The sequence below is a fragment of the Phoxinus phoxinus genome, assembly GCF_949152265.1.
Source record: "Phoxinus phoxinus genome assembly, chromosome: 12".
NCBI classification, from domain to species: Eukaryota; Metazoa; Chordata; class Actinopteri; order Cypriniformes; family Leuciscidae; genus Phoxinus; species Phoxinus phoxinus.
In genome coordinates, this window is record NC_136887.1 from 4,871,119 (window position 1) to 4,932,066 (window position 60,948).

Below are 60,948 nucleotides of genomic sequence, written 5' to 3' on the forward strand. Positions count from 1 at the left end.
TTCTTATTTTGTTTTCTCAATGATAATATATGAATGCCACGTGTTCTGTATTTGGAATTCTCCTGTTGTAACGTTGATACAGCTGTGTGTGTGTGTCACTGAGAAGACCCCAGGCTAGGGAGGGGTAAGGCGACCATGGGGGTTCCTCTGGGGTGGGTGCAAGAATGCCTTTGATGAGAACATTATAAGACTCCAAAAAGAACACATATCTTGGTCTCAATCTGCCTGCAGACTGTCTGTGAAGGCTGGGGTTTCTCACCCCAGCCTGCAGCTGGCCTGTGTGGCTAGACTGGGAACTATTCTGCAGAATAAATGTATATTTTCTTTTAAATACAATTTGAATATTGACGTCTCTTTTGCCTGGGAATGCTGCGTTTGTTAAATATTGTTTTGCCACAACAATTGGTGTCAGAAGTGAGGATTCCTTGGAAGTGCCCAACTGGCCCTGAGCGAACGGTGATTGATCAACCTGGACCTAAAAGTATAATCCAGCCCTACCTCGTAGACTTAAGAGAGATGGGGCCGATCGTATCAGAGCCAGTGGGTAACTCCACTGGAATTAAGGAAAAAGAACCGTGGCAGTAAGAGCATCTCAGGTAAAGAAGACAATCAAATTATTTTGTTTTGTGGGGGTAATTTTTGATATGACTGTGGGTGAACCATAGTGGCTGGAACTATCTCTTTGGTGCGGGCACAGAAGGTTTTCGAGGGGGAAATTGTAACATGAGAAAGTCAAGTCAATTTTATGCCGAAAACTAGCTCGTAAGCATGGACGGAAGAGCCATGTCGTGGACGGAAGAGCCAACAGAGCATATTTGCTACCCTTGCCGATTTGAGGTGACAAAATCGGATTTGTTGAAGACGTTCGACAAATTATTAGATGCGCGTCGAAGGAAAATCCAGGAGAGATAGGATCAGCCAATATGGGGTCACACAAGAGTAAGCTAAATAATTTTAATACACCGGTTGTTTTGTTCTGTAAAATGGGAAAAATAATTATGGCCAGAAAAGCATGCAAGAAATTGGGGAACGGATAATTGTAACAAAAGGGTTTTTTGTGATCGTGTTCAGCGTGTGTGTAAAACTGTGAACAGACAGAATTGTTGAACTGAAGAAGCAGGTAGAATAAAAGAAGAATTGTTGAATTGAAGATGAAAGAGAAGGAACTGAAAAGTAGCAAAGGATAGTAAGATAGAATGTTTTTCCTGATGGAAATGTTGGATTGACAATTGTTGGATTGTAAGCAAACAGTGTTGCTTGAACTGGTTAGATGAAGCAGAGCGAAAAGAAAGTCAAATTAAGTTGAAATGGTCTGAAAAGTGAGTTTTTAGATAAAAATAAGGCATTGAGTATGATTAACAGGGATTAACATGAGGAATGTTTCATTAAGCAGAATGGGCAACATTCTATATGTCAGTGTTAATTATGATGTGAATGTGCTTTATTGTATTAATGTTATGAAAACAATGGTATTAAAGAATAGACTTCCATATGTTTATAACAGAGTTTATAAAAGATTTGAAGGTGCAAGCGGCTATGGTAGCTGTCTGTAATTTAGGGACTGAGGAATAATGATGCTATTAAGTTGAGCAGTCTGCAGATTAACCATTTGATAAAAGAAAAAGCTTTCAAACAGTGTTAATGAAATTGATGACATACTAAATGTCTTTATACTGTATCAACAGTTCCGATAAATAATAGTGAGACAAGAAGAGCAAATGCTATAAGCAGCTGAAGCTCTAACTGATTTGCAAATGATGGTTTTGTAAAAGTTTGATTCTGATTGTAAAGAAACAATAAACATAGACTGGTTCCAAACAAAGAAATGCCAAAATGATACAAATTTGAAGAAAGCTTCTGTGTTAACATGGATTAGAAAAAATAGAGTAATGTTACTATGATTTGGCTATTTAATTGAATTTTCAACTGATATTTTATTGCTGTTGGCTTTCCTGAATGGGACAGAACTGAAAGTGGGGGTGCATTCAAATCTGATAGTGGTCAGACAGTATGAAACTCAAACAGTAAAAACAAATGGTCAGAAAGAGCCTTTTGAACTCTTTAGTGTGGTTAACTTGTAAAGAAAAGACCATTGTCCTTAGGAAGACAGATGGGTTATTTAGCCTTTGAACTTTTAGTGTAGGTAATTATCTTCAGGAAAGATAGAGATTATTTAGCCACAAACAAAGAATTTTCGACCTCAGGGAAGTGAGGACAGTAAAACCCCCGAGGGGAGGGGGAATTTAGAAGACTCAGGGGTGACGGAAATTTACAGGGAGATCTGAAGAAGATTAAATGAGTTGCAAAATGTTTTAGATTATTCTAATTGCAGATTGGTAAACTCCTAAGAGAGAAAATATGGAAGTCAGACATTATCCTATGGTAATGAAACTTTTTTTTTTTTTTTTTCAATTATCTTTTTATTGATTTTTAACATTTTATAACAGAACAGACAGAAAAGAATAAAATAAAAGGAGAAAAAATACAAATAAATAATGATAAAAAATACAAATAATATATATATATAAAAAAAAATAAAAAAATACAAATAAAATACAGCAAATTAAATCAAGTAAGTCCATGGTCACAGATCACGATTCATCCTTTGTGAATGTTATGTAAACATGCCAAACGCCATTATGACATGGTAGTGTCAGAGGTCCATAAGGGGTTCCCATATCCTTCGGAAGGCATCTCCCTTATTTTTTAGGGCGTATGTGCGTTGTTCCAGTCTTAAAGTTTCATTTAGGATTTGTTTAAACAGATTAAATGATGGGGGTCTTTGTTGATTCCAATTTAGCAAGATGCATTTCTTTGCTACATAGGATATTATGATAATCCTTTTCCTACATGTGGTGTCCAGTGTCTTGACCAATTCCGTACCGAAGAGGCACCGTGTTGGTGTAATGTCCAGCGGGGTTTCCACAATCTTAACAGTTAGATCATGTACCGCCTTCCAGAAATGTTTTAGTTTCCTGCATTCCCAAAAAACATGCATAATTGACCCTTTACACGTTTTACAACGATGGCATCTGGGGGATGAGTTGGGAAACATTTTGTTTAAGCGGAGTGGAGTAAGGTACATCCTGTGCATGAATTTATAATTTTGTTCGATTATTTTATTACAGGACAGTGAGGAAAAAACATTCTGACATATCATATCCCACTGATCTTCATCAAAAGCACGCCCCATATCCTTCTGCCATATGTTCCTAAGTGAGGTCAAGGAAGAGCTATAATGGTCCAACAAAGCACTATAAATTTCAGAGATTTTCCCTTTTAATGATGTTGATTTTACCAAAATCTCCTCAAGATTTGTTAGCCCCAAAGACAGGTGTTTTTCCCCTTTTAGGGTGTTTATTAGATGACGAATTTGTAAGTATTTATAAAAATCCTGTTTCGGAATTTTATATTCTGACATTAAAACAGCAAATGACTTGAGTGTATCCCCATCAAACAATTGTTGGAATTGATGTACACCATTTCCTCTCCACCTTGCGAACAAGGAACCACCTATAGATGGTGGCAGATCTGGGTTTAAGGATAAGGGGGAAAGTCTGGAGATTTTTCCAAAGTTCCCGCAGAACTTATTTACATCTTGCCAAGCCCGAAGAGTGTTGTAAACTACATATGTTTTTGTTATCTGATGTATTGCATTGATATTGTTAATGAATGGTAGCAAGGTTATAGAAATGTGAGTACAAAGTTCTTCTTCTATGTCTATCCACTGTGCATTATTGCGTCTTTGCACCCAGCTAATTAGGCCCTTTGTCTGGGCGGCCCAATAGTACATCTGTAAGTCTGGTAGTGCCAGTCCCCCTTTCTCTCTAGATTTTGTTAAAGTTTTAAAAGCTATTCTTGGTGAAGAATTTTTCCAGATGAAAGAGGTTAACATTTTATTTATAGATTTAAAGAATGTTTTATCCAAATAACAGGGCAGTGACTGAAATAAGTAGCTAAAACGGGGCAAAACATTCATTTTAATTACATTAATTCGTCCAAGAAACGAGATGGGGAGCATTTTCCAATGTTCTAAATCCTCCTTAATCTTTTTAAGCAATGGAATGTAATTTATGAGGTAAAGATCCTTGAGTTTCAGAGCCACATTCACCCCAAGATATTTAAAGCTGCTTTGGGCCCAGGTGAAAGGTGAGATTGCTCTGAGTCTATTAGAAACTGACGAGTTAATTAATAATGCATTGGATTTAGTCAAATTAATCTTATAGCCTGATATTGTTCCAAATTTAGTGATACGGTCTAATACTGCTGGGATTGATCGCTCGGGGCTGGTTAAGTATAGGATTATGTCATCCGCATATAGTGAAATTTTGTTCTGTGTTTTCCCGATATTGATACCCGCAATCTCTTCATTAGCCCGTATGGCTTCTGCGAGTGGTTCAATTGCAAAGTTAAATAAAAACGGAGATAGAGGGCATCCCTGCCGGCAGCCTCTAAACAAATCAAATTTTTCAGTGAGGGTGCCATTTATACATATTTGGGCTTGTGGGTTGCTATACATATTTCTGACCCACCCAATAAATTTTTCTCCAAGATTAAATTTCTTCAGAACGGCAAACAAATATGGCCACTCAACCCTATCAAACGCTTTTTCTGCGTCAAGCGAAAGTAGTAGGGCTGTTCTCTTGTGCAGGGCCGAGTGGTCAATTATATTTAATAGCCTCCGGATATTGTCAGATGCATAGCGTGCCTTCACAAAACCGGACTGATCAGGATTAATAATCTGGGGCAACAGGTTTTCCAGCCTGCGTGCGATTAATTTTGATAATATCTTAAAGTCAACTGGAAGTAATGAAATTGGGCGAAATGATGCGCATTCAGCAGCATCTTTGTCCTTCTTGTGTATTAAAGATATTATTGCTGTCTTCATAGTGTCAGGAAGAATGCCATTTTCAAAGAAATCAGTGACCATGGGCATGAAAAGTGGCTCGATTTGTACCCAGAAAGCCTTATAGAATTCTACAGAATATCCGTCTAATCCTGGAGCTTTCCCGGAGGGCATTGATTTGATTGCTTGTAGCACCTCCTCTGGGGTGAATGGAGCGCTCAACTGCCCCTTCTCATCCTCTGAGATAGAGGGTAGGGATACTTTTTCCAAAAATCTGTGGATATCTGTTGCGGAAGGATTTTCTGACGCGTAAGGTTGTGTATAAAAATCAAGAAATGAGGACTTAATTGATTGTGTATCATATTTCAACTGGCCTGCCGCATTACGTGTACACTTTATTATGTTTTCTGCATGTTCTTTTTTGAGTTGATAGGCTAAAAGTCTACTTGGCTTGTTACCATATTCATGATATTGCTGTTTGGTAAAGAATAGAAGTTTTTTGATATGTTCTGTTTGAATGAGATTAAGATTAGTTCTGGCTGCATTTAGTTTTCTCAGGTTTTCCTCTGTAGGATAGCGTTTATGGCATTGTTCCAAATTAATTAACTCTTTCTTAAGTTGTTCTGTTTGTTTAATAATAGATTTTTTTTTCGCAGATGCGTAAGAGATCACCTGACCCCTAATTACAGCTTTAGCTGCATCCCACATCACTGCCGGAGTAACTGGGGAGAGCGCATTATCCTGTCTGTACTGCTCTAACCATTTTCTAATATTATTACAAGCCTCAGAGTCTGTGAGTAGGGAGGCATTAAATCTCCATTGTTTGGTTTGATTTGTCTGCTGGGGGAGGTATAACCGCAGGTAAACTGGTGAGTGGTCTGATATAAGAATGGGCCCTATATCACATGAAACTATGGATGAGAGATGATTCTGAGGTAAAAAAAATAGATCTAACCGGGAGTATGATTTGTGTCTAGCCGAATAGAAAGTGTAGTCTTTCCTTGTAGGATTAAGTTCTCTCCAAACATCGACCAGGCCTACATCAGCCGAGGCTAACCTCAGAGTCTTAGAAGCGTTTGGGTTAGACAGTGTGGTTGAGGATTTGTCTAAGTTACTATCCATATGACAATTAAAATCTCCAGCAACTATTCCAAAGTCTGTATTATATTGATTAAATAGGGTGATCGTGTCCATCATGAATTTAGGGTTATCTTCGTTTGGTGCATATACGTTTAGTAATGTCAGTTCTTGTCCATATAGCATCCCCCTGATTGGTATTTGTCTGCCAACATAGTCGCTATATTGCTCCTTTAATATGAAAGGTATTTTTTTATGAATAAGTATTGCTGTTCCCCTCTTATTGCTAGTAAAGCTAGAGAAATAAACTTGTCCGACCCAATCTCTCTTGAGTTTTTTGTGCTCCTCATTGGACAGATGAGTTTCCTGAAGGAAAGCTATGTCTACTTTTTCTTTTTTTAGAAATGTAAGAACTCTCTTCCGCTTAATTGGGTGGCCAAGGCCTCTGACATTAAACGTTATTACATTAAGTGTACTAGACATACAGAGTTTTGCCTGCTACATTGGTTTCGTGTGACCATGATATAGTAAAAGGAGTAAGAAAAACTATATAAAACTAACAAACTAATAAAAGAAAAAAAATATATAACATAGGTAGAGCATGAGGGCCCCCCTCTACCCACCCCCTCCCCGCCTCCCCAAACCACTAGCCTAGTCCCCAAACGACAAGGCAACCCCACTGGAACAGGTAACACCCTTAAGTTGACCGGCAAGTAACAGCTATCCGTCAACAACGCACATCTTGTTTAGAAAAGGGCAGTATCTCTGTGCAGGAGAACAGGCAAAAAAAATACACTTCTTGAGTGATACTTCACTCCACTCAACAGCAGGAGTGCAGGTAGAAAATAAATAAAATAGAATAAAACCTTATTTTTTATATATATATTTTATATATTTTTTAATAATATGTGTAATATTATTTTCAAGTACATAGAAAAATCAAAGTGTCCAGCCATTAGTATTATTTAAAACACAACTTAAAACAGATTTGAATTAGTATCAAGGTTCATAGGGCCTACACACCTGCTGCTCCCATCCCATCTTGATACCATTGCTCTCTACTATTTACCATGCTAGAAAAATATCCCATATATCCGAAATAAAGTTACAGTCATAAACAGAGACTGCAAGTGTTCACGGAAAATAAATAAATAAAATAGAATAAAATAAAGATAAAGCAGAAGTTTGCAGAAAGCGTCTGTTTGATAGGAGCCAGTGTGTACCTTCTGTGAATTGTTCATATTTCCCACTGTTGTAGAGTCACCTGGCTTAAGTGGTCGCCATCAGGCCCGATGGTGAGCCTGTCTCCTGCACATGCGTTAATGCACTCACCCCTCTCCACATATGAAAAACGATTCGATTCAAACCTGGTCATGTATAGGCTATTTGGCAGAGGTTTTGCGGTAGAATTCCTCAGCCTCTTGTGGGGAGGAAAACAACTGGATTTTCCCGTTGTGTAGCACTCTTAGCCTGCATGGTTGGAGGTGAAATCCTCGGAAGGTTCCCATGTCAACAAACAGCTTTTTTACAGCGTTGAACTCCCGTCTTCGTCGGATCGTCTCCGCTGATAAATCCTGGACGAATGCGAGTTTGGATCCGTCATGTGCAATGTCCCGTTGTCTTGTAGAGCGCAGGACGAATTCTTTATCCTGATAGTTGAGAAAGCGAAGGAGGACGGCTCGGTTCTGGTTGGGAACTGCTGAGGCCAGGGTACGGTGGGCCCTTTCCAGTATGAATACTCTGTCGGGTTCACAGCCCAGCCACTGGGGTAACATATCGGTTATAAAGTCTAAAAGAGGACGCTTACCCTCAGCTCCCTCCTTGAGACCAAACAGCCGGATATTTTTCCTCCTCCCGCGGTTTTCCAGGTCCTCGGTCTTTTCCTCCAAGTATGTGAGCCGCTTTGTTGCTTTAACCAGAGCACTCTCGGCCTTGTCCAACGCGTCCTCTGTAGCGGCTATGCGGGCTTCAGCCTCCTCGATTCGTCGTTCATTCGCTGTTACATCTCATTTAATTTCACCTAAATTGTTCTCCATCACCGAGACAGAGATCGTCAGCTCTCCCAGTTGATTGTTTATTCCGTCCAGCTTCGAGCTGAACTCGGAGCGGAGTGATTTAAGCTCAGTTAGCACGTCGGCTACACTAGCCATGCTATTATTAGCTTCGACACTCTCGACCGGAGATGATGTCTTCGCGCTTCGTGAGCTTGTTTTTCGAGCGTTCGAGAAGATGTCACACTCCTTTGCTACTGGGGGTTTAGGCATTATTTATATTGTGTGGTTGACCAGGTTTGCAAAGGTCTGGGGCTGTTTCATGTGCGATGTTTTAGGGAGCCGTCACGCTATGCTGCCATCTTGTTCGGGCTCTCTAGCGCCCCCCTAATGAAACTTTTTGATTACATTATTGAGACTGAATAATAATTATTTGATTTCTAAAGATCAAATAAGCTAAGTAGAAGCAGTGTTGAGGGAGTAACAGCTGCTAAATGTAAAATGTGTAAAAGGCATTTGAGCTGGTTCGTGTTGACCATGAAATAAAAGATGATGTGTTAATTTTAAAAGATAAGCTTATGATTTGGTTGAAAACAATTTGATTATCTGAATTTGATGTCCTGAAACAGTTTCAGTGCAACAGACACTCAGCCTGAGTAAAAATTTATAATGTCTTAATTCCCTATATGGGCAAAAGAAACCTATAAAAATCATGCTTGAATTGAAAATGCATGTAATTTATGGAAAAGATAACTAGGCTAGAGTTAACAAGATGATAGATGAAGTTAGAAGTTAGAAAGTTTTGGAAAGTGCAAAAGTGCCAATACAAAGGTCCATTAGTAGATGGCTAAATATGAAGACAGATTTTGTAGATTCAAGGAAAAGATTGAGTAACGAAGGAACTAATACATAAAATAAGATATTGTAATGAATTTATTGTTACATTTTGTCTAAATTACAGTCTTAGAAGGCTGTTGAAAAGAGCATTTGTTTAGAGAAAGCAGCAGTCATGCGTGTTACGAAAGACTGCTTGAGGAAGGATTGACATGTTTTCTTTCTGTTATGGTCAGCTAAAGAAAGCTGAAGCAAAGTAATGATAATAAAATAAAAAACAACACAGCTTACTTTTGAAAAAAAAAAACAAAAAAAAACAAATGAATGAATAGACATGTTTTGAAAATGGTTAAGAGGCCATGTAAAAATTAGGTAAAAGCTACAGCAAAATGTAAGTTTAAAATTTTGATTTAAATGTAAATATTTTTGGAGAAAAGATAAGAAATATGAACGGTTAATAGTCAGGTGTGTGTGTTTGATGATGACTGCAGTTTATGTCTTGATAAGTATTTGTTTCTCTTCAGGGTATGTGTGAATGTTTGTAAAAGGCTTAAACTCAGCAGGACAAATGCAGTAGCTGCTGAGATAATTAACATTTGTTGAAACACGAGAAACCTGTCAGGCAGGAAAAGACGGGTTATTTGTCAATATGTAAAGACCTTCTGATCTCACGAGTATAACGAAAGCAAACCAGGGGGGGTCGAGGATCATTGTCAGGGAGGCCAGAGGGGCCATTTGACCATAAATAAATACCTTTGATCTTACAGATGCAGGGACAGTGAAGCCCACGGAGGAGTGACAATTGTATTCAGTTTTGCAGATGACTGAGAATTGAGATTGAGTTGAGAGACAAACTGTTGAGAGCAGTCCTGAAAAGCAGGATACGCAAAGAGTGCATTTGCATTTCAAATAATTTGATAAGAAGATGAGATTGTGGCTTAGAGTGAAGAATATAACATTTTGGTTAAGAGACAGAGAAAGATGTCTACAGGACAGTGTTTAGTTTAATAAATCCAAACACAATTATGTTAAATTGATGCACAAGTAAAATTGTGCATAAAAATGGGGAATGGTTTGGAATTTGCTGAAAGCCATCGCACAGGTGGACAAAAGTGTGCTAACAAGAAATGTTTTCAACAGGAAACAGGGAAGATGCAGCAGCATAACAACAAAAGAATTAACTATTTGACATTTGTTTTTCTTTACAGAGGATGCAGACTTTTTGATACACGGCAGACCTTGCAGTAAAATATGCCTATGGATGAATTTGACAAAATATCCTGGCATGGGTTATTTTTTGTGGCAGAAAGACAGGTGCCACACATGCACAGCGCATAATTAAAAAAAAAATATTTTGCAGGATGTCAGGATGGATTGCATCAAACAGAACTGATTCTGTTCCAAATGTATAAATGTTGTTTTGTTAACATGAGCAAAGTGGGTTGAGTGTGTTTCAGGGGAAAAGGACTATGAGTGCAAGAAATTATCTGGTGATAATGTTTCAGGTTGATGATTCCACAGGTCGAATCAAGAGGGACGACCGAGTAGACAAGCAAAAAACACTTTAAGATCTGCATTCACAGGTGACAGCAGCCAGGAAATGGTTCAGTCCTAAAACAAGGTTGGAGATTGTGACAACTGTGTCAAAGCATCTTACCTTAAACTACACCAACCAATATCAGCAACCACACATGCCAACGAAGTATAAAGTGAGGGATCAAAGGCTTGTGCTAGCAAACAGCCTCCATTACGTACGAGGGAGAAAGACGATTTGACCAACTAATGGTTTAGCAGAAGAATCTGTTTTGTGATGATGTTGATGATTTTATTTGATTGATTCAAACTAGGTATTGATTTGATTGGTGAAAATGTAGAAAATCTATTAATTGATGTGTAATAAGCAAAAAAGACGGTCCATAATGGAAATATTAGAGTACATTTTGAAAAAACTACATTGGTTAGAAGGATGAACAAAATTATGCAGACGATTCGAGTAGCGGAAGTTACAGTGAAATGTATTAATTGAGTTAAGATATGTTTTTGTTTTGTTCTGTTCTGTTCTGTTCTGTTCTGTTCTGTTCTGTTCTGTTTTGTTTTCTTTTCTTTTCTTTCTGAGGACGATGAAATGTAAAAAGGGTTAAAAGCAGCAGTCATGCGTGATACGAGATGACGTACAAGGACAGGATTTGAAATGAGGGGTTTTGTTATAATTTTTACTATTTGTATGTTTATTCAAATCAACCAGGGTGTTGAATTGATATGGTTTTCATACTATGACAAAGCGGTGACAGTGCATATCCATTTAGCCCTGCTTCAGTTAATATTTAATTGCTTGATACTTCAACAAGGTTCAAGTGATTAGTTATACGGAAAATTGTTTGTTTTGTTTTTCTTTGGATTTACTTTATCATTTAAGTAATCATTTGTCTAACCAAGTTATTTTGAAATGTATGTCAGTATTTCTCATTTTAACCGAAGTATAACTATTTTTATTCTGATTAATGATTTTGAAAGATTTCTGAAACTTATTGGGTTTCTGTTTATTTGTATTTTGACCATTGGACTTGCAACAATATTTTTGGACATCAATTTAATTGAATCTCTGTGCTTGGTTACACTGAATATTTTGCTGATACTCTTCATGAAATGATGTTTTAAACTAGCAGTTGTTGTTTTGTTGTAATGAAATTTATTTGAGTGTTTCCTGAAACAGTGTAAGAACTTGTAAGATCTCCGTTTATCATTCCTTGACCATATTTTTTTAAGTACATCAATTTAAGGGCTTTTTGCCGGGAGACTAATTTCAATCTGACCATATCAATCCTCTGACCAATGACAAATGACATGTGTCTACTTTTGCTGTTCATTGTGCTAGATGCCTTTTAATCACAGGATCCCTGCAACCCAAGTTCACATTCTGTGTCCTCCTGAGAAAGAGGAACCAGAGTTTGTTCCAAGATTCAGTGCCTGTTCTTGTGGAGATGTGAAGTATTCGATGGATGATTTGCATAACGGTGCAACCCAATTTGATAGAGCCTACTCCTGCAGGGCTGGATGGTGAACAAAAGACTGAACACTGACAAACTGTTATTGCTACAAAGCTTGGACGAAAAGTCTGAAGATGCAACTGTACAAAACAGAAAGATGGACTGTGTCACCTTTGGACTCCATGTGTGTGGCCAACGGGACCAATGGGGAATTGTAGGATTGAAAATAATCCAAGATACTTGAAATGAACAAAGACATCTGCTTTACTGTTTTTGACAACCTATTTCCATAATGACCATTTGGAGTCTGTAAAGGCACCGAGGTGCTGATAGTTATCAAGGCCTGTAGGCCTAAGATGTGTGTATTTTGGGGGTATGAAATTGTCTCACCTTTGGTACAATGGGGAAGTTGTAATTATCTGATTGGTCAGTTTTGAATGTCTCACATTTGGGTTTTAGTCACATGGTCATGGAAGGGATAAAAGGAAGATTTAAATGAAAGGTATAAATATGATAAAATGACTTAAAATTGTTGCATTTGTTTAGTTTTCAGAGAATGAAAAACAGGGAGAAATTGTAGTGGCAGTTTTTAATCTTTTATTTCTTATTTTGTTTTCTCAATGATAATATATGAATGCCACGTGTTCTGTATTTGGAATTCTCCTGTTGTAACGTTGATACAGCTGTGTGGGTGTGACACTGAGAAGATCCCAGGCTAGGGAGGGGTAAGGCGACCATGGGGGTTCCTTTGGGGTGGGTGCAAGAATGCCTTTGATGAGAACATTATAAGACTCCAAAAAGAACACCTATCTTGGTCTCACTCTGCCTGCAGCTGGCCTGTGTGGCTAGACTGGGAACTATTCTGCAGAATAAATGTATATTTTCTTTTAAATACAATTTGAATATTGACGTCTCTTTTGCCTGGGAATGCTGCGTTTGTTAAATATTGTTTTGCCACAACAACCCGTTCTCAGTGAATGCAGTGCATGCTGGGATTTGGTGACCGTAACAATAACATTGACGAGATGATAATCTTCACACAGATATTGAACTGAATCAACACTGAACTGACTTCAGCTGAACAATCAAGAGTAAACTGTATATCTACAGCCCTGAGTCAAATGAAAATGGATATGAACTTGATATGAGGATATGTAAGTATTAAAAGTGTTGTTGTCAAACCCATGATTCAACACACAGTCTATTATTAACCAGTGTTGTTCAACTCCTGAAGAACTAACTTTCTGCAGTTCAGCTCCAACACACACTCCTGTAGTTTACAAGTACCCTGAACATCTAGGTGAGGTGTGTGTGTGTGTGTGTGTGTGTGTGTGTGTGTGTGTGTGTGTGTGTGTGTGTGTGTGTGTGTGTGTGTGTGTGTGTGTGTGTGTGACAGGCTCATGTAGTGATGCTATAACACAGTATTTCCCAACCCTGTTCCTGGAGACACATCAATATTTGTGAACTCTTCCTAATCAAACTCACTGAAGCAACTCATCAGCTCTTTAGTAAACGCTTCAAAGCTGTGTTCAAAATCATGAACTTCCAGAGTAGATGTAGGAACGTCATGCAACGAGTGTTTTTAGGGGCACCAGTAACAGTTCTGGCTCTTCCTCCTATACTGTGAATCCTGATACTCAATGTAATGTTAGATCGGCTCATAAAGATAATTGCGGCACGTGAATGATTAGTTTCTGCCCTTCCAACTCTTGAACAGCAAAACAACATGGACTCTGTTATATGTTAACCCTCTGGGGTCTGAGGTGTTTTCTGGGTCCTGGAGGTGTTCTGACATGCTCTAACATTTGTGCTTATTTCTGTTACTTGTGACATTTTCATGACTAAAGTATTATTACACTGCATTCATCACCAACTCTGCTACAATAATATGTCAGCAGCATGTATGTAAAAGTTTGTAGTTTTGAGATAATAACATTTATGCGTGGTTTGTGAAAATGACCAAAAAAAAAGTCACTGAAATAATGTCATGAAACACAAACTAATTATTTCTTCGCAAGGCTTTTGCAAATTGTATCACGTAGCCTAGAATATTTGCTCCAAAACTATGTGAAAATCATCCTGAATACTCATTCAGAACAGACAATTTATTGATTTAAAATTTGTATGACATGTTTTGTGTAAGAAAGCTTTATGCGAGGAGGCGTTAACCACCATGAATATTGAGTGTTTCACACCTGAGAGAGACAAAGAGCCTCCCATAATGGCCCTATTAGGAGCTCTCAGGCACTATCATTACATTACCTTGCACAAAGAATGAGGAGATTTAAAAAAGAACGGCTTTTTGATTGTTTGAATTTATTTACAACACAACATCATCCAAAGATACACAACAAATGGTAAAAAAAGCACATTATTTAACACACTGAACTAAAGACAGAGACTTAACCAGTCACACACCTTTCCTTTCCTGAAACATAGTGCATACCTGTCATTTCCAAGGTGTTTGATTTTTCACTTTACCTCCTCATGCTCATGTTGAAGTCAGCAGGACGGGTAGCTACCTAAAAAAAAATAATAATATATATATATATATAAAAAAGCTGTGAATATGCTGATATCAAGAAGAAACTAGGGCTGCATGATTGTGGGAATACATTTTAGATTTCTGGTGAAAATTCCTTTTTAAAATTTACAAAATACACACACACACACACACACACACACACACACACACACACACACACACACACACACACACACACATAATATATATATTTGTTGTGCCTTGTAGGCATATCTGCAGGGCTGAATCAAATAATAAGAACAGTATAGCAGGCATAGTTAAAAAGGAACACTTCAGTAACACTACACTTGAGAAAAACATATTGATTATCATATGTTACTTCAAATGTTTACATCGATATGACGTTATGAAATGAGATTGGAGTAAAATCATGGTGCGTTTTGCTTTTCAAACGCACGTCGCGCGACTGCGTTTTCAAACTCTCACAGCGCGTGCAGGGAACATTCACTGAAGCATCGAGCAACAGTTCAATGGCAATATGAAGTTTATGCAACAATAACACTAACTAATATAATTCAGGATTATTTCTTACCTTAAAATCGTTCTTGTCTTCAAATCGCGATCTTCTTCTTCAGATGTAAACCCAATAATCTCACAGCATGTCTTCCAAACTCGACGACTGCAGAGGACTGATAAAGTTTGCCGCTTTGTTGTTGAGGTAATGGGGGCGTTCGCGCGACACATGGACGATTTGCATCTCTATATGTTTTGCGCGTGTGGGTGTGGTCACATTAAAACTAATGAGGAAGGGTTAGAGAAACTGAATATCTTGTTGGTTTTATACAAATTACTTAAACAGAGAATATTTGTTTTCGTTTTGAATCAGATAATTTAAAACTACACACTTAAATGATTATAAATATATAGAGCTCACAAATGTGTGACAAGTATTCGCTGAGTTTTTTTTATGTTTAGAGACGTGCTCAAGAAAAAAAAGTTCACGAGACGGAGAGGCAGAAAGCACACCCTGTTTAATTTCTTTATTTTACAAAAGCACAACGTTTTGTTTTGATTGTAAGTGGACACATACAAAAGTAGACATCTCACAGATTCTTTTTTCATTTTTATTAAGTCTGTATGACCATATATGACGGAGTATTTTAAGTTTATTCAGCTGCTATGTGAAAAAAAACGTGCAAATCACACCGGCGTGATTGCCGACCCCAGGGGGTTAAGATCTATTCACTGATCTATTCACTGTATTAATGTTGTGTACAGACACGTCACTCTCTATTACTAATAAAACCTGAACAGATTCATACATTACCTTTACAGTTTAGTGGTGTTATTATAAAGTATGCCTGGGGGCCGGGATAAAATCCTGATATAATATAATTTTTTTATAATGAACCAAACTAAATTGCAAGTGAACTCGACTGCCAGTGATCAACCTGCATTTTCATGTGGTCAACAGTTCCCAAAAACAGATTTTTTTTATATATATACATTTGAACAATTACTGCAATGTCTTCAGACCGAATTATGAACCGAAGCAAGAACATGCAGTATTTCTATCATGACAACTCTCAGAGAGTTTAGCATGGTAACGGATATGGCAATGTTAATGTATTTGGTCTTGGAGGAATAGATTCGCTACACCGCTGTTATTGCTGCTGTTGCTGTACAATACAGCGAGATTGACATTACCCGTAACAGATCTATACAGGTGGAGCTGGGGAACTACAGCAACACTGATCAAGTATTTGAATGTTGAACAACAAGCTCATTGGCCGCTGATGCAACAGGAACCAATCAGCTGCGCCATGAAGAGAACCATGTGATGCCGGCAGATTGAGTTAAAGACCATCAGCCGGAGCATCTAGAGTTTCATGACAGAACTTTGTAATACCGTCTGTAGCTTGCAATCCGAGGGTCCGGACTCTGCATATCCCGCCTGAAGACGAAGCCCCCTGCGAGGTATGGGAAGGGGCCATCCTGGTGGTCCACAGAGAGGCACAGGTTTAATTATGAATCGCCTAAAGACAGTTCAGAGAAACACTAGTTGTAAAATGCCCTCTCGATTAGGGATGGCCCGATACCGATACTGGCATCGGGTATCGGGTCGATACTGTCCTCAAATACTCGTAACTCATCAAAATTAGCCGATACCACGCACCGATACCATGTACATTTTGTGAAACGAAACTGGCCGCCGCGAGCCGCCGCTTTGTCTAGGTGAACTGAGGCATAGGAACGTAAAATGTTGGCGGTTTGGGCTCATTTCAAGATAAGGGATGATGACAGCAGCAAGGCAGACTGTAAGTTATGTTCAGCTAAGGTGTCGAGAGGAGGAAAAGAAAGTACATCGTTTAACACCAGCAATCGAATTAAACATCTGAAGACGCATCATAGCGCTGAATACACACAGTTTAGTCAAGCTAAACAAGCAACTCAGCAGCCAACATTTACACAGGTTTCACAGAAGCGCGAGAAGCTGTCCAGAGATAACCCACGGGCACTAAAAATAACAGAGGGAATTGCATACTTTATTGCACTTGATGACCAGCCATTGTCGGCTGTTGAAAATATAGGATTTCGTCATCTTCTTGGCATACTGGAGCCGCGATACGAAATTCCGAGTCGCCATCACATTACAACCGCTATGCTAACGAAAGTGTTTCATGACGTGAAAAAGCACGTCAGTGGCCTGTTGCCTGACGTTTCGATCGTCAGTTTTACAACAGATATTTGGCCAAGCAGTGTCTGCCCAATGTCTCTGCTCAGTTTAACTGTACAGTGGATTGATGACAACTTTACTCTTCGCCAAGCCACCTTACAAGCAAAGCCGTTCCGGGGCTCGCACACCAGCCAAGCCATAGCAGGTGTGTTCGATGGGATGCTTCAGACCTGGTGCATTCAGAAAACCTCTGTCCACGTTGTGCTACGAGATAACGCTAAAAATATGATTAAGGGCATGAATGATGCTGGACTCCCCAGCCTACCTTGTGCCGCTCACACTCTCCAGCTGGTGGTCCACGAAGGACTTTTGTCACAGAGAAGTGTTGCTGATGCATTGGCTATCGGACGCAAAATCGTTGGCCATTTTAAACATTCTCCTCTAGCCTACTCCTGCCTCGAAGACATTCAGTTAGAGATCGGTCAGCCTGCAAAACGACTACAGCAGGACGTACAGACCCGCTGGAACAGTACATTTTACATGATCCAGTCCCTGATTGAGCAGAAACGGGCTCTAGGAGTTTTTGTGTCCGAACGTGAACGCCCTGATAATCTCACGGCTCACCAGTGGGCACTGCTGGAGAAGGTTGTAACTGTTCTGGGTCCGTTTGAGGAGTTAACACGAAAAGTTAGCTCTTCTGAAGCTATGGCAGCAGATGTGATTCCTGCTGTCACTGTACTGCAGAGATTTCTGTCTAGAGAGACCGACGATGACCATGGCATCAAAACTATGAAAGGGACTTTAGCTGCAGCTGTCAGGAGGCGATATTCTGATGTGGAAGAACACATGAGTGCGCGTGCACATGAAGGGGGGTGTGGGGAGTGGAGGAGAGATGTCCTAGACAACGACCAACGTTAGAATGATATTCTCTTTAATTTTGATATGACCAAAGAGACATCGTTCCGATGAACAAATAGCAAAGAAGAGGGAAAAGGAGAAGGAACGCTCAAAGTCCCGAATTTACATTGGAAAAGCCTGTTTCAGGAAGCACGGAAGGGAGGGGACGGGATGAGGAGGAGGGAGGGTCGAGCTAGCCTTTTTGTTTGACAATACTTCGAACGGCAACAAGAAGTGACGTCACCCAACATCACTTAGAGCACCTTTAAAACAGACTCCATAATCGTCCAGCACCTGTACATTTGCATCCACCTAAATCCTTCACTAACCACAACTTTAACTGTCAAAATCATTGCAAACCTGCGATATGCACATTTCTGATATTTAGAAAATTTCAATATATTGTACAGCTCTAATTGTCAGTATAGCCTACGAGCCCATGTTGATGATTGGCTTTACTTTATCAGGACTTAACCTGTTGACTTCTTCACTGCTACTTTAAACTGCCATATTTAACACAACAACAGTGAGCATTGACTGTTAAGTTATGAATGGGCCATATCTTTAAGTGCCATATCAGTGTAGATCAACACATGATTTATGAACATCTTTGAATTTTTTTATTTTAAATTCTGACTCTACACTTTTTGCGCTCAAATGAAAAATCCAGATTTTTAGAAAAGTGGAAAACCTCCTTCAAGGAAAATGTGATCAAGGCAAAAACTGTAAATCCTGCATTCCTGCTACAGCTTCTGCAATCTGCCGAGAAACACAACGGAGACGACAGTAATGAAGGTAAAAGTACTTGACAGTTCTCTAGAAACATTCCTCTGGAAGGAAGAGAGCAAGATCAGTGTGAGAGATGCTGTTGATCGCCTCCTGAAATTTGAAAAGGTTAGTTTATGTTCTGGATTTTTTTCTTGAGCATAATATCCTAACTATAAACCAAACCATAAGAACAGTGAACTCTTATAACTCTAAAGCATGTAGGGTTTTTCTTTGTTTCAAAGATGTAATTTGCTCTTACGAGTCTAAGTTTGTTCTGATTTTAAATGCATGCTAGAATTTATGGCATTTAAGTAATTGTTATATTGTTATTAATCAGTCCTGCAGAAGTTTGGACCATCTCTCAAAGATGGAGGATCTTCTGGCCACTGGACAAACCAAAGCAGAAGTGCTGAAGTTTTACATTGTGGTCGACAAGAATCTCATACCCTGTTCAAGCAAGGGCTTCACTTGGAGCTTTTGATGAGCTTTTTAAAGCTCATTTTGTCTTTGGTGCACAATATGACCCATCTCTCAGCAACATGTTCACCTTTATCCAGACAACAGTCTACAAAATCCGTCCTAGCACATCCAGCCAATCATCACGCACTCGAGAGTTGCGAAATCAAAACTGTTAAAATGGAAATGTATTTCCAAGTCATTGCTGGGTACATGCATTACATTGCATTAAATTGTTTCAATACCTGAATGTGGCGGTAACTCCAGTAGAGAGTATGGTTAATCTCAAATTTTAATCCGACTACGCCACCCTGGGGGCACCAGGGAAATAACTCCCAAGAAAAGGCACACAGGTAAGTTTTACCATTTGGTACAGGCAGATGACCGGAGACGTGAGGGGCAATACAAAAAATACTTTATTATAAAATGATCAGCACCAATAAAATCACTCTCAGGACTCATACATGTAACAAATAATTTCTCCAAGCCAAGCTTGGCGGGAACAGGGCAGGCCGGCTGCAAGTCGAGAGGTTGTCCCACACCCACCTTAAGTCACAGCAAATCAAACCCGCACACCCACACCAAAAGGACGCCTTGACAGCACACACAGCACACGGTGTAAAGCCCAGGGTATCACACGGTATAGCAGGCCACTCGAACGAAGCAGCTAGCCTCCCCCGTTCCACGCCAAATCCTCACTGGCTCCTGGAGAGAGAGAAGAAAAGGACTCGAATTAACCATAAAAATAAAATACACAAAATAATGAAAAGAAACTGAAGTAAAGCCACCAAATATGGCAGCTATAATACTCCACCCCCTAATAGTGCCTTACGCCGCTCAAGCTGGCACTCAGCGACTAGTGGCACAAAAATAACAGGACCGGGGATGAAGAAAAACAAGCATTTACAAACTTATATTATAATCATAAACAAGAAAACTGCTCACAAGTAATGACACAGACAGGATTTACCACAAAATAAACCCACTATTAAACAAAACCAAAGTTCAAAAGAAACAATATAGAAAACAACCCGGCAAAACAAAACAAAAAGAAAATAAACTGTATAAACAAAACAAAATAACCCGGGTAAGCAGCTGGGCAGACGCAAAGCTAGAAAACTAGCCTTCCAACATATCTGCCAGATAAATCTCCAGGCGTTAGTCCAGCAGCACAAATACACAGTAAACAAATTAAAGGGAAGCAAAACAGCAGCGGCGTCACGTGCAGCGTTCTCCACTATGGATTAATGACCGCGATGATCCATTCACCATTCACCTTCAACAACGGGACACAAGTCAACCTAAATGTCCCGAACACCGAATGTGAACAAGGGAGAGGTTACTTACGGTTTAGGCAGAATCACGATCGAACGCAGCGCTGCATGGCTACTCACAACCAATGTTGCGGCTCTGTTTACCGGCCAGCGTTCACCCGCATCTGCCAGCGCGTTCTTACTGCTAAATGTGACATAATAATTACCTCAAACACCGCGATAGAGCTTAAGAAGTAAACATCAACGTACCTGAAAGCAACTCCGCCAGAAACCTATTACAACGCCATCGCCACCAGCCCCGCTATAAACTATAAATGAAGCACATTACTAAAATAATCCGTGTATTTACAACGCCAGAAAGAGAGAGTGTAAACATACCTTAAAGGGGATCGAGAACCGAAACAAACTGCCCGGAAGTGAAGAACCCAGACCTACAAGGACCCGTAAACCCGTCAAAATAAGGGTCCTTAAATATTACGGCCGCTTCCCCCTATCGGTCTTTGTCAGACACGTGGGTTTGTTGTGTGTGACGTCACCGCGCCGCCATTTTTGAGGTATCGCTACTGACTGTGAGCATTGAAGAGATTACAATAGTAGAGAAAACAAGTAAATAACTCGCAAAACTGGAGAAGCACAAGAAAACTGAGAAAAGGTCGTACCGCAATAAACTCGATAAATATGGCAGGTACCGTTATTTGGAGAAATTGTCATCCATTCAGAACATAGATCCATATATGAGCTAACTGCAGTGAGTTGGAGTGCTGATCGCGAATTGTTTTCCTCATCCTCATACTTGGACATTGTCAACTATCTTGTTTATGGTATAAGCGCATATACCAGTGAACAATTTAAAAACTATAAATCTCTTAAAGCCCACGGACATTTCATAAACGGCTGTGTACAGGATTTATTTACATTCCCACCGAAGGACACAGTAGTAACAGCAAATATAGGTTTGCTGTATTGATGATGATGATAATGTCATGTTAAGGATGTTTTAGTTTGAAAAAAGAATGAAAAACACAATTCTCCAACATCAGAATACCCCAGCATCGATACCTTACAAATGGCGGTTACGCCCATAATGCACTTCGTGTATCGCGAGTGTGACGTCACCTGACAAAGACCGATTGGAGTATCCAAGCCCCACTCAACAAGGACCAATCAGCAGGCCACATCACTTATCCGGCCACATGAAGTTAGCTCATGGCATGTACTCAGGAAAGAAGCTGAGACTGATTTGTGCACAAGAGGAATGCAACTTACAGTTTACCACCTATTCTGGTTTTCAGAAGCATTTGCATTATATCCATTGTGAAGATGAGGATAAAGCAGAAAAGGATGCAGCTCCCAGCCATCAAACACCGGCTCCAGAGTTACCTTCTATTGAAGATACAAATGTTGAGCATATATGTTAGACACCTGATAGCCCACAGCAACATACAGCCTCGTTTCAAAGCCTGGATATGTGTGCATCAGTTATTTCACAATTTATTATTCCTCAGGGAAACCGCAAACCGGCATTGGGGTTTGTTTCTGTTGCTTTTGTTGATCATCAACCTTGTGTTCTCAGCATCAGACACAGTGGGAATGACTGTGTTTTTGAAACACCTCTTTAAAGACCATCATCAGCTGTTTAATGAGCTCGACCCATCCACAAACTTAATTCCCAAACAGCATTTTATGTTGCATTATCCTGTATTCGGAGAATTGGTCCATTGTTGCATGTTTGGTCAATGAGGTTCGAGGCAAAAACATAAATTAGTTAAGAACTGCATAAAGAAATAACTAAGAATTGAATGTGTATTTGGCAAAAAAAAAAAAAAAAAAAAAAACACCAATTTGCTGTGGCCTATCACTGTGAATATATGAATTACAATTCTCTGGAATCTGGACCAGTGAAGGAACATAAACTTCTGTGTTTGGATCATTTTGAGGAGATTTCTGAACATCTTTGCATTGATTCTCAAACTCAAATTCGACATACAAAGTGGGTAAAATGCTCTGGTGCGGAGTACAGAGTTGGCCTTTTCATGTGTTCTGATATTGTTGTTTTCAGCAAAATACTAAATATGTCATTGAACAAGTTTTCTTGTTGTTAAAAGACGTTTATTGAACAGGTCCATCCCTACAGATTATTTGACAAAGCATCTCAACGTGTGGATAGTGAAGGACAACTTAAGGAATATTTTTTAGTTTGAAACACTCAGAGATCTATGTGAATATTTAGCCTATAAAAGGAATTATATTTTATCAGAATTAATGTGTATTTTTAAACCAGTCACTGTTTAACATTGATGATTTAAAGATGACATGTTACATTATTGTTGTATTTTCAATTTAAAGATGTTATTTGATGTGTTTACATGTTAAAAGACTTTGAGTCAACTTCTACTGAAAATGTCCTGCAGATTATTTGACAAAGCATATCAACATGTACAGATGTCCTATGTGCTGACTCGTTTTTCTACAGTTACAAAAAATTACTTGTTTGAAACTCAGTAGAGATTTTTATTTGTGAATAAATATTTATCATAATGAATGTGTATTTTTATACCAAACAGTGTTAAGATGTTATTGCATTGGAGACTAACAGAGCTCTTTTATTCAATTGTATGTTTGATATATTAAAATATCCGACCGTTTGATTGACGAACTTGACTGTCCAATAGGTGGTCTTGAAAATGATTGGCTGGAGTTTTTCGAGTCCTGCCCGTTCCACAGATGATTAAATTGCTTAATTTTCATTTCAGTGCTTCTAACTCAGTGGTTGTAAGTGGGTTAGGAATAGGATTTCAATTGATTTTTTTTTTTTAAAAAGGGTCAAAAAAGAGAATCACATACCCCACCTTTAATGCGTTCTGATGTGAAACATTTTGCAACACAGCACTTTCCCTCACTTTCACCAGCAGAGGTCCTCGTCGAGCTCTGATTTAAAAAGCTTCACTTCACCATCACTACAGAAAACACAGGCAAAAAGGGGATCCAGATTCCAAAACACAGGCAGAGAAATGATATATATATATATATATAAAACAAGACACACAAAACCAGGATAACACTCAGAAATGCAGAGTAACAACATCCAAGACTTTTGCAAGGAATGACAGAACACACAGGGCTTATATTGGCAATATTAACAAGGTAATGAGACACAGCAGAATGTAAGTAAGCATAATGGGTCCAGTGGGTTATGGGAAATATAGTCTGTGATAAGATGGCGGGAGGTTTTTCCCCCTTGTGGAGATCATGGGCACTCCAGCTGGTGGATGTGACAGTATTATATGACCCACTAGAAGGGACAATCAGTCTTATTTTTTTTGGAATCAAATTTTTATGTAACTGACTTATAAAAGATTTGAACAGTCTTAAAAAAAAAGATGACTAACTTAGACTAGTTTCAGTGGTTTATGCACCCAGCTCCAAAAGATCCTCATAAACTCCACCCTCTTACAAAAACAACCAGGAAGTGACTAGTCATCATTTCTACCTTTCATTTTCACTGAAAGCTAAAACGAGTTGTGAAGAACAGAGGAGGACACATTATATTAGGATTTTTGTGTATTTCTGAATTCGATTTTGATAGTAATAGTTACTTATTTTTCAAACCAAAGTTCAGAAAGTGAAAGTAAATTTTAGATCATTGGATATTTTACAAGACGAGGAAATGGATTCAAAATCTGTGGAAGAGCTTTCTTGTCCTGTTTGCTGTGAAATCTTCAAGGTTCCTGTTTTTCTGTCCTGTAGTCACAGTTTCTGTAAAGAGTGTCTACAACAGTTCTGGAAAACTAAGAAAACTCAGGAGTGTCCTCTCTGCAGGAGAAGATCCTCAAGAGAAGATCCTCCAGTTAATCTTGTGTTAAAAAACTTGTGTGAGTCGTTCCTGAAGGAGAGAAATGAGAAACGTTCATCAGGATCTGAGGAGATCTGCAGTTTACACAGTGAGAAACTCAAACTCTTCTGTCTGGAGGACAAACAGCCTGTGTGTTTAGTGTGTATTAATTCACAAAAACATGACAATCATAAATTCAGACCTATCAGTGAAGTGCTTTCATCTTACAAGGTAAGACATATCTCTCATTTCATATGATAATACAGTGTTATACATATAATCAGTACCCAGATCAGTAGCACCTCACTGCAGTACAAGAGATCCAGGGGGCGGAGTTGGATCAGATCTAAGGGGTGGAGATTGGTAGGTTTAGGTATAATGAAGGTGGGAGGAGTTGGATCTGGATCCAACTCCTCCCCCTGGATTTCGTGTTCTGCAGTGAGGACCATTTCACTCAGATAGCTGACTAACACTGAATCAATGTTAATGCATTAACCAAAAGATCATTGAATCAATGTTGAAATTTAACATTGATTTTTCATCAGGTGTGCACCCTGAAATAATGTTATTTCAAAGATGAAAAATCTATATATTTTTTCAACCTTAATTAAATCACTTATTTACCATTAAATTAACATAGAAACAATATCAAATCAATCTTGCTTTATGAACAGCAGGATTCTATTAATTGTCTGATTTTACTCCTTTCAATCAAAAACAATGTAAGGATGCAATTAATATGGTTTTGAATCAAAAAGTCTCTCAAAGTAAACAACTTTAAACCTTCAGTTTACATGCAAATGTTTTTATGTATGACCCCACACTGTTTGAACAGGACTTAACATCACATTCAGGAAAAACAAGTGGCTCTAAAAATGTGACTAATGGTGACTAAAACCCATGAACATTTTATACAAATAAAACATTATGGCCTGGTTTCACAGACAGGATTTAGATTAAGCCAGGATTGGGCAATTTAAGTAGCTTTTCTAAACGTGCCTCAGTAAAAAACATTACTGGTGTGAATCTTGAAACAAGACACTGACATATTTTAAGATATATCAGTGCAAGTTGCTTTCAGTTAAAACTGCTGAATCATGCATGTTAGTCTGGGATTTAGCCTAAACCTTGACTGTGAAACTGGGGTTAAGAACTTAAAACACAACTTAAGTACAGAATATAATAAAATTGATGACAAAGTGACTTAAAACAATTACAAAATTATTAATTCTGAATTAATAAAGTGTATACCAGGAGAAGAGCCTGGAATACCATGACGCCAAATGCAACGTGCATCTGTGAAATTGAAGTAGGATAAATGCAAATGTAAACTCAGCAGCAAAAGACAGAAACACACAGTGCTACAGACTTAAACACTGCCACAGTTCACTGTTCAGGACTTGAAGCTTTTCAAGGATTGAAGCTCTTCTGATGCTAAAAGGATGTCCTTATTAGATTGATACTCTGATGAACTCTGGGGTTTCCACCACGAGCAGTTCAGGGGCATACATTTTTGAAGTTTCAGCAAATACAAAATTTGAGGCCTCCTTTTCTCAGCCATCGCTTGTTGTTGTAAGGCATCTAAAGAATAGAAACACACACAGGAAGTTAGAACTGCACAATGCTCTAAAGCCTCTGATTGGTAGTAGTGTACGACTGGCAGAAGGGTCATACATATTCGGAAATGTGACGATTGCAAATGTATGTAAGTATGGGTTAGAAATAATAATGTGTAATAATAATATATTATTTGTGTAAACAATAGACCAGTATTATTTTTTACTCAGACTAAATCTCTATGATTTACTGATATACAATTCTGCACTAAACTTCGACCCTCTGATGTTCAGATCTTCTTGAATGTAACAGCATTGGCACAAAACATGTTCTGAAAAAATATAAATGTCATGGGTTATTATTATTTTTTCAATTTAAGACACACCAAAAAGTGGCTGAATACTTAGAAAATTTCACTTTCTGTATTTGTTTTGTACAACAACAAATTGAAAACTGCATGGATATAATAATTAAGAATTGGTCATTGCAAAAAACACATTTGTTTGATAAAAACATGATTTCTTGATCATGTTCATCCTTTCCAGATTATATAATTAAAATATATATGCACAAATCCTTCCTGAGAATGATCCAGTCAACATATAATTAAATAATAATAATAACAAAACGTTCAAACATACAATGTTTAAACCTCTTAAAGCTGCATAAGTTTCACAGATTTTCATCTTAACCTGTAGGAGGAATTTAATACAGCGCTGACGTCCCTACAAAACAAGCTCAAACATGGAGAAGAAATGAAGAAAAAGTGTGATGAAACAATTCAACACATCACGGTGAGGATATAAAGAGTTAAATACTCAACATTCACACACAGTGTATTACTGACATTAGTGGAGTGTGTGTTCACACAGAAGTGAATGTGATGTGATTTCAGTCTCAAGCTGAGCACACAGAGCGTCAGATTAAAGAAGAGTTTGAGAAGCTTCATCAGTTTCTCAGAGACGAAGAAGAAGCTGCAGTCACTGCACTGAGGGAGGAAGAGGAGCAGAAGAAGCAGAGGATGAAGGAGAAGCTGGAGGAGATGAACACACACATCTCAGCTCTTTCACACACACTCAGAGACATGGAGGAGATGATGAAAGACAACGACGTCTCGTTTCTAAAGGTGACAAATCAATCTGGCTTCATTCTCTGTGCAGAAAACAACTTGTATAGAGAGACTCATTGACAGTGAGAGTGTTTGATAAGATATTAAAATGTTTTAAACTCTATATTTTCCAGAACTTTAACGCCTCAATGGAAAGGTAAGTGAGCTGCTCGTATCTCTTCTCTCAGTGGATCTGAACTCAAACTCACTGCAGTTCTGACTCCTGAATGTTCCTCAGAGTCCAGATCTCACAGCCGGATCCACGGATGAGTTCTGGAGCTTTGATTCATGTGTCGCGTTATCTGGGTAACCTGCCGTTCAGAGTCGGGAAGAAGATGCTGGAAACTGTCCAACACAGTGAGTCTCAGCAGATCTGACACCAGTGCAGAAGATAGTGCAGATAGAAACACACACAACATCACATTTGATAGAAATATATTTAATAATCACTTGAATTTCTAAGTGAATCTGAACTGCATTTCAGAAAATCATCAGATCATACAGCGAACTCATAGTGAAAAGTCTATTCCCCCAGACTTTTTAAAGGTGGTGGTTCACCAAAATGAAATATTAAAAACTTTCCACAATAATTTGTATGTCCATTATAATGAATAAAAAAATATTGCATTACATTTTTTTATAATCATAAAATAATGTCTTATATCTATTGTAAACTAAGCATAAGGACAAGAAAATATGAGAAAGAAAAAAGAAAAAAAATATATACAGTAAAAGTGAAGACAATGCCTCCCTTCAAACCGGTTACAGTCTTCAACCTCGTCACACTTTTATTAACCGTGTCACATTAATATGTTTGGATGAAATATGGAAGGCAATTAAAAATGAAGGCATTTCTTGCTGATTACCACCGACATGTTCAGGACGAACACAATACAATTGTGGTTTTAGTTTAACATTTTTTTATTAATAGAGACACACAATTTGCCTATTTTTAACTTCAGCCCCCAAAATGTGAAAAGTATCATAAATGTTACATTTGTATTAAGTTGTTATGAGGGACACATGAGCAGATGTTTGTTTTATAGCTAGTTTTGTGTAAAATCCTCTTTAAACAAAGTCCATTTTGTCCGTTACAGGGTTGAGAATGAAAGGTTTAAATCTGAAAAACACTGAAATTAATAAAAGCTCTGAAATGCCTGAGGTGGGAAAATAAGATTTTATAATATGTTTTTTTATGTGCATAATGATGTGGGCTATTTAGAAAAAAAATTATATGTACTTTAAAAAAACCTAAAATCCAAGTTGAATATTCCCGAATCCCAGTAATGACCCGTGTCCCGTTCATAACTCAAGGCCGAATGATTTCCAGAATCCAGTCATGAATATGTAATTTACATGCACACAGCAACAATAATAATTCATTTTATTTAAACATTATTTAAAGAATATAATTTTTTTGTTCATGGTTTAATTTAGTAAATCTGTTTTTCAGCTCTTCCCCAAAAATTAAAAGGATAATTTTTTATTTGATTACCACTGTTTTTTATAATATCTTTATATTAAATCATAAAAAGAAACATTAATTTTCTGAATAATTATTTTTTTGAATAAATTATTAATGTTAAAAAATAAGTTGTGAATCTAATTCATTATCAATTATTGAATTTAGTTGATTAGACATGTTTTATTGAAATTTTAATAAACAAAACAAACAAATGGTTTCAAGGTTATAATAAAAGCATTTGTTCAACCAAGAAAACGTCTCAGGTTACAACTGTAACCTATGTTCCCTGAGAACAGGGAACGAGACAATACGTCATCGACGCTATGGGGAACGCCTCAGGCGTGACAGGTGTCTGAAATCACAATCAAATCACGGCAATCACATTGACCGGCGACAGCCCGTGAATCATTACGTGAATGATTAACGTGCGACCTGGAAGTATATAAGGGCGCCTTGCAAACATGACAAATCATCCTTCGTCTGAAGGGACTGTTTGGTAGGCAGGCCCCGAGGCATGGCAGGGAGACGTATTGTCTCGTTCCCTGTTCTCAGGGAACATAGGTTACAGTTGTAACCTGAGACGTTCCCTTTCGAAGGGAACTCAACAATACGTCATCGACGCTATGGGGAACGATATACCCACGCCGCCATGCTAAGGGGAGTGCATGCCAGGAGGCAGTGACAACTGTCAGAACCAGCAAATTCAAAAAGAAATGCAAGAACCACTCACCCTCAGGTCACACTGGGCTGTCAGTGACAGCATTCCCTACGGTCATAGCCCAAGCTATAAGCCTAACAGGAGGAACTTCAAATATGTAATCTGAAGGCCTACCTGGACCTTCTCAAAGGCCTAGGACCACAACTTCAATTTAGAAGGGGTCCCTTCTAGGGAATGTGGCTAGGGAACCCGAGGGAACCCCAGCCAGTCACTATACGGGGGAATATACCATATATCACTACGTCGGACACTTCAGTCTGGCCGAATTCCTGTCTGTCCGGAGACAGAGCCTCTGGACATTTGCCTTAGGTAAAGCATCCAACCCGAGGGACTGCGAAGCTGGCAGTGAACCTCAGCCCGGATCTCAGAGACGGGATATCCCGGAGAGTATGACTCAGCATAGTGCTTTACAACCCTTGCTAGAGAGGGGAGTTTCTCTACTCGATCCACGGATCTACCCAGTGTTTGTGTTTGAAACACTGAGGAGGCCTGTGAAGGCCTAGGGGCTGATCTAACTGGGAGGCCTCACGAGAGGCCTACGACCGCCCATATTCAGGAAGGCCTGGTGAGGCCTGTAACCTGATAACCACAGTATGTGGGAGCTCATAACCAGGAAGGCCTGGTGAGGCCTGTAACCTGATAACCCCAGTATGTGGGAGCTCTCATGACCAGGAAGGCCTGGTGAGGCCTGTAACCTGATAACCACAGTATGTGGGAGCTCTCATGACCAGGAAGGCCTGTAACCTAGCGACCACAGTGTGTGGGAGCTCAAAACCAGGAAGGCCGGATGAGGCCTGTAACCTGATAACCACAATATGTGGGAGCCCACATTCAGGAAGGCCGGGTGAGGCCTGTAACCTGACATGTGGAGACTCATAACCAGGAAGGCCTGGTGAGGCCTGTAACCTGATAACCACAGTATGCGGGAACTCACCTTCAGGGAGGCCTGGTGAGGCCTATTACCTGATAACCCCAGCATGTGGGAGCTCATGACCAGGAAGGCCTGGTGAGGCCTGTAACCTGATAACCACAGTATGTGGGAACTACCTTCAGGGAGGCCTGGTGAGGCCTACTACCTGACAGCCACGATACTTGGGAGCTCACATTTAGGGAGGCCCGGAGCGGCCTACCACCTGATAATCACATTATGTGAGAACATGCCTTCAGGGAGGCACGGTGAGGCCTACTACCTGATAGTAGGTCAGGCTAGCTGTCCAGTTGCCTGTCCTATGGGCTTGCCTACAGGGAGGCCTGGTAAGGCCTACTACCTGACAGCCACCGTAAGTGGGAATTACCTTCAGGGAGGCCTGAGGAGGCCTACTACCTGATAGTACTCTTAAACAACTGGTAGCTATGAGCCCTGAATCTGGGTGACAGTTCGAAGGCGGCCTGTTAAGGCCAGCCCACTGGGGACTCGCCTATCAGGGAGGCCTGGTTGGGCCTACTAGCTGACAGCAAGTCAATCTGCTCCAAAGGTACACTGTTGGGAATCATACCACACCAACAAGTATGTCCCACAATGTTGGGACTCACTTCCGAGGAGGCCTGTTTAGGGCCTACCACCCATCAGTGAGTCAACTGCCCGAACCACCAAGGCCAGCCACATGAGGTGAGCTGGCCTACAGCGCCCTCTTGGGAGCTGCCCATTCAGGAGGCCTGCTGAGGCCTACTACCTAATGGCGCAGCCTTCGTTGGCAGATAAGCTGTTTAGACAGCGCCTACAGCATTCTGGTACCTAATCACATTGCCCATGGCAGTGTACTCAGCAAGAGCGCTAGCACCCTTTGAGCAAGGGGAGTACAACATACGCCACTCTGCCTCAATGGAGGCCCCAAAGTCAGGGGCCTACCAACTGTAAGCATGGGCGACAGCTCATGGCAATGCTCTGGCTTCAGGGGAGCGTACTTCGACCAAAAAAGAAGTGAAGGCTAGAACTTTCCGCTCAACCCGAGCCACAGTGGTGCGAGGTAGGATAATACAGAACTGAAAGTGAAGGACTCAGACCTGCCCTGTATCACAGGGGAGTACTCCGTATGCTAGTTCTGCACGGCAGGGTCGGGCAGACAGACCCAGCCTCCTCGTGAGGCGAAAGGCGGCCTCACCCTGCTCAATAAAGACACATTGTACCGGGGAGGCCTATTTGAGGCCTAACCCAGGATCTTTATAAACCATACCTCTGCACCACGCTGCATTACTCTAGTCGCCCCAGAATGCAGAGAAGGGGGCGGGCCTTGGCCTAACGACTCCATTGGAGGAGGCTGTCATACAGGGATGCTAGGAACCTAAATTCACACAGTGAAGGTTCAGAGGCAGAAATGCTAAAGCAGAGCGCCTCTACTAACCCTGGCACAGCCTAGGCCAGCTACAGAGGCGGCCCTGGTGAGGGCCAACCTGCAAGCATAGATCTACCTGAGGGCTCGGAGGAGCCACAGCCTAACAGAAAAATAGTTATTATTATTTCATACAACTGGCTGCAGAATCGCTCAGCCCAATGAAAACCCAGACAGAGCTCAAGGGGGCGATGTACTCAGGAAGGAAGTCAAACGGTCCCGTGGGCCGGACATATAGATCTATCTGAAGCTCAAGCGTCAGTCAAACTCAGATCAAAAAATCCTAGTTGAGAGGGACCAACTACTCTACCCTGAGGTGGCTAAGAGCCCAAAGGCCAACAATTTTCACAAAAGAAGCCCCAACAGATGGTGCTTCTTCCTAACGTTCCAGCCACCTAAAGGGGAACTTCAGGGCCCCCAAAAAATCCAGATTTTTCCTCCTTACCTTATTCTTTCTGCAATGACATGCCCATGACTCTATACAGGGAACGAGGTCTGTGGAGAGATACATATTAGTATACATTCTTCAGAAATTACTCTTAAGAAGACCAGACAGCTCACCTGCGGCGTGCGGAGTGAAGACTCGCCAGGTAGTTTCTTATGAACCTGGGGTCCATCACTTTACATGCCTGAAAGAGGCGCTCTCACAGGCCAAGCCTAGGCGGGCCATCAGAACATCGTTCTCATCATAGGCCCCGCCCCAGGCCTGATGTGATGAACGCCTGGGGAGTCGGAAGCAGGAGAGGGCAGATTTGATGACCCTCGGAGGGAGTTATCCTTCAGCGGCGCTGACGTTTTTGCTGGATAACATCCCTCAAATCCCTCCTGTTGCGGGAGTCACGCCTTTTCTGCGCCCTGCTCCTACCTGGAGGGGGCGCACGAGAGGTGACACTGGCTCGCTGGCCCTGCCTCTGGTCCTCAGACCGGGATGGGCCAGGTCCTCCCGCCTGCCTGGGCACGGACCCGGATCTCAGCGGTATGCATGTTTTAAAAGCTGCTGAGCGCGCCTTTGCCTCCCTGAACTTCCCCACCACCGCCTCTACGGAGGTGCCGAAGAGTTCAGAGGGCGAAACCGGCGAATCGAGGAGAAAGGACTTCTCTTTCTCCCCGATGTCGGCAAGATTTAACCACAGATGTCTCTCCGTGGCCACCATCGCTGCCATCGACCGGCCGATCGAAGCAGCGGTTTGTTTGGTGGCCCGGAGAGCCAGATCTGTGGTGCGGCGCAGCTCAGCCACCGCCTCAGGGGACAATCCTGCCCCCTGGTCGAGATCCCTCAGCAGGTCGGCCTGGTACGCCTGCAGAACCGCCATGGTGTGCAGGGCCGCACCAGCCTGACCTGCTGCCGAGTATGCTCTACCATTCAAACGAGCCGTAGTTTTCAGCGGTTTGGATGGTAGGGTTGGAGCTCTCAGTGTCGATGCCTGTCCAGAGACGAGATAGTTCGCAAACGTCTCGTCAATGGGCGGCATCGACACATATCCATACTCTCCGATCCCCTCGACATCAGCGAAACTAGCCCGCTGATGCCGGTGGATACGGGCGGAGTATGGATTCTTCCATGCCTTCTCGACCTCAGTGTGGAGGTCGGGGAGAAATGGAAGGCTCACCTGAGCTGGTGGTCTATGGCCGGGGAGAAACCGATCGTCGAGCCTGCCACGAGCGGTTTCTCCTCTAGCGCGCTGCCATGGCAGCCTGCAGCTCACCCTCGTCAGTTGTCGAACCATCTGAGAGGTTTACAGCCCTCTCAAGGTGATCGACAAGCTCCATCTGGGAGCCCCATGACGCAAGTCGCCGCTCTGCCTCGGCACGAGCGGGACCTGAACCACGAGGCTTTCCAGATGCTGACCCCCCTTCACTCGAGAAGAGGGACAGACGAGAGCGGAGCGTTTTCAACGAAAAACGCTCCAGTTTGCACAGGAAGCTCCCTCGAGAACCTCCCGTGCGTGCTCTTCACCCAGGCAAAAAACGCACAGCTGGTGTGTGTCCTCCGGCGTCAGATATAGAGGACACGGGTCGGCACACTTCTGAAAGCAACTGGCTTTTGCTGCACGCTTCATTTCTCCGTTATTCGTGAATTTGCGTTCAAACATACAGTCCCTGAAGACGAACGGAAGATTTGTCATGTTTGCAAGGCGCCCTTATATACTTCCAGGTCGCACGTTAATCATTCACGTAATGATTCACGGGCTGTCGCCGGTCAATGTGATTGCCGTGATTTGATTGTGATTTCAGACACCTGTCACGCCTGAGGCGTTCCCCATAGCGTCGATGACGTATTGTCGAGTTCCCTTCGAAAGGGAACCAGTTTTTATTAATTTAACTGTAATTTTAACTGATGATAATAATAATAAACATAATTTAATAATACTGTTTATTTATGTAATAATTGATTAATACCAGATATTTTCTGAGACGTTATCATACTGTGAAAATGTCACACGTCACAGGAGCGTCCCCCCCCCCCCCACACACACACACACACCCCCGCTGGAGAAAACTCACTAACTTTTACTCTGAGTACATTTTAAATGAGCTTTTTACTTTTACTCTCGTAGATTTTTAGACCGGTAATTTTACTTGTACTTAATAAAATTTCACAGAATATTTTGTAGAATATTTTATTCCTCTTTCCACTTCTGCTGAGAGACTGTTATGATAGCAGGATTTATGATCTCTTTCAACAAAGTGTTTATGTGTGTTTTACATTTATATTTAAATACATCATATCTCATCCTCTAATCTGATGTTATTCTCTCTGCAGCGCCGTTGACTCTGGATCCAAACACAGCACATCCTCGTCTCACATTCTCTGCTGATCTGACCAGTGTGTCGCGCAGTGATGTATATAAAACACTTCCTGATAATCCAGAGAGGTTTGAAAGGTATCCATGTGTCCTGGGATCTGAGGGCTTTAACTCAGGAACACACTGCTGGGATGTGGAGGTTGGAGACAGTACAGACTGGATTCTTGGAATAACCACAGCATCAAACCAGAGGAAGGGAGAGGTTTTCTTTGACTCTAATGTCTGGTGTGTGGGGTACATAGACAGCAAATACATCTCACAATCCCCAGAGCAACGCCGCACTGTCTTTACTGTTAAACAGAAGCTCCAGCGTGTGAGAGTTCGGCTGGACTATGACAAAGGAACAGTGTCATTCTCTGATCCCGTAACTAAAGACTGTCTGCGCACATTCAGGAGATCCTTCACAGAAACTGTCTTTCCATTTTTATGTAATTTCTGCACAACTCCTCTGAGGATCTTACCAGTTAAACTGTTTATTACAGCAGAAAATCACAGTTAAATCTGCTTCTGCTTCTGGATTAATACAGTTTTGCAAATTATGCTTCAATAATAACTCTGTAATCTCTCATTGATCAATCACACTTCAATGTAAAATGTAGAGCCAACTTATACCTTGTGTCTCTTTAAGGTTTTAATTTTTATTGAATTTTAAATTGAATTTTTATTGGAATTTTCTTATTTCCTTTCATAAATCACTGGGTACACAAAATATTTACACTCAGGACATTAAGGACAAAAATGTCCGCATTGAAATCCATTAAAACTGCCAATTAATTTTTTATCACAGGGCCATTTAACTATAAAATGATGCATTATTTGTTAATAGACTTTTGTTCTGTTGGCAAGACTTTAAAATAAATAAAAAATACAGTTTTTTTTTTTTTTACAAGATGGTGCCGTTTTCTTTTCTTTTTTTCAGAAGTTTTTTTCTTCTGCTTCTGCATATTAGAGTCAATTGGATAAATTATTGTGTAATAATTGTGTGTGTGTGTGTTTGTGTGTGTGTGTGTGTGTGTGTGTGTGTGTGTGTGTGTGTGTGTGTGTGTGTGTGTGTGTGTGTGTGTGTGTGTGTGTGTGTGTGTGTGTGTGTGTGTGTGTGTGCTATATCAAATATTACATGCACATATTTTTTAAGAAAAATTCTACTGTACTGTAAATCCCAAATCCCAAAGTAATTATTATTATTAGAAATTCAATACTTAACCGTTAAACGAGTCATACAATAAAAAATTAAAAAAATTCATGTTTACAATATGTAAGACAAGATAAAGTATTGACACATTTTAGTAATCTTCTTGCCAGTGAAATCCTCATATGTCCATATGTATATTATCCTATAACTCCTTCACTGACCAGAGTGTCTCCATCCAGCTGTACGCCATCTTGTTATTGAAGTTCGTCTGAAGAGGAACTATACCGATCTACTTACCTGACGTGGCTGAAGGGTGTCCATCCAGCCGTAAGCCACTGACGTTTGCCTTTCTGGTCGGTCATGACAGTGAACCGGAACCGGCCTGTTGTTACCCCGGAAGTGCTCCCTAAGGGAATTACGCTCTGATTTTTAGTTCCGCCTTCGTCACCCGGTGACAATAGATCCGCTACACCGCTGTTATTATTGCTGCTGCTGCTGTACAATACAGCGAGATTGACATTACCCGTAACAGATCTATACAGGTGGAGCTGGGGAACTACAGCAACACTGATCAAGTATTTGAATGTTGAACAACAAGCTCATTGGCCGCTGATGCAACAGGAACCAATCAGCTGCGCCATGAAGAGAACCATGTGATGCCGGCAGATTGAGTTAAAGACCATCAGCCGGAGCATCTAGAGTTTCATGACAGAACTTTGTAATACCGTCTGTAGCTTGCAATCCGAGGGTCCGGACTCTGCATATCCCGCCTGAAGACGAAGCCCCCTGCGAGGTATGGGAAGGGGCCATCCTGGTGGTGCACAGAGAGGCACAGGTTTAATTATGAATCGCCTAAAGACAGTTCAGAGAAACACTAGTTGTAAAATGCCCTCTCGATTAGGGATGGCCCGATACCGATACAAAATTAGCCGATACCACGCACCGATACCATGTACATTTTGTGAAACGAAACTGGCCACCGCAAGCCGCCGCTTTGTCTAGGTGAACTGAGGCATAGGAACGAAAAATGTTGGCGGTTTGGGCTCATTTCAAGATAAGGGATGATGACAGCAGCAAGGCAGACTGTAAGTTATGTTCAGCTAAGGTGTCGAGAGGAGGAAAAGAAAGTACATCGTTTAACACCAGCAATCTAATTAAACATCTGAAGACGCATCATAGCGCTGAATACACACAGTTTAGTCAAGCTAAACAAGCAACTCAGCAGCCAACATTTACACAGGTTTTACAGAAGCGCGAGAAGCTGTCCAGAGATAACCCACGGGCACTAAAAATAACAGAGGGAATTGCATACTTTATTGCACTTGATGACCAGCCATTGTCGGCTGTTGAAAATATAGGATTTCGTCATCTTCTTGGCATACTGGAGCCGCGATACGAAATTCCGAGTCGCCATTACATTACAACCGCTATGCTAACGAAAGTGTTTCATGACGTGAAAAAGCACGTCAGTGGCCTGTTGCCTGACGTTTCGATCGTCAGTTTTACAACAGATATTTGGTCAAGCAGTGTCTGCCCAATGTCTCTGCTCAGTTTAACTGTACAGTGGATTGATGACAACTTTACTCTTCGCCAAGCCACCTTACAAGCAAAGCCGTTCCGGGGCTCGCACACCAGCCAAGCCATAGCCGGTGCGTTCGATGGGATGCTTCAGACCTGGTGCGTTCCGAAAACCTCTGTCCACGTTGTGCTACGAGATAACGCTTAAAATATGATTAAGGGCATGAATGATGCTGGACTCCCCAGCCTACCTTGTGCCGCTCACACTCTCCAGCTGGTGGTCCACGAAGGACTTTTGTCACAGAGAAGTGTTGCTGATGCATTGGCTATCGGACACAAAATCGTTGGCCATTTTAAACATTCTCCTCTAGCCTACTCCTGCCTCGAAGACATTCAGTTAGAGATCGGTCAGCCTGCAAAACGACTACAGCAGGACGTACAGACCCGCTGGAACAGTACATTTGACATGATCCAGTCCCTGATTGAGCAGAAACGGGCTCTAGGAGTTTTTGTGTCCGAACGTGAACTCCCTGATAATCTCACGGCTCACCAGTGGGCACTGCTGGAGAAGGTTGTAACTGTTCTGGGTCCGTTTAAGGAGTTAACACGAAAAGTTAGCTCTTCTGAAGCTATGGCAGCAGATGTTATTCCTGCTGTCACTGTACTGCAGCGATTTCTGTCTAGAGAGATCGACGATGACCATGGCTTCAAAACTATGAAAGGGACTTTAGCTGCAGCTGTCAGGAGGCGATATTCTGATGTGGAAGAACACATGAGTGCGCGTGCACATGAAGGGGGGTGTGGGGAGTGGAGGAGAGATGTCCTAGACAACGACCAACGTTAGAATGATATTCTCTTTAATTTTGATATGACCAAAGAGACATCATTCCGATGAACAAATAGCAAAGAAGAGGGAAAAGGAGAAGGAACGCTCAAAGTCCCGAATTTACATTGGAAAAGCCTGTTTCAGGAAGCACGGAAGGGAGGGGACGGGATGAGGAGGAGGGAGGGTCGAGCTAGCCTTTTTGTTTGACAATACTTCGAACGGCAACAAGAAGTGACGTCACCCAACATCGCTTAGAGCACCTTTAAAACAGACTCCATAATCGTCCAGCACCTGTACATTTGCATCCACCTAAATCCTTCACTAACCACAACTTTAAGTGTAATGCAGAGTAACAACATCCAAGACTTTTGCAAGGAATGACAGAACACATGGGCTTATATTGGCAATATCAACAAGGTAATGAGACACAGCAGAATGTAAGTAGCCTAAGTATAATGGGTCCAGGCAGTGGGTTATGGGAAATATAGTGTGCTTCTCAATTCTTATTTGTGCATCCTCGTTTCCTTTCCTCGCTTCCTTTCCTCGCGTCTCAGCTCCACCCCCTGGAGGACGCGGGGGAAGGCTGCAAGGAAAGGAAAGGAGGACGGAGGAATCGAATGAAAGCTTTTTTCTACATTGGAATACTTGATCACTCGAGCGTCACTTTACAGCGTCATCAGCAGCGCTCAAAAGATCTGCCCTTATGTTGTTGAAGTTTGGTTATTTATTTAATCCTCGCTCTCCTCTGGAAGCCCCCTCACTCCTCGATCCTCGCGGTGCAATTAGAGAATAGAGTGCCGAAGTTATGACGTCACTTTGTAGACCAAAACGCGGAAGTGAGTTCCGGTTCCCTCGCCCTAAAGTCTATGGGTTTTTTGAATGGGTTTTTGCTAAGTCGCCTGAAATAAGGTCTGTGGTTAACAAGGCCTCTAAATATTTTCACGTTTTGATCTATGACATAAAACACACCAGTTATAACCTGCTTGTGATTTTTTTAAACTTTATTGTGACTTAAAAACGGTGGTTGCTAACAAGTTGCTAAAAGGGACTACATCCTTTGGCGGGGACTTTAGACGTCATCATGACAAACAGGAAATCTCTCACTACTAACCCGCGTTTCAGCCTGACGTTCTTTATTTCTGTGGAGAGACTGTTCGACAATGGTGTTTTGTTTTGTCCCGAGATGCAACCACAAGTCGTCGAATGAAAGATGCTCGTTTTTTTCTGGCGAATTAGCAAATGGTATGCAAACATACAATCAAACATAATACAGTGAAAGGTAATCTTTATTAAAGTTTATTTGGGGCACAATGATCCGGCATAATAATCTTAATCACAAAGAAAATAATATTAAGGTTTATATAAACTAACAAAATAATAAACGAATAAATAAAACATTAACAAACGATAAAAAAATCTCAGAGAGGCACGCATAAACAAAATTATTTTCTAACATTTTTGGAAAAAACGAATGGGCAATATTTCTCATGAAAAAGTGGATAAGTTCATACCATAGGGTTCATACACAGCGCAGATCATAATGAACGCTTGATGATGACGTTGTTCCGCGACCATGGTCAGAGTGGTGTGCTGTAGTCCGTTTATAGCCTACCGTTAGCATTTGATATCTGACGGCTTTATTTAGGCTTCAAAATGTATACATTTTGGATTAACTTGTAAAGATTATCTTGATAGACAAAACGTGTAAGGGTCACAACTCTTTGTTGAACACAGATCTTATTTTTGGCGATTTTCCAAAAGTCTATGGGGAAAATGCATAGCTTTTCGATCGAGGGAACCCATGCGCCGCTAACCTCCGGGTTGGCCTACAAAGTGACGTCATAACTTCGGCACTCTATTGAGATGTCCTTCAAGATGGCTGAGCTCTATCGGCTTCCGGGTCATAGGATGGAGGACGGAGGAGCGAGGAGACGAGGAGGGATATTGAGAAGCACACATAGTTAAGCTTGACAAGCAGATAAACATGGTGGTTAAATCCTGTTTTTATCAATTGAGGCTTTTAACCAAAATTAAACCTGTTTTATCTTTTAATATTTTTGAGCAAGTGATTCATGCTTTTTTTTCGAGCCGTTTGGACTACTGTAATGCACTTTACATTGGTGTGAACCAAACTTTGCTTTCACGCTTACAGTTAGTCCAAAATGCAGCTGCTCGCCTGCTAACAGGAGCTCGGAAACATGAACACATAACTCCTATTTTGGCCTCGCTCCACTGGCTTCCTGTATATTTTAGAATACATTTTAAGATTTTAATGTTTGTTTTTAAGTCGCTAAATGGGTTGGCACCTCAGTACATTTCAGAGCTCCTGCACATTTACACTCCGTCAAGGTCGCTGAGGTCTGGTGATCAGCGGCGGCTGAATGTGCCCAGGACCAGGCTAAAGACCAGAGGCAACTGCTCGTTTTCAGCAGTTGCTCCCAAATTGTGGAATGATTTACCCCCGCACATTAAAATTGCGCCCACCCTTCACACTTTTAAATCTCGTTTAAAAACATATTTTTATTCTCTGGCCTTTGATTCACCATGAGAGGTGCTGTGGTCTTCGTTGTCGCTGTCATTGTTGATATTATTTGTGTTTATGATGTTTGCTTTATATTTGTATCTCTGTAAAGCACTTTGGTAACCTTGTTGTTTGTTTAAATTGTGCTATACAAATAAAGTGGATTGGATTGGATTGGATAGTCTGTGATAAGATGGCACAAGAGTCGGGAGGTGTCTCCCCCTTGTGGAGATCATGGGCTCAGCTGGTGGATGTGACAGTATTATATGACCCACTAGAAGGGACAATCAGTCTTATTTTTTTTGGAGTAAAATTTGTATGTAATTGACTTAAAAAAGATTTGAAAAAAAAAAGATGACTAACTTAGACTAGTTTCAGTGGTTTATGCACCCAGCTCCAAAAGATCCTCAGAAACTCCACCCTCTTACAAAACAAACCAGGAAGTGACTAGTCATTATTTCTACCTTTCATTTTCACTGAAAGCTAAAACGAGTTGTGAAGAACAGAGGACACATTATATTAGGATTTTTGTGTATTTCTGAATTCGATTTTGATTGTAATAGTTACTTATTTTTCAAACCAAAGTTCAGAAAGTGAAAGTAAATAGTAGATTATTGGATATTTTACAAGATGAGGAAATGGATTCAAAATCTGTGGAAGAGCTTTCTTGTCCTGTTTGCTATGAAATCTTCAAGGTTCCTGTGTTTCTGTCCTGTAGTCACAGTTTCTGTAAAGAGTGTCTACAACAGTTCTGGAAAACTAAGGAAACTCAGGAGTGTCCTCTCTGCAGAAGAAGATCCTCAAGAGAAGATCCTCCAGTTAATCTTGTGTTAAAAAACTTGTGTGAGTCGTTCCTGAAGGAGAGAAATGAGAAACGTTCATCAGGATCTGAGGAGATCTGCAGTTTACACAGTGAGAAACTCAAACTCTTCTGTCTGGAGGACAAACAGCCTGTGTGTTTAGTGTGCATTAATTCACAAAGACATGACAATCATAAATTCAGACCCATCAGTGAAGTGCTTTCATCTTACAAGGTAAGACTAATGTCTCTCATTTCATATGATAATACAGAGTTATACATATAATCAGTACCCAGATAGCAGACCAACACTGAATCTTCATTGAATCAATGTTGAAATTTAACAATTATTTTTCATCAGGTTTGCACCCTGAAATAATGTTATTTCAAAGATCAATCAATCAAGACTAACATAAAATCAATATTATTTTGAACCTTAATTAAATCACTTATTTAACATTGAATCAACATTCTATTAATTGTTAATCTGTTTTCAAAAACAATGTAAGGATGCAATTAATATGGTTTTGAATCAAAAAGTCTCTCAAAGTAAAGAACTTTAAACCTTCAGTTTACATGCAAATGTTTTTATGTATGACCCCACACTGTTTGAACAGGACTTAACATCACATTCAGGAAAAACAAGTGGCTCTAAAAATGTGACTAATGGTGACTAAAACCCATGAACATTTTATACAAATAAAACATTATGGCCTGGTTTCACAGACAGGATTTAGATTAAGCCAGGATTGGGACATTTAAGTAGCTTTTCTAAACGTGCTTTAGTAAAAAACATTACTGGTGTGAATCTTGAGACAAGACACTGACATATTTTAAGATATTTTAAGATATATCAGTGCAAGTTGCTTTCAGTTAAAACTGCTGAATCATGCATTTTAGTCTGGGATTTAGCCTAAACCTTGACTGTGAAACTGGGGTTAAGAACTTAAGCACAGAATATAATAAAATGGATGACAAAGTGACTTAAGACAATTACATGGAATTGTTAATTCTGAATTAATAAAGTTTATACCAGGAGAAGAGCCTGGAATACCATGACGACTAATGCAACGTGCATCTGTAAAATTGAAGTAGGCTAAATGCAAATGTAAACTCAGCAGCAAAAGACAGAAACACACAGCGCTACAGACTTAAACACTGCCACAGTTCACTGTTCAGGACTTGAAGCTTTTCAAGGATTGAAGCTCTTCTGATGCTAAAAGGATGTCCTTATTAGATTGATACTCTGATGAACTCTGGGGTTTCCACCGCGAGCAGTTCAGGGGCATAACTGAGACATTTTTGCAGTTTCAGCAAATACAACATTTGAGGCCTCCTTTTCTCAGCCATCGCTTGTTGTTGTAAGGCATCTAAAGAATAGAAACACACAGGAAGTTAGAACTGCACAATGCTCTAAAGCCTCTGATTGGTAGTAGTGTACGACTGGCAGAAGGGTCATGCATATTCGGAAATGTGACGATTGCAAATGTATGTAAGTATGGGTTAGTAATAATAATATGTAATAATAATATATTATTTGTGTTTACAATAGACCAGTATTTATTTACTTTGACTAAATCTCTATGATTTACTGATATACAATTCTGCACTAAACTTCGACCCTCTGATGTTCAGATCTTCTTGAATGTAACAGCATTGGCACAAAACATGTTTCGAAAAAATATAAATGTCATGGGTTATTATTATTTTTTCAATTTAAGACACACCAAAAAGTGGCTGATATTAACTTACTTTCACTTTCTGTATTTGTTTTGTACAACAACAAATTGAAAACTGCATGGATATAATAATTAAGAATTGGCCATTGCAAAAAACACACATTTGTTTGATAAAAACATGATTTCTTGATCATGTTCATCCTTTCCAGATTATATAATTAAAATATGCACACATACACCTGAGAATGACCCAGTCAACATATAATAAAATAATAATAATAACAATAAAAACATCCAAACATACAATATTTAAACCTCTTATTGCTGCATAAGTTTCACAGATTTTCATCTTAACCTGTAGGAGGAATTTAATACAGCGCTGACGTCCCTACAAAACAAGCTCAAACATGGAGAAGAAATGAAGAGAGAGTGTGATAAAACAGTTCAACACATCATGGTGAGGATGAATAAAGAGTTAAATACTCAACATTCACACACAGAGTGTATTACTGACATTAGTGGAGTGTGTGTTCACACTGAAGTGAATGTGATGTGATTTCAGTCTCAAGCTGAGCACACAGAGCGTCAGATTAAAGAAGAGTTTGAGAAGCTTCATCAGTTTCTCAGAGACGAAGAAGAAGCTGCAGTCACTGCACTGAGGGAGGAAGAGGAGCAGAAGAAGCAGAGGATGAAGGAGAAGCTGGAGGAGATGAACACACACATCTCAGCTCTTTCACACACACTCAGAGACATGGAGGAGATGATGAAAGACAACGACGTCTCGTTTCTAAAGGTGACAAATCAATCTGGCTTCATTCTCTGTGCAGAAAACAACTTGTATAGAGAGACTCATTGACAGTGAGAGTGTTTGATAAGATATTAAAATGTTTTCAAACTCTATATTTTCCAGAACTTTAACGCCTCAATGGAAAGGTAAGTGAGCTGCTCGTATCTCTTCTCTCAGTGGATCTGAACTCAAACTCACTGCAGTTCTGACTCCTGAATGTTCCTCAGAGTCCAGATCTCACAGCCGGATCCACGGATGAGTTCTGGAGCTTTGATTCATGTGTCGCGTTATCTGGGTAACCTGCCGTTCAGAGTCGGGAAGAAGATGCTGGAAACTGTCCAACACAGTGAGTCTCAGCAGATCTGACACCAGTGCAGAAGATAGTGCAGATACAAACACACACAACATTAACATATGATAGAAATATATTTAATAATCACTTGAATTACTAAATGAATCTGAACTGCATTTCAGAAAATCATCAGATCATACAGCGAACTCATAATGAAGTGTATTCCTCATGGTTTATGTTTGTGTATTAGGATACAATCGTGTTTATTGAATACTGATATTAAACCGCTCCGTGCAGATAAAGGTGATGGTTCACCAAAATGAAATATTAAAAGCTTTCCACAATAATTTGGTATGTCCATTATATTTAATAAAATGTTTTGCATTTAAATAATTTTTATCATAAAATAATGTCTTATTTCTATTGTAAACTAAGCATTTTGTCAGGTCCCATCTCTGGTACTTCACTGAACTTGTACTTAGAAAATATTTAACAAAATATACAGTCAAATTTTGTTAGCAATGTTGTAAGTTTATTTGTTACTTTCTTGTAAAACAACAACACCAAGATATTTGATAAAAAAACTGACTATAAAGTGATGTCACTCAGTCTGAACTCAACACTGTCACGCCAACTATTCTCGCCTATAATAATTTATTTTTGAGGCCTATATTAATGAGTCAAGGGGGTGTACTGTCAAGCTTAACTCAACCCCATCACATAAAAATGAAGATGGAAAATTATTATTTTTCAAAATGTTATTTTAATCCATAAGTATCCACAATTTACTTGTTTCATCGCTGCCATATATGGTCTACTCTCCTACACTACAAGACGAGCAGTGGCCATTTTGTGCAGGAAACCTCAACCTCACATATCTGTATATTTCTCATTATTTCGGGGTTGAAAATTTGAGTTGATAAATTTTTCACTTCATTTATGGATCATTTTAATTAAAAACATATTTGATGTAATTTGTCCACTTAAACACTGACAAACATCTTATCTCAGAAATGGCCGCCAGATCAGCAGCAGAAAGACAGTGTTATGCAGATGTTGATCCAGAAAGAAGGGCACAATATGAGAAAGAAAAAATTCAAAAAGATATAAAAGTGAAGACAATGCCTTTCTTCAAAGCGGTTACAGTCTTCAACCTCGTCACACTTTTATCAACCTTGTCACATTAATATGTTTGGATGAAATATGGAAGGCAATTAAAAATGAAGGCATTTCTTGCTGATTACCACTGACATGTTCAGGACGAACACAATACAATTGTGGTTTTAGTTAAACATCATAATTTACTATATATTTTTATAAATATAAAGAGACCACAGACACACAATTTGCCTATTTTTAACTTCAGCCCCCCCAAAAATGTGAAAAGTATCATAAATGTTATTTGTATTAAGTTGTTATGAGGGACACATGAGCAGATGTTTGTTTTATAGCAAGTTTTGTGTAAAATCCTCTTTAAACAAAGTCCATTTTGTCCGTTACAGGGTTGAGAATAAAAGGTTTAAATCTGAAAAACACTGAAATTAATAAAAGCTCTTAAATGCCGGAGGTGGGAAAATAAGATTTTATAATATGTTTAATATGTGCCTAATGATGTGGGCTATTTAGAAAAAAAATTTATTTTTTAAATTAATAAATTAATCTAATTCATTATCAATTATTGAATTTAGTTGATTAGACATGTTTTATTGAAATTTTAATAAACAAAACAAACAAATGGTTTCAAGGTTATAATAAAAGCATTTGTTCAACCAAGAAAAACTGTTTTTATTAATTTAACTGTAATTTTAACTGATGATAATAATAATAAACATAATTTAATAATACTGTTTATTTATTTAATAATTGATTAATACCAGATATTTTCTGAGACGTTATCATACTGTGAAAATGTCACACGTCACAGGAGCGTCCCCCACCACACACACACACACACGCACACACACACCCCCCCGCTGGAGAAAACTCACTAACTTTTACTCTGAGTACTTTTTAAATGAGCTTTTTACTTTTACTCTCGTCAGGGGCGTAGTTTGTGGGGGGGGGGGGTTGGGGGGGAGATAACCCCCCCAATATTTAAATATATGCATTACAACCCCCCCCCCCCCCCCCCCCCCCAATATTTATACCATGATCACATGAAAACCCCCCCAATGTTCAAACCAAATCTACGCCCTTGACTCTCGTAGATTTTTAGACCGGTAATTTTACTCGTACTTAATAAAATTTCACTGAATATTTTTTTGAATAATTTATTACACTTTTTAACTTCAACAAAGTCTTTATGTGCGTTTCACATTTACATTTAAATACATCATATCTCATCCTCTAATCTGATGTTATTCTCTCTGCAGCGCCGTTGACTCTGGATCCAAACACAGCAAATCCTTGTCTCACATTCTCTGCTGATCTGACCAGTGTGTCGTACAGTGATGACGATAAAACACTTCCTGATAATCCAGAGAGGTTTGACTGGTATCCATGTGTCCTGGGATCTGAGGGCTTTAACTCAGGAACACACTGCTGGGATGTGGAGGTTGGAGACAGTACAGGCTGGATTCTTGGAATAACCACAGCATCAAACCAGAGAAAGGGAGATGTTTTCTTTAAGTCTAATGTCTGGTGTGTGTGTTACATGAACAGCAAATACGGCTCACAATCCCCAGAGAAACCCGCCACTGTCTTTACTGTTAAACAGAAGCTCCAGCGTGTGAGAGTTCAGCTGGACTATGACGGAGGAACAGTGTCATTCTCTGATCCTGTAACTAAAGACTGTCTGTTCACATTCAGGACATCCTTCACAGAAACTGTTTTTCCATACTTATGTAATTTCTGCACAACTTCTCTGAGGATCTTACCAGTTAAACTGTTTATTACAGCAGAAAATCACAGTTAAATCTGATTCTGCTTCTGGATTAATACAGTTTTGCAAATTTTGCTTCAATAATAACACTGTAATCAAAGCGTCTCATTGATCAATCACTTCAATGTAAAATATAGAGCTAACTTAACCCTTGTGTCTCTTTAAGGTTTTCATTTTAATTGAATTTTAAATTGAATTTTTATTGGAATTTTCTTATTTCACCCTCATTTCCTTTCATAAATCACTGGGTACACAAAATATTTACACTCAGGACCTTAATGACAAAAATGTCCGCATTGAAACCCATTAAAACTGCCAATTTCTTTTTATCACAGGGCCATTTAACTATAAAATGATGCAGTCTTTGTAAATAAACTTTTGTTCTGTTGGCAAGGCTTCACAATTTAATAAAATGTTTTACAAGATGGTGCCGTTTTCTCAGGTTTGGTCTATTTTTTTCTGTTTTCTGCTTTTTTATTTGTGCATGTAATATTTGATAAAGAAAAATTCTACTATACTGTATATCCTAAATCCCAAAGTAATTATTATTATAATAAATTCAATACTTAACCATTAAATAAGTCATACAATAAAAAAATAAAAATAATAATGATTACAATATGTAAGACAAGATAAAGTATCGACACATTTGAGTAAATCTTCTTGCCAGTGAAATCCTCATATGTTTATATGTATATTATCATATAACTCGAGTTCAGAAACATGAATACTGTGAGGCAGCAGCTGTTTATATATTCATGCATAATGATTGACAGAATAACAAGCAAACTAAATACTTTCAAACCGTTATTTAGAATAGTTTAAAATGTTTGAAAATGTTAATATTTTTTATACTTTATATTTATATAAAGCATCACACCAGATGCAAACTGATGCACTTCAATGTATTTTAAGTACAACTGCAGTGACAGATATAAGTCATAATACTATAAATAAGACAAAATGAACTGATGATGTTACAGGACCCGTTTTCAGCACCAGTGACTGCAGTGCATGCTGGGATTTGGTGACCGTAACAATAACATTGACGTTCATAGATGATAATCTTCACACAGATATTGAACTGAACTGACTTCAGCTGAACAATGACACTGTTGTGTTTGTTGATCTGCTTTACAGCAGAATTGATTTATGTTTGCATTATTGATCATTATTTTCCTGTTTATCTGTAAAGCTGCTTTGAAACTGAATCTGTATTGTGTTGTACTGGGAGCGGCTTACGGTTAGCCAGTTAAAAAACTAAAAACGTCTCCGTTACGTATGTAACCCGTGTCGTCGGGGGAGTTCCCTGACGAATTGGGATCACGCTAGGGAGACCAATTGCCTACGAGAGAATTAAAACGAGCCAATGAAAATTGGCATGCAGGAATGCATTCCGCAGCCCGCCTAGCAGCGCGGGTATAAAAAGGCGGAAGCAACGCATGCATAGTGCTTTTCGCTGAGGAGCCGAACGGTGTACTCAGGGAACGAGGGTTACATACGTAACCGAGACGTTCCCTTTCATCCTGGGAACTCCGACGTGTCATCGGGTGAGTTCCCTGACGAATTGGGATCCCTAATAAAACGCCATGGTGCTGGCCCCTTCCAGCGCCCAGCTAAGCTACCCTGCAGCAGTTTCTTGAATAAGTTGCGGGAGCTAGCTAGGAATCACACTGCTGTTCCACAAGACCCGCTCAGTGGATATTGGATAACACTGGGAAACGTGCCCTAACCCCAAAAAAAGGGGAAGGGAACGCTGCGGAAGTCCCAGCCTGCCTGAGGAAGGCCTGGAATACACATATGTACTAGTCCAGTGGAATAGTGAAACATACGGCAGTCCCTGAGGTGGTCCCATCCGATGAAAATGGGAGCAAACTCAACAGGGACGACAGAAAGAGTCTTTCTAGGGGAAGACACGGCTGAACTGCACGTGGCATCAAAGGTCACAGTAGAGACTACTAGAGAACACCCAGTCTACTAGCAACTCCTCTAGAGGTATCAGACCTGGCGCTGGCATTCCGCTACGCCAGGCACCGGTGGGGTGATGGAGGAACTCACGAGGCTCACCGACGTTGGGCGCCAACGGAGCAAAAAACGCACGTACCTGGCCGAAGCGTAGGATGGCGTAGCAAGCCGACACAACCTATTCCCTCGCACCACTGGCCGTAGCGAGCACTCGGGAGGAAACAGGTTCCACACGCAGGCTATAAAACCTAGCGAACGTGTTAGGTGTCGCCCAGCCCGCAGCTCTACAGATGTCTGTCAGCGAGGCACCTTGAGCCAAAGCCCAGGAAGCGGCAACACCTCTAGTGGAGTGAGCACGCAACCTGGGAGGACAAGGCTCACCCAGAGACTCATAAGCTCGGGTGATAGCATCCACTAACCAGTGAGCCAACCTCTGCTTGGAGACAGCCTTCCCCTTCTGCTGGCCTCCATAACAAACAAAGAGCTGATCTGAGGTCCTAAGCTTTGCGTTCTGTCAACATAAACCCGCAGGGCGCGGACGGGACAGAGAAAAGCTAGGGCTGGGTCTGCCTCCTCCTGGGGCAGCGCTTGCAGGTTCACTACCTGATCCGCGAAGGGGGTGGTAGGAACCTTGGGCACATATCCAAGCCGGGGTCTCAAACAACGTGAGAAAGGCCCGGCCCGAACTCTAGGCATGATTCGTCGTCCGAAAAAGCTTGCAGATCCCCGACCCTCTTGAAAGAGGCCAATGCCAACAGGAGCGCTGTCTTATTGGACAGGATATTAAGCTCAACTGTTGACAAAGGCTCAAAGGAGGACTTTGAGGCTCTGTTCTTAGCACCAGAGCTAGGTCCCAAGAGGGTACAGGGTGCAAAACGCGAGGTGGATTTAACCTCCTAGCACCCTTAAGGAATCTGATGATCAGGTCGTGCTTCCCCAAAGATTTACCCTCTACTGCATCGTGATCTGCGGCTATTGCAGCAACATACACTTTGAGGGTGGAGGGAGACAGCCTTCGCTCCAACCCATCTTGCAGGAAGGAAAGCACGACTCCGATCGGGCAAGTTCGGGGGTCCTCCTGACGGGAGGAACACCAAGCGACGAACAGGTTCCACTTCAACGCATAGAGGCGCCTCGTAGAGGGGGCTCTAGCGGAAGTGATGGTGTCTACCACTGCCTGTGGCAGACCACCTAAAACCTCCGCGTCCCGTCCAGGGACCAGACATGGAGTTTCCAGAGGTCTGGACACGGGTGTCATAGAGTGCCCCGTCTCTGAGAGAGGAGGTCCTTCCTCAGAGGAATCGGCTAAGGGGGGCTGTCGCGAGGAGCATGAGTTCCGTGAACCAGTCCTGGTGGGCCAATACGGCACCACTAGAAGGACCTGCTCCTCGTCCTCCCTGACCTTGCACAGAGTCTGTGCAAGGCGGCTCACTGGGGGAAACGCATACTTGCGCCGGTCCCGGGGCCAGCTGAGTGCCAGGGCGTCCGTGCCGAGGGTCCCCTCGGTCAGGGAGTAAAACCACTGGCAATGGGTCGTGTCTGGAGAGGCAAACAGGTCTACCTGTGCGGCTCCGAAGACACTCCAAATCAGCTGGACCGCCTGGGGATGGAGTCGCCATTCTCCTGGCAGGGGAGGCTGCCGTGAAGCTCGTCTGCCACACGGTTGAACGCCCCTGGAACATGAACGGCACGAAGCGACCTCAGATGCTTCTGACTCCTTAGGAGGAGGTGGGAGGCGAGTCGCAACATACGACGGGAGCGTAGACCACCGGGATGGTTGATGTACGCAACGGTCGCAGTGCTGTCCGTACGGACCAGTACGTGCTTGTGTCTGAGAAACCCCTTGAGGCGACACAAGGCTAGGCGTACTGCTTGCAACTCTAGGCAGTTGATGTGCCAATGCAGCTGGGGTCCCGTCCACAGACCCGAGACTGCATGTCCTTGTACGTGGCGCCCCACCCCATGGCTGAAGCATCTGTGAAAACCACAGTATGCCTGGACACCTGGACTAAGGGCACTCCGGCCCGAAGAAACGCAGGATCTAACCATGGGGAGAAGGTTTGGCGGCAGTGCGGGGTCACTTTGACCCGGAACGTGCCGCTCTGCCACGCCCACCTCGGGACTCGATCGTGACGTCAGCGCTGAAGCGGTCTCATATGTAACACGCCGAGCGGCGTTACTGCGGCTGCGGCTGCCATATGCCCCAGGAGCCTCTGAAATTGTTTCAGTGGAACCGCTGTCCTGCCTCGAAAGGACCTGAGGCAGGTGAGCACTGACTGGACGCGTTCCTCCGTGAGGCGCGCAGTCCGAGTGACCGAGTCCAGCTCCATACCGAGACAAGAGATCCTCTGCACGGGGCAGAGTTTGCTCTTGTCCCAGTTGACCTGAAGCCCTAACTGGCTGAGGTGCCGAAGCACCATGTCCCTGTGATCGCATAGCGAACGCCTAGTTCTCTCATGGGAACAATGGCCACCTCCGCGACTTTCGTGAAGACGCGGGGCGACAGGGCCAGCCCGAAGGGTAGGACCTTGTACTGACACGCTCGGCCCTCGAAAGCAAACCGTAGAACCGGTCTGTGTCGAGGAAGAATCGAGACATGAAAGTACGCATCCTTCAGGTTGATCGCTGCAAACCAATCCTGGGGACGGATGCATTCGAAAATGCGCTTCTGCGTGAGTATTTTGAACGGGAGTTTGTGCAGGGCCCGATTCAAAACTCGCAGGTCCAGGATTGGCCGTAACCCACCGCTTTTCTTGGGTACAATGAAGTAGGGGCTGCAAACCCAGACCTCATCTCGGCAGGAGGGACCGGCTCGACCTCGTCCTTCGCCAGCAGGACGTCGATCTCTTTCCGCAAGACAGGGGCATCCACTGACTGCACACGGGTGAGTGGATGCCGCTGAACTTGGGAGGCCGGCGTGCAAACTTAATTGCATAGCCGAACCGGATGGTGCGGATGAGCCATTGGGACGGACTCAGAAGCGCTAGCCAGGCTCCTAGAGACCGCCCCAACGTGCCCACCGGCGTACCCGCGGAGGGGCAGCGAGGTGGAAGACAGGGACCCGGCTCTGGCGGCGTTGTGGCGACCAAGAGCGGGGTCTGGGCGTCGAACTCGACACCAACCCGCTTCCACCGGGGGGCAGACGGCAGAGAAGGCCCGTGGGCGTTCTGCTGCGGGCTGCCCGGTGGCGAAGGGAGGGGGAGAGACGAGGAACGAGGCCCTGACTCCTCATGTCCTGGTCTGCGCCTCCGGGCCCAGCTGCTATCCGCGAGCTGGGGAGAGGGGAGCGGGAGTGTCGCCGTTCGGGGCGGCGCACACTGCCATTCTGACCCTCTCGGACGGAGGAGACAGGTCTTATTTTACTGCCAGTCCCGACCGTGAGGGGAAACTAGGAGCGAGGCCCGGGGGCCTCGAGTCCTGATTTCCGCCTCGTCGCCCAGCGAGAGACGAGAGTGACAAGGCCGTAGCCCTCACTGTCATCTAAGCGCTGGGGCCCGTGAGTGACTCAGAGGAATTTGGAATTTCAAAATTTGGGTACCGCTGACTGGATGACCAGCGGCGGAACAGAAACGAAACTCTCCACCCGGCCCTCCCCCTGGGGAAGGAGTGGTGATAACACACTCCCGAAGAGCAGATATCACATACTCTGGGTCGCTCCTCTCAGGGTCGTTTCCCATCCTCTTGCTGAGGGGAAACAAACCCCGAGCAGGCTGGTTTAAAGGCGCTTCTGGACCACCAGTGTGGACATCGTCTGCCCGAGGGCCAGCACTGTGACTAATCACGGTCAGTCACAAGCGCAGCTCCACCCCGAGTCAGAACTACCCACGTGCACTGAATGTGCAGGGGTAGTGAGAGAGGAAAAACTTCTGCAGATTTAGGCATGTTTGGCTTGCCATATTGGCACCAAAATGCTTCCATACTACCAAAATGTTTCACACTCACCCAGACACTTTAGAATAGCCTAGGAAAAGTGTAGCTGTCAAGTCTGAATCTTCAGCATGAGAACATACTATTATAGTATGAACTCAGCATCATATTCAGAGTATAACAGCCCTCTCTCCGATGCAGCGATCGACATCTGTCCTCCCCTGGAGCCCCGAATGAAATGCTTGGTCCCCCATGAGAAGGACCAGAATCCCATCCGAAAGCCTCAACGGCACACGGCACGCTGAGTGGCTCAAGCCTTTACGTGAAAGGGGAGACGAACAACGTGCCGACGTGGTCATGCACTCATGAGAGAACATGAACCACGCACGAACGCAGTTTCAACACACTGATTAGGCATGTGAAACAGTGATCGTGGCCGTCACCAGGCATGCAAGACAGTGAACGTGGCCATCGTTTCGATGACACACGGCACGCTGGGCGCTCAAGCCTTCAGGCAAGGCGAACAACTTGCCGACGTGGTCATGCTCTCATAAGAAAGCATAAACCACCCACGTACACAGTCTCAGCATGTTTGCGATGCACTAGAGGAGTGGGAAGCTCGTGAGGGTCTTTCACCTGACGAGACATTCCGCACTGTAACCCCCTGTAATCAACAAATGCTCATTAGCCAAAGTAGTCCTCTCCTTTTTAGAAAAGGAACTAGATTGGGGAACAAGCAAAAGGGACTCAACCTCGTAGAGGTACACGAGTCTCGACCGCGCATCTAGAGCGCCGAATGACGCACGCTGGGTTGCCGTGACAACCCGCGCTGTCAGCCGGCGCTCGACGGCACACGGCACGCTGAGCGGCTCAAGCCTTTACATGAAAGGGGAGACGAACAACGTGCCGACGTGGTCATGCACTCCTGAGAGGACATGAACCACCCACGAACGTAGTCTCACACACTGATTAGGCATGTGAAACAATGAACGTGGCCGTCAAATGAGGACAGGGAACGATCGCATCCAGAAACACATGAGTGAAACGTCATCCTGAAAAGGACGCGATCTTCACTCGTGTTGCTCTTTCAGGAAGAAAGTACTCTCTCTATTGTGCTGAAGCACACAGGGACCCAACGCGGCAACACAGCGGGGAAAACTGCAAGCCCGCTGTGCGCACTCAACCGTTTACCAGCTGTGAGAACAGCTTTTGAATTAACAGCGTGTAAACGCAGCCGGCAGACAGGAATCGCGTGGTCGCTGAAACGCCGTCTCACCAACACAGAGAGATCCCGTCCCGAAACAGCAGACTCGTTGAGCGTAAGATACAATCTTAAAGCTCATTCACTCAGAGAGGACACAACCGTTTGGCTCAGCGAAAAGCACTATGCATGCGTTGCTTCCGCCTTTTTATACCCGCGCTGCTAGGTGGGCTGCGGAATGCATTCCTGCATGCCAATTTTCATTGGCTCGTTTTAATTCTCTCGTAGGCAATTGGTCTCCCTAGCGTGATCCCAATTCGTCAGGGAACTCCCCCGACGACACGTCGGAGTTCCCAGGACGAAAGGGAACTATAGTTAAAAAAAACTAGTAATGACGTGTGCAGTTGCTCAATGGTTATGATGATACACTTCTCATATCAAGAGTAAACTGTATATCTACAGCCATGAGTCAAAGGAAAATTCAATTGTAGTTAATTCATTATCATGACATAAAATTTCGCGTTCAGACGTACAGGTAATACAAAAACTAATAAATGACCTCATCCGTGATCATGATTCATTAATTCCATACGTCTCTGGATGTTGAAAACGACATCTCCCATCGTTCCACTCTCCTTCATAGCGTCATCAAGCTTCGCCTTTGTTATTGTTGGAAACAGCGCCCTCTTGTGGCTCAAAATCGTACATACTGTAGCTTTAACTATGTCACAGCTTTATTATTATTATTATAAAATTTGAATTTCATACATTAATTTCTTATTCAAACAAAATCCTGTCATCCAGCCATCTCCTCTCTTCCTCTTTTATCCTCATCACCAAAAATGTGTTTTAGGTGGACAGATCAGTACAGTATAAAGAACATGAAATTTTTTTTTCTGCCCCAGGAGCTCCAAACGTCTTTTCTGTTAACCAAATGTTTTTTCATCTTCCCTATTGCTTCAATGCAAATGAACAAGTGAGCCGTTATTTGTTGCGTAGTGAAGAGAGTGTTCAAGTCAGCCATATGAGCAGATTATGCGTAATATGCTGTATTTAATATCATGATGACTCACAAGTTGAGAATTTGTGCTAAATCTGCGCAGATTTGGCTTACACCAACATCCCATTAACATTAGTGATGCTGAGACCCTAGTTCACGCTTTCACCAGTTCACGGCTTGACTACTGCAATATTATACAATATTATAATATTACACAAACTTCCCCAGAAAAGTGAGTAAACATCATAAGTAACACACCAAATTTGCTAGAGATTTGACAGCATTACCCACCACAGTTGATTTTTACGGTAACACTTTACAATAAGGTTCGTTAAAATTATAACTACATTAGTTAATGAACCTTATTGTAAAGTGTTACCATTTTTACCCACATTTTGTGGGTTGGCGGGTGTTCATTTCAAACTCTGGTTGCTATCATGGATTCAGTCTTCCTTTATTCTGCAGCTTCAGCACTGGACACTGCAACACCAAACTGCACCTCATCTCTGCATGTGGTTCTCTGTTCTCTGTCGTCCTTTAGAGAAATGCACCGCATCTGTGACAGATTCCCTCGATCTCTCAGTCATTATCACAAAAGGCTGTTATTTAGATGGATATATAATACTTGCATCTTGAAGCAAATAAATGTTATGTTGACAAATTCAGATTCCCACAACAATAATCATAGAAAATGTACAAATATTTAATTGTGTCTTTTCAAAGTTGCATTTAAAATGAATTTGTCTCAGAAATCTGAACCCTCGGTTTGAATGGGCATGACGCCGTGTACAACATTGATGAAGAACTCAGTGACTGTTGAAAAAGTGTTTTTTATATAGTATGTATGAGAATGTGTGCAATGTACTGACTGTACTGACGCTGCTGTATGAGAACTGAACTGAGTTGGAAGATCTTTTTTTGTTGCAGAACTTCTTTAGAGATTAAATTAACTAATTTAATAATTGATGATCTTTACAACGGAACTGAATCATATATATATAAAATATTGGATGACCTGTAATTTTCTTCTAATAAATTCAGATAAGACTGAGGTGTTACTTATTGGAAAAAAAAAAACCTGCACACAGAATCTCTTAGAACATAATTTGCATTTGCATACTGTATAACTTCATCGTGCAATTTTTACACGAAAATTAGTTTTAACGTGCATATGATACACAGTTTCCGCGTGCATTCGATACGCACTTCATTGCGTGTAATACACACACCCCACACCATTAATTCTACCCAAACGTATAATACAAACACACCCCACACCACTAATTCTACCCAAACGTATAATACACACGCACCCCACACCACTAATTCTACCCAAACGTATAATACACACGCACCCCACACCACTAATTCTACCCAAACGTATAATACACACGCACCCCACACCACTACTAAACCTACCCTAACCAACCCATGCGTATCCTATGTACGTAAAAACTAATTTCCACGTATAAATTACACAATAAACACACTGCGTGCTATAGAGCATTTAGTGTGATCGGGTTGATTAGACAGCAACTTGTCTTTCGATAATCATATTTTACAGTCTTCTTCCACCTCAGAAACATCGCTCAGCTACAGAACATCTTCTGTTTCTGATGCAGAAAAGTTCACGCATTCATGACCTCTAGAATAGATTACTGTAATACATTGAGTCATGTCTGTTGTGATCTTTGTTAATCATTAAGACACATACACAGGAATTATAACGCCCAGCTTCTTTACTTGCATCTTATTTCAACTGCATTCACCACATTGGCTACAAGCCATACAACAGTGGGTAATACCAACTACACGAACTATATGGGGGTGCTGGTTAGAACCATCCGCTGTATATACTACATCCCCCTTCTTAAGCTTTTAAACAAAGTATTAATCACACATAAAACAAGGACAGTATGCTGACAATATCACCAGTGTATGAAATAAACGTTTGCTATGAACAAGCAATAGTTACACTAATCTAGCATACTTAAGTAAGCACATAATCCTCGAACCGTGTCGGTTGTCTGACGATACGTCCGGCTCTTGTGCATTCTGGTCGCCGCTCACTTCTTTCCGCATCTTGAGGAGGCTCATTTGGAACAGGATTTGAGACAGTGTCCTTGCTCAAGTCATTGTCAGTGTCCATGGAACAGTCAGGTTGTGAGTCATGTTTGATTGACCTGTCAGGCCTGAGGTGACGTCTGTTCCTGCGGTAGACTGTGCCCGCTGGTGTGACAACATCGTATGAACGGGGCTCTTCTCGGGCACTGACAACTGTAGCTGGCTTCCATGTATTTCTGATTCTCATATATACTCTCTGTCCCCCTTTGAAGGCTGGAAGTGGGGCTGCTGTTCTATCGTACCATCCTTTTTGCTGTGATTGAAGATGCTGCAGCGCTTCCTGGATGTGTTTAGGAATAGAAGGTTGCAGAACAGCTTTGCTGGCCGGTAAAGTAGAACGTAAGACTCTGCCCATAAGGATCTGGGCTGGGGAGGGCTTGAGACCAGTGACAGGAGTGTTGCGGAGAGTCAATAAAGCTAGGTGAGGGTCAGTGCCAGACTGAGCAGCAGCTTTCAGCATAGATTTGACAGTCTTTACGGCTCGCTCTGCCATGCCGTTGGACTGAGGAAAATTGGGGCTGGAGTGTGTGATGTTGAAACCCCAGTCATGAGCAAATCGAGCCATTTCAGCACTGGCAAAGGGTACATGATCTGCGATCAGGATCTCAGGCACACCGTGTCTTGCAAACACTGCTTTGAATTGTGCTATTAGTGAGGCTGACGTTTTGTCTGGCAGGTTTAAGACTTCTGGATATTTAGAAAAATAGTCCACAATCAGAAGAAATGACCGCCCTTGGAAGTCAAAAATGTCAGCAGCTATCTTCTGCCAGGGTCTCTTTGGAACTGGGTGTGAGATAAGTGGCTCCTTTTGATTTTCAGGGCGACTCTCTTGACAGAAACTACAGACTTCTACCATGTGACGTATGGCTTCAGTGAGTCCTGGCCAGTAGAAACATGATCTGGCGTGTGCTAGAGACCGCTGTATACCCTGATGTGCCGCATGAAGTCGTTTCAGCACTTCTTGTCGCAGTGCACGAGGGATAATGATGCGATCATCTTTCAAGAGTAGCTCGTCATCTATGCTAATAGTGTGTCTAACTGGCCAGTAAGCTTGAGCAGCCAGTGGGGCATTTTTCTTTCTGTCCGGCCATCCTCGCTCATGTAGCTGCCGTATCAGTTGAATCTCAGCATCTGACTGTGTGGCTTGTTGGATCATGTGCATGATGTTACCACCAAGTGATTCTCCATTCATTGCATAGATGACTTTCTCTTCGCTCAGGTCTAGACTCTCTGTTGTATCAGACTGAATGTATGCTCTGGACAGCGCGTCGGCGATATGCATCTGGTTGCCTGGAGTGTAAACAATGTGGATGTCATACCTTTGCAGCTGGAGCAGCATTCTTTGAAGGCGTGCTGGCGCTGCGCCTATGGGTTTGGAGAATATCGCCTCAAGTGGTTTGTGATCAGACTGAACCCTAACAGGCACACCGTAAACATGCTGGTGGAATTTCCTCAGAGCAAACACTATGGCCAGTAGCTCTTTTTCTATCTGGGCATAGTTCTTTTCAGCCGCAGATAGCGCTCTCGATGCATATGCAATTGGTTGCTGATTCTGCATTAGAGCAGCCCCCAAGCCATCTTTTGAGGCATCTGCCTGCACTTCAATAGGCTGCTTTGGGTCAAAGTGTCCGAGAACAGGTGCAGTTGCTATGGCTGTTCTGAGTTTTTCAAGTGCTAACTGCTGTTCAGGATGCCATTGCCAGTCTATGTCTTTCCTTAGCAACAGCCTAAGAGGTGCAGTGAGGGTGGCTTCGTTGGGAATGTATTGTGACAGGTAGCGGGTCATACCTAGCAGACGTTGAAGGGCTTTTCTGTCAGTGGGAGGGGAAAATTGCAATATTGCCGAAACCTTTGATTCATCAGGCTTCACTCCCTCAGCGGTGATAACGTGGCCTAGGTAAGTTACCTCATTGACCATGTACTGCAACTTGTCTTTGTTGAATCTCACATTTAGACTCAGCGCTCTGTTCATCACTTTCTCTAGGATGTCATCATGCTCCGCTTTGGTGGATGCCGCTATGATCATGTCGTCAGCCACCATGAAAACACCTTCAATGTCCCCAAAGCTTTCTGAGTTCAAGCGTTGAAATACCTCACTCGCTGACTTTATACCAAAAGGCATGCGATGGAAACGGTATCTGCCCCACGGCGTGTTGAAAGCACAGAGATCTGCTGACTCTAGTTGAATCTGCCAGTAGCCATCCTTCTCATCCAGGATGGTGAACAACTTTTTGCCAGCTAGCTTACTCCGTATGTCCTCCAGAGTGGGAATATTGTAGTGCTGGCGGAGTATGGCCTTGTTTAGGTCTCTGGGATCCAGGCAGACTCTCAGTGCGCCGTTTTTTTTTTTCTGTAATGCAGAGACTGCTAACCCATGCAGTAGGTTTAGATACTTTGCTTATGACACCCCTTTTCTCCAGATCATCAAGTGTCTCTTTGAGTCGGTCATGAACTGCATACGGTATCTTCCTGCAGCCGTGTATTACTGGAGGAATGGAAGGGTCAGTGTGAATATGGTGCAATCCAGGAAACTGGCCCAAACCTTGAAATACTGAGGAGCTCAGTTTTTGTGGCAGGTGATGATGGTGTGAGAGCGTCTACTTTTCTTATAAGGTCCAACTGCACACATGCCTGTCTCCCCAGTAGGGCTATATCTGATGCTGTAGTCACAAAGAACATCATGTCAGTTGTTTTATTTTTAGCCTGCACATGGAGTTTAACAACACCTTCTGGTTTGATGCGGGTGCCTCCGTACGACACGAGCACTGTGTTTGTTTTTTGGATGTTCACAGGAACCTGAAGCTGATCAATGATTTTCTTTGGAATGACGTTTGCTTCAGCACCTGTGTCAAGCTTGAAGTTTACAACTATGCCTGCCATACTCAGCTTTGTGTGCCAGCCCGTGTCTGACGTGTTTGAGTGGGCTACCGTACCCACAAACAGTGTGTCTATCCCAGATATCTCTGTATCTATATCGAGCGTGTCCATTTTGGCTTTAGATTTGCACACAAGTGCGAAGTGGTTCTTTTTGCCACATTTTTTGCACACTTCATTATAGGCAGGGCACTGCCTTGGCATGTGAATGCGTCCGCATTTGCCACAATTTTTTGAATATGCCCTAGTTGGCGCTGTCATTTGTTTGTGCACTGCTGATTTGTTTGATCTCCATTTAGGCTGAGAACCATTTTTGGTGACGGCATGCACAAATTGCGTTTCTGATGATGATGCCATAGCTGTAACTTGCGCCCTCGTGACTTTAGCTCTGCACATGTCAATGGCTTTTGAAAGGGTTAACTCAGATATAGACAGCAGTCGTTCACGAAGGCCAGAGTCTGTTATGCTGAAAACTATTTTGTCTCGTATAATGAGATCTTCAGTTTCTCCAAATTCACATGTGCGTGCTTTGTTTCTTAGCTCCGTGAGAAATTTATCTACGCCTGCGTGCTCAGAGAATGTGTGAGCCCAGAACTGATGTCGTTCAAAGACAGTATTCTTCCGCGGAGCACAGTATTTTCGCAGTGCTGTGAGGACCTCTGATAATTTTTTATCTCGTGGATCCTCGTATTCGATCTCGAGCGAGTTATAAATGTCTAGCGCCTCTTCTCCTATGCTATGCAGCAGTACAGCGATTTTTCTCGTCTCAGATTTATCCACTAAAGCTGAGGCAGTAAGATACAAATTGAATCTTTGTTCCCACTTACGCCAATTTTCAGCCAAGTTCCCCGTCAGTGATAAAGGTGATGGCGGACGAAGCATTTCCATTTTGTCCGTCTCGTTGTCCTGTTAGCTTGTAGGGCTCGTTAGGATAATCCCGCGGTGCTGCAGTTCGACACTGTTTTTTTTTTTGTTTTTTTTAATTACCCGCGCCACGGTGATCTTCAGTCACAAGTTGATGTGCGCGGTGTTATTCAGGAAATCCGTTGACTTCTGACACCATGTTGTGATCTTTGTTAATCATTAAGACACATACACAGGAATTATAACGCCCAGCTTCTTTACTTGCATCTTATTTCAACTGCATTCACCACATTGGCTACAAGCCATACAACAGTGGGTAATACCAACTACACGAACTATATGGGGGTGCTGGTTAGAACCATCCGCTGTATATACTACAATGTCACCTTCATTTATAAAGTGCTTTTAACAATACAGATTGTTTCAAAGCAGCTTTACAGTGCTAATGGGAAATTAAATTAACAGATTGTTTTGGCTTTAAACATGACTAGCTGGTTGTCCTGCATCCT

General features: G+C 41.8%; 2 protein-coding genes across 2 annotated transcripts; both read left to right on the forward strand.

Moving 5' to 3' along the window:
- Window positions 1-23,752: 23,752 nt before the first annotated feature.
- Window positions 23,753-34,994, forward strand: LOC307007816 (zinc-binding protein A33-like). The gene is made up of 6 exons (XM_079630187.1): window positions 23,753-24,355; window positions 26,380-26,475; window positions 26,577-26,807; window positions 26,924-26,946; window positions 27,028-27,146; window positions 34,067-34,994. Exons 1-6 carry the CDS (start codon window positions 23,960-23,962, stop codon window positions 34,606-34,608), a joined length of 1,407 nt encoding a protein of 468 aa, XP_079486313.1. The 5' UTR covers window positions 23,753-23,959; the 3' UTR covers window positions 34,609-34,994.
- Window positions 34,995-40,540: 5,546 nt separating this feature from the next.
- LOC307007817 (nuclear factor 7, brain-like) lies at window positions 40,541-46,973 on the forward strand. Its single transcript, XM_079630188.1, has 6 exons — window positions 40,541-41,140; window positions 42,946-43,041; window positions 43,147-43,377; window positions 43,495-43,517; window positions 43,599-43,717; window positions 46,036-46,973. The coding sequence occupies exons 1-6, from the start codon at window positions 40,745-40,747 to the stop codon at window positions 46,575-46,577; spliced, it is 1,407 nt and encodes a 468-aa protein (XP_079486314.1). The 5' UTR covers window positions 40,541-40,744; the 3' UTR covers window positions 46,578-46,973.
- Window positions 46,974-60,948: the final 13,975 nt, after the last annotated feature.

Excerpts from the sequence above, each read along its gene's own strand:
- LOC307007816 (XM_079630187.1), top strand. The coding sequence starts at position 23,960 with ATGGATTCAAAATCTGTGGAAGAGCTTTCTTGTCCTGTTTGCTGTGAA. Across the intron at positions 24,356-26,379 it reads AAGTGCTTTCATCTTACAAG|GAGGAATTTAATACAGCGCT; the intron begins GTAAGACATATC and ends CTTAACCTGTAG. Across the intron at positions 26,808-26,923 it reads ACGACGTCTCGTTTCTAAAG|AACTTTAACGCCTCAATGGA; the intron begins GTGACAAATCAA and ends TATATTTTCCAG.
- LOC307007817 (XM_079630188.1), top strand. The coding sequence starts at position 40,745 with ATGGATTCAAAATCTGTGGAAGAGCTTTCTTGTCCTGTTTGCTATGAA. Across the intron at positions 43,378-43,494 it reads ACGACGTCTCGTTTCTAAAG|AACTTTAACGCCTCAATGGA; the intron begins GTGACAAATCAA and ends TATATTTTCCAG. Across the intron at positions 43,518-43,598 it reads TTTAACGCCTCAATGGAAAG|AGTCCAGATCTCACAGCCGG; the intron begins GTAAGTGAGCTG and ends AATGTTCCTCAG.